The 72089-nt window shown below is 40.3% G+C and overlaps 1 protein-coding gene across 1 annotated transcript; it reads right to left on the reverse strand.

Moving 5' to 3' along the window:
- Positions 1 to 20798: 20798 nt before the first annotated feature.
- Positions 20799 to 41083, reverse strand: MAP9 (microtubule associated protein 9; the record flags this gene model as incomplete). Its single annotated transcript, XM_082483067.1, has 13 exons — positions 20799 to 21271; positions 27352 to 27484; positions 28216 to 28361; positions 28810 to 28971; positions 30005 to 30094; positions 31233 to 31398; positions 31945 to 32003; positions 32811 to 33064; positions 35429 to 35540; positions 35920 to 36149; positions 38264 to 38689; positions 39953 to 40049; positions 41030 to 41083. 13 exons carry the CDS (start codon positions 41081 to 41083, stop codon positions 21149 to 21151), a joined length of 2052 nt encoding a protein of 683 aa, XP_082339193.1. The 3' UTR covers positions 20799 to 21148.
- Positions 41084 to 72089: the final 31006 nt, after the last annotated feature.

Consider the following 72089-nt stretch of genomic DNA (forward strand, 5'->3'; position numbering starts at 1 on the left):
CAATTTAGCTAGCATAATCTATCCCCTTACATCTTTCTCTGACACATCAGGTACTGGCCACTATTGCAAAAGGGATACAGGACCTCGGACTCAGTCTACCATGAAAGTTCCTAGGTCTTGTTTAAATATTTCAGGATTAGCCCTCAAAACCGATCTGAGCAACCAGACAGTCCAACCGCACTCTTGTCACGGAACATATGCTCACCTTCACAGACTGTCGTTACCAACAGCTAGTGATGCCTCCCCTGCGTTATCCTCCTGCATTTAGGAAGCGGGGTGCTAAATTTGTGTTTAAATGAAATAAAGGTGTCAGACAAGTATAAAGAATTGGTGTAAACAAACAACGACTTGATGGTTGAATGCCACCTCAACCAGCTTAAGAAGCATTTTTCCTTACATTAAGGTAATTACTGTTTATGAGCAATTAAGCATCAAGGCATGAGCAAGCTCAGTTTTCCATCTTGAAAGAATGCGGTTCTATCTACTTACACCAAACATGGCATTTCCTAAAGCCACTTTATTCAGCCACTGTTTCAGGAAGGAGAGTTAAAATCAAAGCTGGTTAGATTATGAAAATCCTGGCAGGGTGGTGGAGAAAAAAAAGGCAAGGAAAAAGAAGAGTTTAAGAGGCCAGATATCTAACTCAAGATCTTCCTCAGATAAAGCTGTACCCAGGATGGGAGTTTTGCCTAAACACCCAGTCTTCGCCATGATCTCTGTATGTATCTGGATAAATGCGAACAGACATTTCTTGGAAGTGATAGGAAGCATACACGGACTTAAGACACACTGATCTGTGTGTGTCTTCCTGTAAATCTCGGAAATGTGTTGCTCTACTACGACTGCTGAAATATCACTCGACTATCTGAGAAAGGAAGCACTCATAAGATGTGGTTGGAAGCTGCAGCAAGGAAGCTGCTAAAGAGGCCAGGATGGAGGATGGTGCACTACCCATCGGCTATGACAGAGGGGTCGAGTGCCTGAGCCCACAACGCCTCTCGACAAATACGTCCTATTAATTCATTTACCCTCAAAGAGGAGCACGGCAGCTGCGATCTGCAAAGACTGCAGAACTGCAGAGCCGAGGTGGGAGAGGGAGCTCTCCTCTGCTTTGCTTCTCTCTTCTCCCGTCTCGTGTTTTTGCCTCACCCAGTCTCACCCTGTGCTCTGCTCTCTCCCTGCAAGAGGCAGTGACTGGAAGGCCTTGTGGTCACACAAACATTTAAGAAGATTCACTTCAGCTTACAAAACTCTTTTCTATTGGATGAAAGATGATGTGTCTATAATCTGGACACACAGTTATCATAGATGGTTTTAATATACATTATCAGTATGCATGTTCTGCATTGTTACTAAAGACCAAATGTAGAACACTCAGTTAATGGCTCAGAGCCAATTAGGCAACAAGTTACTTAACAGTAGCTTTAAACGAAGCATATATTTTTCAATCCTAATTTCCTGGGAATCAACGTTACTTTTCAAAGTTTCTATTTAAAACTTTAAATAATTTGATTCTTATCCAGTAGTGGATAGTTCAATCTTTTTTATATTTGTGCCTGTGAAATATGCCAAACTTGGCATATGACAAGATAATTGTTTACATTGCTACAGAAAAGACACAGCGGTATGTGTTTCAAACTGCTACTCCTGTTCACTCCAGTCTATATCCCAGAAACAAACACAGCATAAGGTCTCCTGTGAACACAGAATTAAGTAACCCATATCCAACAACGACAGTACAGGAGATAATTTATCAGGACGGAAGAAGTTTTGCCTCGGTGCACAGTCAGGGTTTGAGCCCTTCACCGAAAACACAGCAAAACAATCCAGCCATCACAATAAACACCCCAATGAGCATCTGAAAACCTCTTTGCAAGTTATGAGACTGAGGAAAACAAAACTCGCTTCTTGTATACCACTGAATGTTGCCAATCTGATGAAATATAGCCAGAAAGGATCTAGGCACCTAGAAATTAGTCGCTATGACATCTAATGTTCAGGCTCATGATTAATAAGGTGGGGTTTGAAACCTGTATTAGCTGCTTAGGTCCACACATGATACCTAATAGTAAGCTGGTGTCTCCCCCAGGGATTCCATATAGGCGCCATGCCGAGCAAATTGTCATCTACAGGCCATAGGAAATACAGATTTTGCACCCTCTCTAGTGTAGCCCAGTCTGCAGCAACAGAGCGCTGGAAGGTAGTGTCCGCTCGTGTAACACTAAGTAAACACAGCGGCGGTATGAGATGCTGTTAGGGAAAGCCTGGCCAGTATTCAGCCTGCTCCCATCACACTGCCAACACCGTTGTACTGGTGCTGTCAGAGGGTACCCCCCAGCCTATGGCTTCAGAGAACTAGCAACTTCAGCATCACCTTCTGGAGCTGCAGCTGCCAGCTTTGGGCTCAGCATCCCATACGCACAGATTATTTTTTTCTCTGGAGGCATTACTTTGCTTTAACAGAGAAATCTACATTGCAGACTGTCTGCCTTTTTCTTTTTTCCCCCGCTCAGATCTGCGAGGTCCTTCTGGAACTGCCTGCCATTAGCACAGCGTTTAACTACCCAAAGAAGCCAAAAGACTCATTAACTAGAAAGAAAGTTTAAGACAGCATAACAGAAAAATGTTGAAGCTTAGTAGTTAGGACACGTACTAGGGTAGGACCTGGTTTCTGTCTGGAATTTGTTTGAAGTCCTTGAGTATCTGGTTGAATGCAGCCTGTTTCGAAACTTCAACAGAATTCATAATAAAAATTTAGTCTCATTATCAGTGCACTGAGCCATTTACTTACTCCCACACACAAGTCAGATCCATGGCAAATCAGTTTGCAGAGATCATTTAATTACTCATGAGTGCACCCAGGGCAGTATATCCTAATTCTCATAAATGACCTATAGTTTCAAGTGTTTATTCAGAAGAGAAGCATTTCAGAAGGTCAGAAGGGATCATTCATCAGAGGCTTAGAAATTGCTCCTCTGTCAGTTTTACATACAGTAAAAGGATACACAGTAATTTTCAGACTTGCATCAGGTTTCATTATTTTTCTGATAAAGAGCTTCTTTTTTCCCCACAGAAAGAATAAATTCTCATCTAAAGGATTTCTTAACTAGTATATTCTTTAATATTGAATCTAGTATTGAACATAATTTTATGCAATCATCCTAGGACTGTGAATATGAATAATTTTTTTATTTATCCTGGCACTCAGCATTTGATTGCCTTTGTACGCTTACATTATCGCAATGCACAAAAGTTCTCACTCCCCCCTAAACATGAGGAAGAAGACTAAGCTCCATTAAGTTCTGAACGCCCGTGAAGGATCACACTGTTACCCTGAACATAAAGAGAAATTAATTTTTAGCACTTTACTATAGGAAATTTGGACCCATTCTATTTACAAGGCTTAAAGATGTTTCCATGTGAATGAGAAAGATGAGGTAAGCCTCTTTCCCTTGCCTCTTCCAGGTACGTCATACATGAGAGCAAGGCATGGTCTCACAGGGTACGTTGGGGAGCCCCATCTAAACGCCACACTACGTTAGTCACATGACATGGGATGCAGTGACACGGGACATCAAGTCACTCTAGTAAAGGCAGATGAGGTGCAGCACCGCCGCCACAGAGAGGCCCTTGAGATCAGTGACCCTCCTTCTCCTCCCACTTCCCCGCCACGGCTCTGCAAAGCCCTGGGGACCACGAGAAGTTCCCACGATGCCACCTGATGGAGAAGGAAGAGGGGGAGAGGTACGTGCGGTGGCTGCCCCACGCTCCTGCACTGTCTGCAGCAGAAAATTAGACTCTACTACAGATGAACAGAGGGCAAGTTTTGCCCAAAGGTTTCCTTCATACATCTAATGGGCATTGATTTTAATGTCATGATTCATTTATTGTGGATCTCTTTGTAACTAAAAGATGCAATAAAAATGACTGCAGTCTACTCAGCAGCCAACTTCAGAGATGTGGTGTCCTGAAAGGCTGATACAGACAAAGTCCCCTTGGTTTGGAACACGTTTCAAATCTTCCCCCCTCCCCAAGAAATATTTATGACCCGCTTAACACACACTAGTGCAAATGCAAGTCTTTGTAAAGATAAAATTCCAGATATAGATCAGATATAACTTACTATACCTCTACTTCCCTACAGATACCTTGAAAAATAACTGGGGGTTGAAATCTTCCTTGCTCAATTAAAAAAAATTATTCTGAAGCCCAAGAAAAATGTGAATGTAAGCATTAACTATTCAGATACCTATTTCAGTGGCTGATAACTGGAACAAAAATAATGGGTGAAATAGGAACTCCTGACAGTAAAAAAGTTTCCAGGAGAGAGACAATGAAGAGGAACAAAAAATGAAACCGGAGTACCAAAACGAGGACAGGAGCCATTGGGGTTCTTCCTGAACTCGCTGTCACCCTGCGTGACATAAATCATGACAAAGTCCTGAAGAACGAGCCGTGACGCAAGGCCAGACTCTACCCCGGTCTCACCGGCAAATATCTCACTGCTCTCGGTAAAAACCTGACTTTGAACAGAGAACAGCACATACAGGTAATATTTCTTGGCCACGAGCCAGAATAGAAATTATTTGCAGCACGTCGTCTCTGCTGAAATGCTTTGCACGACTGGTGGCTGGGAGAGCAGGACCTTCAAAAATTTAAGCGGGGGAGCCGATAGCAAACCACAGCATTAACAACTGTGAGCGCAGCCTGAACATCTGCATAGCTCCCGTGATGCGGTGCCATATGGCCTTTACGTAAAGCCTGTGAAAGCTCTGGGATACAGCCTGCTCTACGGAGTGCCTGTCAGCGCCCGTCAGCGCTGCTGAGCACATACCTGCGGGTGCCAGCCTATGGGGTGACCTGAACCTAAGAGCAATGAGCTCTAATCCGCAGATAAATATAAAGAGCCCAATTCCCTGCTGATTTAAAACGAGATTCAAGAGTCTCTCCGGCTCCAGACATTGACTGGCAAGAAACAGCAGGGCAGAAACATTAGGGACTGCTCCTTGCAGTAAGCACAAGCTCACCATTTCCCTCAATCAGTCTGAAGATCCTGAGTAGCCTTAAACACCCTATAGCAATTAGAAAGACGGCTTTGCGGTAAAATGGGCATTGCATTTGAACGAAACATACTTCACCAGCTAGACTCCGGCATCTCAGATTCCGATTTATTTTTCTCCTCTTCAAACAACCCTAATAACGTAGACACCATTTTCAAGGGCAGAACATGTAAAGAAAAGACAAATGTAAAAGAAAAAAGAGCTTCCCCATTTTCTTTTCATATTCTTATTCCCTCCCCTAAACTCAGATTCTTTACTATTTCCCCTACTGCAGTTTGAGCAGCTTTCCATAAAACTAATGACTGTACTCCCCTCCTTTAATCTTGTTTTGTTTGACTGATTAGAAACAAATAGAGCACGAGCTACAAAGGAAGAACTTTTGCTCCTCATCAGCTGACAGAAGGCAAATTATTCTAAATCTCCCAAACATAGGCCTGCTGGTTTATAAATAACTTCCAGACAGTGGGTCACATCTAAGCCTCCCTAAAAGAGAATTGAGGGGAAGAGACACATTTCGACAAAATTCCTATTCCTGATTTCTTAACCATGAAATTTAACCAGGAATTCGATTATTTTGTTACACTGTATAGAAACACTTGGGCAGATCTTCTCTATCAGAAAATTGGACACGATCATCCCTCTTGCATTTTTGTAACGTGTGTGTTCCAGCAGGATTTTCTGGTAGGAATGATCACACAAATGAATAAGACACCTGGATACACCCAAGAGGTCCAGATTACCAGATTCTTCTTTTTTTTTTTTTTTTCCTACTCTAGCTTCTCAGTTTTCTCCAATTAGGTCATCCAGGTGACAACCACCGATTATTTTAGCTAGAAATGGCTACAGACATGTATGTTTTGAAGTTCATGTGACGCTAAGTGGAATGAAGTACCACTGTTACTTTAAAGAAGACGTCTCAGAATGAAAATATGGCAGCTAAACAACACCAAACATCTCATATAGTCTGACTCGTGAAGCCAACCTGAGCATCCTTTGCCTGAGCTTTCACATGTGTAAGAATTGTGGTTTTGTAACTGCACACGTTCCAGTATTTGGTATTTGTTTTAAAAGCACCGTTTACTTTTGTTTCCCTCTACTAGAGAGTCACAATCAAACATTCAGAAAGGTGCTGTCAATAATTTGTATTTTATTTAAAAGGATATAACACTTTGGAACCCAGCTGTTTGAAATTTCTTCCTGATGACCATATTTCCCTGAAATAGCTTTTAAAAAGTAGATCCTTTCATAGCCTTGTTGCTATTTTTAGGCATCTTTCTAGAGTTTAACTGGAACAGAGGAAAACAGACAAGTCAGGCGCCCGGGGCTCTCCTATGACCTTGTGTATTCATTGCATCCAGTTCGTCCAGATTCAAAATACCTTTAATATTTTATTTGCACGTTACCGGTGCCTTTAATTTCAGCGGGACAACAAGCATAACAAGTAGGAAGATGTCAGAAGTGTCCCTTTGTGCCTTTGGACAGTGACATCACGTATCCACCTGTGCTGCGTTGAGAATTGATATTTGTATTAATTTAGTTTCCTGCTGCTTTAACACAGATAATGCAAGCATTAAGAAGTTGTTGTGCAGCCATTTTCACATAGGTACATGTTATTTTATGCTAAGCATGGGGACCAGTGACCAGTGTGTAACTGTGATCAGCTGGAGACAGTAGGGCCATAGGCAGTGAAGAGCATGACAAGGTTGAGAATGACACGAATTTAGCTGACTTGAAGATGCTGGCCCAGGCTGGCAGATCGTTTGCTTCAACTGCTCTGCATGGAAAGCATTGCCTAAATCGAAACATTTAATGTCAGACAGGGGTGTGCTAAGGTGCACTGAGTCTTGCTGGTTTCCACAGCTCACTTTTTGCCATTGAATAGCTCCACTAATATGTGGGGCAGGATGGAGAGGGACACCTGGAAAAGTGCAGCTTCTCAGCTTGGATCCCAATGTCTACAAGGCACCACGTCTACTCTTGCTCCCTTACCAAAGCGTCTTCGTGGGGCAACACCACGCGCATGAACTGTGTAGAAAAAACTGCCCATGCAATGACGACTGACGCAATTAAACATTCAAAGACTAGCGTGCAGCTTCCGAGTTGCTTTGGAGTGCCAAAGGGCAAAGGAGCGGCTACCATAGATGTTCGTCTCCACAGGGCTCTGCTCAGTCCTTTTCACTGACGTGGCCTGAAATCACCCCTCAGCGACCAGGTCCATTTTGGAACCGAGACCCAGGACACATCTCCAGCAAAGATCCTGAGACCTCCCATTTCCTCACAGGATCCCCCTGCTCGGTAAGTTACCCGCTGGAGCGAAAAAATCCCTTCAAAAGAGAACATGGTCTCTTGGGCCATGTTTTACCAAATCCTCGACACGGACGCACACAACTTTCCCTGGCTGTGAAGGTTTTCTAACCTTTCCGGTTTTAAAGCTTTCTATTAAACAACACTTCAGCAAGTGGGAATCCTACTTGCAAGTGGCAGTGGCAGTTTCCAGGGTGCTGTGCTGTAATTTAATAGTGTTAAGTACCAGCTTGAATTTTAAAGTATGCTTTTAGCAGTTTCAACTGCGTTTTCCATGAGACACTTCCACTACGGATATTCTGAGCCTGCTGTTACGCAGCCAAAGAACCACACATTTGAGAACATGTAAACATCACAATCGGATCGCGACCATCTGATATCCTCACAGTTGCTGTACCATGTCTAGCAAAAAGAGATTATGGAATGTCACACGATTAGCAGAAATAATCTTACAATAACACTATTTTTGGAGAAAAGACGTAAACATTCAGAGCCACTATCTATAGCTTCTCCAGCAAGCACAGGCAAGCCAAGTTTTCCCCCAGGCTTTTTTGTTGTGGAGCGCATAGCTCCAGCCAATCTTTTCTTAGCCACATTTAATCCATTTTCTGTCACCCACCTTTTTAATTACAACATTTTTATCTTAATCTTCTCTTCATGCTTGTTTTTTTAGGTACTGGAATTCAGCTTTTCTCTTACTTTTTCTATACTTTCATTTAATTAAAGCTTCCTTTGTTGTTATATTTATTTATCTTTTTAATTTGTGTATTTTCATGGCAAGTACTCCCTCTGGCGAGGCTCACTGCAAGATTTACTTCACCATATTTCCTTCCTAGCACTTCCCAGCTTTTTACCATGGATTTTCTGTCCCCTTCCCATCTATCTGCTTCCTTTCCAAAATACAGGAATCACACTGCGAGTGCACTGACCGAGTAGTAATAATAATGTGTATTCTGGGGCAGGACCACAGGAATCCTAGACTCCTTGCCTTTCTGCAATAACAGATAAACATGCATTTCCCATCAAGGAAAGCCATGGAGAACTACAAGGCTTTTGCTAATTACAACAACCAAATACACAGCCCTAATGCTGGCAGAAGCTTCTAGCAGAAAAGAATATAGGTGGGAATGAATAGAAAGGACTTACGGCTTCCACTCCATCCTTTTCACAGGTGCTGCCCATCCCACTCCTCAATGGCCCCTGCCATCAGCCTCCGTTTCTCATCCCCTATATGCAGCGCTGGCGTCGTCCGTGCTGCCTGGACACCCCTCACCCAGAGTTCCTCCTGCTCCTGGGACTCCAGTACCACTCACATCAGGCAACATACCCGTGCCCTAAGCCCGCAAGGAAAACCCCGATGGAGGCAGCCCAGGACGAGGCAGGTCAGGAACAACCAGGGTCCACACCACAAAACTCCCAGCATGAAGAGTGAAACTCGGGAGTTAGACTATACCTGAACGTACAGCTGAGAAGTTCCTGTTATTCCTCAGTACCCACAGCTGGGACACTGCTCAGGGAGCTGCTGCAGCTGTTCCCCATCATCTTAATCTGCTTTCTAGGAACATCCTCCTCCCCAGGTTCCTCTCCCTCGTTTACAGGTATGAATCCTCCACCTACTACTGAATGCCATGACCCTATAAAGCATACCTGGCTAATCTCATTTTTCTCTCTCTCTGTGCTGTTGCCAGGGTGGAAGGGTCCCGCAGAGACCAGGCAGCTGGCAGAGTACCTTTAAGCCTGGCCAGGGGGATTCACCGTGGTGATGCAGAGCATCAGCATGCCGGCTCTTTCATTCGGCTTTGGAATTTTAGAATATTTTAGAATTCAGCTTTAGACTTTCCAAATAAGGCATTGTAAAGCACATATAGGCTTGGGTCGTGCACCCCCCCACTTAGAGAAGCAGTTTCAACCAGCTTTGCGTTGGCTGGCAGTTTAGCAAGTGTACCATACAGGCCACCTTAATACAAGATTATACAGATATTGTGCAAGATAGTAATATTCCATCACAATCCTGTTACGTGCAGGAGTCAACATTTTGTACACACACCCAGAATATTTTCAGTACAGTAATAAAAGATCAATCTCTAGTTTCCCTACTGTTTTCACTGAGGTTTTTGGTTTTTTTTTTTTGCTGTAAGACTACGGCAACACCTCTTTTTTTTTTTTTTCCCCCAATCAATCAATGTAAACCATGAAGGAAGAAAAATAAGCAGTTCCGGGTGCCCTACACAGACTCATTAGCAGATACACGTGTGCAGCCGTGTTTAGGTTTCCAAGGTCTCACTGTACCAACCCTCCTTTAGTAAAACATTCACACTAACTGTTTTGCACGTTGTCAAGCCCGAGTGCCGAACAGGAGCGAGCAGGGGTCCCCGCGGGATGACGCCGGCGTAAGGAGACCTTCAGGGCAAAGAGTGATTCCCTGCACTCCGGGTCCGGGCACGGCTGAGTGGGATCTCTCCCAGCTGCTCTCCAGGGGGGATGGTGATGGACCATCCGCGGCCCGTCTTTGCTACTGCCGCTTCATGCAGCCTCCCTCATTAGCTGGCAAAGTGAATCTCAGCTAAAAATCAGCAGTTCACGGGCAGTGAAGGGAGGGCAGCAATATTTATTCCAGCTCGTACGGCGATTAAAAATAATTCAGAAATACACATTCCCAAAGCTCTCCCCCTTGGAAGTTAGGAAACTAAGCTATTTCGAGAGTTTCAGTCAAAACAGACGCTCCCCATCCATAATTGAATGCGGGATTTGGGTTTACCGAGCCGCCCCAAGTGCTTTGTGGCTCGCCGGCTGAGCAGCAGCGGGCAGCAGCACTTAGCCCTCCTCGAGCAGTCGCCTGGGAAAGCTGCCGACCCCGTCTGCCCCGTCAGCCCGGGTCCCTGCTCACGCAAGGCGCTGTGTAATGGGCCACACGCAACACAAGTGAAATATTTACCATAATCTTATTTACAAGGGGTCTGGCTCCCAAGAGAGGCCGAAAACCTGAATACCGTATCAGAAACGAAATAAAATGTAGCGTAGTTTGTCGGGGGATTGGGTGGTTTTTTGTTTTTTTTTTTCAACTGCATTCAAAAAGTTTGCAGCCAGACAAAAAAAAAAACAAACAAAACAACCAACCCTGTTTTGTTGGGGTCAGCGGCCACAAGAAATACTCAAACATTTCTGGTGCGAGTCAGGAAAAAAAGTAATCGAGCAGAAGCGACGCTTACCAGCAGAAAGCCTCTGCGCTTGCGGCAGGCTCTGCCGGGCTCCCAGCCGCCTCTTCCCACTGCCATCTTGTTTGCTCCATGCCTGTCCCCGAGGTCCTGCTGCGCCGGCGGCTGCGTGCTGTCGGCTCCGTGAGGCAGCGGGGGGTAGCTATAAATGTATAATGAATGCTTTTACGGCTCCCCGGCAGGCAGGGTGCGTGCCGCTCGCCAGCCGGTGCAGGGATGCTGTGTCCGGGGCAAAATGCCGGTGGCCTCATGGAGAGAGGAGAGTGCTACGGGGGGGGGGAGTGGGGTGACACGGGGGGCAGGGGCAGGCGGGAGCAAGGCTGGCGGCACGGTGGCGGCAGGGCATCCAGCAGCCCAAACTGCAAAAGCAGGCGGCCCCAAGTTTCTACTTCATCTGGAACTTAAACCCTATAGAAAATGTGAAAATGTAATTTTTTGGGTTTTTTTTTTTTTTTGTTTTGCTAGAGCTTTTGCTGGTGATGGGTGTGCAGCTCTGGAGGCGGTCGGGTGCTGGTCATGGGAGGCAGCGTGACATCCATGCTGCAACGAGCATGGCAGGGGGTCGTCGGCTTCATGAATCACCGTCTTTAAAAAGCGGTATGTTCTCATGTCTTTAGATGGAGGGGAAATGCAGCCTATGACTTTTGGTCTGTAGCCGGTCGCCCGTTTCCCAAAAATCTTTTAATGTATATTTAACTCAAACTGCTGGATGGTTCAACAGTCTCCTCTGATTATGTCCAGGTACTTTATACTCCTCAGCTTTCCCCTCGAGTCTCGGTATGTCTCTGTCTAGTCAGCCACCCTGGTCACGGCCCATTGAAATGAAGAGTTTCACGTTTTCTCTACCTGCCCTATTTGAGGATTATCTCCAGCACTCGTTTTCCATGGAAATTCCCATGAACTGATCTTGTGAGCCACAGTAGAGCATGATACTGTAAGTGTCACCTCGGCGAGCCTGACGAGTCTGCAGCACGCTAAGTGCTGTTGTTCAGGCACTGCATTTTCTCCTAGAGATGGGCCTCGGTGGCTACTGACACCACTTCCAGAATTTGGGGCTTAGAGGATCTTTCAGGTCACACTGATGTGGTTGCTGAGCTTTGTTTGATGTCCTTATGCAGCTCTTCAATACGTCACAGTATAAATATCTGAAATACAAGTTCCCATTCTCCTCAACAATCAAAGACTGTGTGTGATGGGCAGGGGGAATGATACGGTAAATTAACCTGGCAGAACCTGAAGCCTTTACGATGATCTTTGCAGAGTTAAAGTCTTGTAAGAAAAACAACAACATCTGCAAGAGGCGATGCAGGTTTGGGAATTAAGAAGTCATGTTTTCTGACCTCTGATCTGGCTGTGACTCAGGGTTGGGAACTACATTTGTCTGGCATGGGGGATAATAGCACTAGCCAGATCCCATGGGACATCCCTGACATCCCTGGCCATGGCAGGGGGGTTGGAACTAGATGATCTTTAAGGTCCCTTCCAACCTAAACCATTCTGTGATCCTATGATTGGGAGGCTCTCTTTTATGATATCTTGTGCATCAAATATATCACACCGCTCGTGAATACTAAGTGCTCTAATTTAGTCCAGGTATGGCTGGACATTTATACAAGTGAAATCTCTGGGAAGTTCAGATGCCTAACACCTGAAAATCCTGCTTTGTTTTACAGAGCTGGGGTTCAGGATCCATCAGGCAGGATGGATCTGTCCTTGAGCTGCTAGGATTTTAAGTGCGGCCATAACAACAGTCCTTGCTTTTTCCCTTAAGTATTCTTAATAGTATGAAAGAGCAATCTAGGTCTCATACGAGAGCAACGAAGAGGTGTGCGCTAATTCTTGGCTGCCTGTTTTGCTAAATATGAGTAAGACTCGCTTATTGCCCCTGGAGTGTTTTAATGTGGCAACAGATTATCCGTTTGTTAAGGAATAAATGTTTGAATTGATGAAAACAGAGTCTTGCCGGCCATGCCTATAATACATCCTGCCCACAGTAAATGCTGTTCTGGCACGTGTGGGCAGAACCTTGTTCAGAGACATTTTCCCAAACCGGCAGGTCAGAAAAGAGACATTCAGCCTTATAACGAAGAGTGAAACCTGTACAAAACCCCACCGGCCAGTCTTGTCCTTGCTCTGGTTTACCCCATCAGTGGGGAGACAGTCCACGAGCTCGGGTTGTCATCGCAGCTCTGGGGCATGGCCCCTTGGGACACCTTTATACCAACCCGGTGGCACAGCTGTGCAGAAATTCAGGCCCGGTGGTGTCCGATGCAGAGGCTGTGAGCCCGGGCTGTAGGCTGGCACACCACGTCCCTCCCTCCTGGCAATAATTTCCAGCCGTACAGTCTTGCCCGTTACGTTTTTTGTAGCAACTTCTCTTTTGCATCCATGCCCATTTTATAATTTTACTTCTACATGTAGATTACAGACTGACAGCAAGGATTGCATGTACAGGTCAAACTTCTCCCTGCTCTTTCTCTTATGAATGCTTTAACCGGTGCACATGATTATTTAAAACAAATATCAGCGTGAGAAAAGGTGAATCATAAAGAGAATAGTGTAAAGGGTATTTGACTTGCAAATCAGTAGACGGGCTTTGTGAAACACTTAACTTGCACTTGCTACATTGAGCCTTGAGCTGTTAATTCTGCTGTTTCCACCTATCATTGCTCTGATATTATTTGCACATAACCCCTCTTGCTAGTGATACTTGGTAAGCCAAAAATCAGAGTTTGCCCTTGAAAATCAGGGGTGACTATCATGAGCCCTTGCTTTGGATAGGTTACAAACGCACAGCCCTTTGCAAAGAGCATTTCTCTAATGCGGCGTTCCTACATTTTATTGATTCTCGTGAGGAATAGAAACTTTAAGCAGAATGTCATTTTTGCTGCAGTGAAATTTAACAGCTTGATGCACTACCATCTGTTTAAGGGAAAATAAGTAACAAGCTGATGTTAGGGTTTAATGCCATAATAATACCTTAAATTGTACAGCAATACTGATGGCAGACTCATTCTTTGAGTAGATTGATCTCCTTTGGAGGTATTGTATGACACCAAGAATGGACAGAATTATTTGGTATCTTAAGCAGGAAAGACGGGAAATTTGGTGCATCAGAAGAAAGGAAGCCAGAGCATGCTTGAAAAGATAGTCAGCAGAATAGTCAAGGGGAAAATGAGCACATTGGCTTTGTCTGCTGAAGGCAAGGTAGCAAGCAAGGGCAGTAGCTGGTGGGCTGTGAAATCAATCTGCCATGAGCTGTTGATACAACTGTACCATGGCTGCTGTTCTGAAAGTGCTGCTGCCTTCCCAAGACCGTCCTCATTCTCGTTGTGCTTTTGACTAAATCTCTATTACGTGTTTTCTAGGATGGGGAGCCTTCTGCAGCGAGTCATCTTTCTGTCTGCTTGTGCAGTATCCAGCACCATGTTCATAACCACTAATGCTTCTACAAATGATAAATTTAATAATGACAGTGCTGATTGCTTTTGTTTTCTCCCTGCTATCCTGTCTTTCACCAAGACAGCCAAAAAAGGTTTAACTAAAAGCCTGAATGTCTTCATTTTGCTCCCTGACCTTTTGCAATATAAATCTTGCCTGCTTCCATTTCAATCAAGGACAAAATTCTCCTTCGGTGATAGACGATCTAAGCAATAAAAAGCGTATCAACAAGGGTCTACTTAGACAAAAGTCACATCTGGGAAGTTCAGAAAGTTACCTGCAGTGGGTAGTTATTGGCTGAGTCAACCGCGGCATGTATTTTGCTGTCAGTGAAAAGACATTTCTGGTACGGGGAGGGCAGAGTGGGTATGGATAGCATCCTGCCTGTGTCAGGGAGCAGAACTTGCCATCCCCAGGTCTCACAGAAGCCTTTCAGGACGGCAGCAGTCAGTCTGCCCACCTGCAGGGTTTCAGCACCAGCCTGTTAGACCGGGTGCTAAATCACCTCTGCACATCCTCATTATATTTCAGTATCAGAAGTGTTACGAAGCATATAGGAATCCAGGGTAGCTAAGATTTTTTTTCCCCCAAATGACATTTATTGTCCATGATTCCACAGATGCTTCTTCAAGAAAGTGAAAAAGATGGAGGACAACTTGAATATTTTCCCTTCTAATTTTTTTTTTCCTGTTGTTTTTCCTTAATTACTTTGTTAGAAAGCAGCACATGGGGATGGGTCCCCAGTGTGTTACACCATGTTAAAAGGTGCAAAGGAAAATATAAGTTGACCGGGGTATTGTTAATATCTACGTTACACCTTGGCACTAAAACAGTTAAATGGTGGAACGTCCTACTTCACTTGTTGGGCTGGACATCACAGTTTATATTTGTGAAAATGAATATATATTCATTTTATATTTCTATTCATCAAAAATGACTAACCTATAATGGGACTTCTCGCTTCTTCTTTAAATGAAGATTTAATGAAAAAACTTTCAGCTCTTCTAGTCTGAATCCACCCAGAGAGAAAAGCATCACAGAAAAAGACTATTCATAAATGAAATAGTAGTAAAAAAGAAAAATACCTTGCAATAGCAAGGGCCTTTATTAGCACTTTTCTTCTGTTTTGAGTGTAGGTGATAAAACGATGTGCGATGTTGAAAACATAGCTGAACTGCCCGAATGCAGTCTGCTAATATGAGCAGACTTGTACCTGCCCCAGGCTGAAATAACGAGGTAAGAGTTGTGCAATTACTTTATTATCCATCAGGGGAGAATCTAGCCAATATATGTTATTAAAATTTTAGAAATTGTTTTTTAAAAGCCAACGGTTCAGTAGAAAGCTGAAGGCGGAAGTGCTGATGACCTGAGAGGTACTTGGGACTTGAGCTTAGTTATTGCATGGTTGCAGGACTGAACTAGTCTGGGTTGTGAAAGCTGATGGCTGCCACGACTTCAGATTGTGAAGCTTTCACTCCTGCAAGAAGCAGCGAGATAAATAGTAGAACCACAACCTTGGCCTTCGGGAGAGAAGATGGTGGCTTGTTCAGGGATCTGTTTGACAGGATGCCACAGGAGACCGCCCTGGAGAGCAAAGGGACCCAGGAGAGTTGGTTGACCTTCAAGAACATCCTCATCAGAGCTTGAGAACAGTCCATACTGACATGCGGGTAGTCGAGCAAGCGTGGCAGGTGGGCAGTGTGCATGAACAGGCTCTCCTGCCCCAGTTCAGCCAGTAAGCAAGCACACAGATGGCGGAGAGTACTTGCCGCCCAGGAGCAATAGAGACATTACTTGAGGGAGCGTGGAAGAATTTAGTAAAGCCAAAGCTCAACAGGAGTTAAAGCTTATACGGGATTTGAAGGGCAGTAAGAGGTGCTTCTATAAGGACATTGACAGTGAAAGAAAAATGTGGTCCTGCTGCTCAGGGAGGCAGGTGACTCAGGACACAGGACGTGGAAAAGGCTGAGGTATTTCATGCCTTTTTTGCCTTTTTTGGTTTTGGTTTTGTTTTTTTTTACTGGCGAGGTCTGCCCTCAGGCACGGGTGTTTCTGAGGGAGCAGAAGTGGGCTGATGTGAACCTTTAAGTTCAACAAAGGCAGAGCAAGTCCTGCATCCAGGGCCAAATAACCCCACGCAACAGCACGGGCTGAGCCCCAACAGGCTAGAAAGGAGCTCTGCAGGAAAGGACCGAGGGGTGCCAGAGGACCAGAAGTGGAACATAAGTCAGCCATGGGCTCTTACAGCAACAAATGCCGACAGCATTGTGGGTTCTATCAGCAGGATTGTATTCGGCAGGCTGATGGAAGGGACTGTTCCCCTCTATTTGGCATGTGTGAGATTGCATCTGGGTGCGAGAGTGCATCTGGAGCACCATGCTCAGTTTTGGGCTCCCCAGTGCAAGAAAGATGCAGACATACTAGAGCAAGTCCATCTTTTGACTTGCCACCAAGGCTGCCATCAGCCTTCACAACCCAAACTAGTTCATCCCGGTTAGTCAGACCCAAGTGACTCGGTTCAACACACAATTAACTGAGTGAAACATAGCAGTCCATGACATGCACAGCAGGTAAATGATCTAATGGCCTTATATTTTGTGAATACGAAAGAAACAGAAGATATGACAGAGAACAGTGCACAATCTTTCTTACCCAGAATAAGAGAATTGGAATAGAAAATTATTTATCCTTAATGTAATCCTGTCTCCTTGTTCAGTTGTTTATATACGTGTCCCTCTGCAAAGAGACAGTTCCCGAGCAAGAGGGGCGAGGCATTTTGTCACGTGTCTACATTGTGGCTGGACAGCACTGGGTGGATCAGCGCTTCAGTTTTTGGCAGGTCTGTATGCCGCACAAATTTTTAAAGTTTATTTAATTGGGTCATCAACCTGTCCCTTTAGTGCACCCGTGCAACGACCTAATGGCTGCAAATAATACTGTTGAAAAAATGAGAGATACTGACCATCCTCCAGGTCATTACTTGGAAGTCCCCGTGGTCCTTAAGTGTTTATTTGCATTGGTGTGGCAGCAAGCAAAACTGAGCTGTAGTCTGTGAGCCGTAGTGCCAGAAGCTCTGACTTCAGCGGGATACAGTTCCCTGTCTATTTGTCATATTAACAATGATGAAAGAATAGCTTGTGCTTAGGGACACCGCCTACTTCATTTACATGCATTAAAAGCTTTAAATAAAGATCTGTATCCCAGGATCTGATGAAAACATTGAGGACGTTATACTAAAATATACTTTATTAAATAACGAAATATTTTCCCTCTGCCATCAATAAAGATATTAACAGGATTTACAGATGCATGTACATTTTTATAAATTAATGTACATATGCTCATTTTTCTCAGCTCAATTTTTTCTACAATGTTTGCATCATGCTGTTACGTGTCCAACTTTTTACAATGTAAAGTTAGGCAAAGCTCTCAAAATTAAATTACAGAAGTTAAACACGCAGTCGTAGCAACTGTTTTTCCACGTCTATAGATCTTCAGCATCTTTTTCTAATTGAAAAGTTGTGAGTTTCTGTGAGTGTTGGGTATATCACTCCTCTGAAAGATGTCATCAACATCTTCCCACTTCGATCTTGTCAAAACTTTTCTACCCGATCACGTGAAGGCTTAAAGCGAGTAAGGATGGAGTACCCAGTTTAGGCACCGGCACATGACAAACCCTTTTCCCGCTCTGCCACTACCTCTACCATCCCTTTCATTTGCATCCCTCAACTATAAGCCTGTCAGCTCAGGGACCTGCCTTACTTGCTCGAGCTGGACACCGCAAAAATAAAGATCCAGACGACTTGCTTCAGCCAGGCGGCATGCTTTGCCTCAGACTCGCCTGATCTGATCAGAACAGCCGCGCAGCAAACTCTGCTGTCTGCTACATAGTTCATCTCCCCATGATATTAGAGCTACAGTCTCTTGACATACTAAACCTGAATTCGAGGCTCCAATTGCTAGAAGCCTAGCAGGCAGACGATGCACATCACCGCTCCAGCCGGAATGCTTGAATTCATTCCATTATTTTCCCCCATAAAGTTCTGGAGGGTTGATTTTGAGTTGGCAGGCCTGTGGCACTCTGCCTGTGCTGTAGTTCTGCTGCCTCTCTCCTGCTGGTATCTGTCATTTTACCCCACCCTGCCCACTGAAGCTGCTTTTCTCAATTCTTGAAAGTTTCTGCGGGCACCGGATTCTGCTTTCTCTTTGGATGCCAATACTGGCATTGCGATACCGCTATCGCTGGAAAAAATGCCTGACCTGCCATGAGGCAACAGCCAGAGCCGGCCCCAGAGGTTATGAACGCCCTGTATTCACTCGTCTGCAATACCTGTGCTAGAGCCTGGCTTAAGCCGGGTAACAATCTGGATTTGCTGGATCTCTCCAAACAGCCTAAGATGCAGGATTCCCTAACTGCAAACTTCCATGGTAATGCGATGTACTGCAACACTGCAGCACAGGAAGCTCAGTGTGGGTACTACTAAAAACTACAAGAAAAAGCAGCAGTGGTCATAGGGACACAGCCAGACTCCTGTGGCTCTGCAAGAGCAGACCGTAGGCTGCAGGGTGCTTCTGAAAGCTCCAGAGAGCACTCCACCCCTCTCCCCTTCTTGACCAAGGTCATCCTCTGCCCAAATGAAAAACAGCGAGCTTAGCATGAACCTGTACGAATGCTGCCCTATTTGGAATTTCAGCATTTGAGGGATGACTCTTTGCACAAATTGAGTCTCACAGAAGGGGCAAAAAGGTCACTACTGTCGTTAAGGTCTACTGGAAGACATCAAGTGCACATTACCTGCAGACCGCGTAAAATCAAAGGATGGGTGTCATAAAGGTCCCTAGCTTCTCTATAAACCCCTTAGTGGAACAAAAACTGTTCCAGCCACAACATTTCTGGGTGAACAGCCCGGTGACAGAGGGCTAGAAACAAATTAAAGAATAAAAGCCAGGTCCAGTACTATTGTCTTCTGAGGCAGAACTAGAAGCGAGAGGCAGGACAAGCAGAGACCTGCTCAAAAATCCCAAGACACAGCAGGGCTACCACGGACAAGATTCATGCAAGGCAACTGGGAGTCGAGACATGCAGCGCAAAATACCAGGCAATATACTCAAGCCTGATCCTGCAATAAATGCACTTCATAATCTAGAAGAAGCTGTATCAAATCTGCAACCTCTCCTCACAGTGGATCAAATCTGATTTGTCAGATGATTTGGCTGTACACAAATCCAGTGCAACTCCTAGCGAAACCTCATCATTACTCTCACGATTAGCAAATACTTCTTGACACTTGCAACAGAAATAGTCTACATCTTATAAGCTTTCTCCTACGCTTGTTTATTGATAGAAATTAGGTTAATTGTGATAATTATACAACTACAACTACCTACTGTTCTAACAAATACATTTTATCTTTTTGCTTTCTAGCACCCACTTTTGCCTGTCATAAACTTTGCAAAAGGTCTGAATTATGAATACACAGAACCAGATTTCATACTAACAGTAATGAACAGGACCACATTCAAGAATGAGACAGAATAGATAACCTTCTGATTTCACTTTTACATACACACCAGCAATGAATTTCACCTGTACAGCATTCTGGCAACCCAGTGAGTCATGGCCAAAACAAACGTCTCTAAATCCTCAATGGCTCTCACTAAAACATAAAAAAATACCAACCAAGAAACATCGGGAAACTAAAGAAATTCATCTGCTTGCCGGTCTTGGGGTTTTTCTTTTCTGAGGAGATGCCTCAGTGTTACACATGAAATGCAGAATTAATGAGTATCTCAGTGATTTATGAACAGCACAGGACTTGAGTGAAAAAGGCAAGTCTACTTCTCAAATGCTCCTTTGACTTCCCAAGGAGGCTGTCAGTCTAAACAGGAGCAAGATTCTCATTTGAGAAAACACATCTATAATTTAAAGACTAGGTTTTTTTACTTCTTGGTGGGTGGTGATGTTTGTGTTTCTTTAGAGTATACGCTTGAGGAGCAAATCTGATCGAGAGTGATTAGTAAAATTCAAATAAGAAAATGCAAACATAAGTAACAGTTTGAGTTTAGACAGCAGGCAAACAAGAGGTTTGAAGATCTCTAAAGATATGTCATCTTGCCATTGTTTCCAAAATAGTGAGGCAAATAGCCACAGAAAACCCAGAAGAAATTTTAATAATTTACTACAGCAACTAGCTCATTAGCAATGATGAAAACCTGCTTGGGAAGGATTTACTTGATCATGTAATAACAACCACAGAAGCCTTTAAATTAAGTTAAAAAAAAATAATTTTCAGTGTCTTAATGTTGCCTCAAAAGAGTACCACTGTTCTGCTCTTTCAGTTTTTAAGTAAGATTTTGTGTGAACTACAAAACATGCCTCTAAAACTGCTGTTTTTTGTAGGAAGCGGGAAATCTATGGAATGTATACAAAGCTGAAATGAATTAAGAGCTACAGGCTGCCTCAGTCCTGGATCCTTTTACATTATATGGATTCCAGTTTAATTCTTTGGTACTATCACATGGCTGATTGGTTTTGGCCCCATGAAATCCTGTTTCTGTTTGATGCAGTTTTAATTTAAAAGCTGGTTTTATAGTTCATAATTTAACATAATCTAAGAATTACATTATGTTCTCTGCAGCTTGTCTTTTCATGTATGAAAATGATGTCCCCCTACCATACTGCTTAGCCTTTTGCCTTCTTTCTGTCACCACAACTGAGGCAACATCTCCATGCCCATCATCTCCCCCTTCACAAAGCTTTTCTTCCAGACAACCCCGCAGCCATGTGGCCTAGTAACTTAAAAATAACCATTGTGCTACTTTTATTGGGTGAAAAAAATGCCAAAGTCCAGCCTTTTGTATCCTGAATATACACTTTCACCAAAAAGGAATGAAGTAACACAGGATTTAGCAAAATTAATTAAAATGTGGAATTACAAAAATGAGTACATTTTCTAAAGCAACGGAAAGGGACAACTGATCTATTTAAACTCCAGAGAGAAAATAAACCAAAAGGAAAGGACGAAACATCTATTATGGATTCAGTGAAAATCAGCTGTTATTGAAATAATGACTAGCTACTGACAGAACTTTGTGGATCATCTCTTCTCATAGAAGGCAATAGGCTGCTCAGTAATTCCTTGAATATGTGACTTTGCCAGGTGGACTCCAGGGAGAAGGTGCTTCATCCCCATGGACAGCCTGCAACTTCTTTTGCTTCTTCTCAAGCTGCTCTCTCTTCTCTTTCTTTTCCTGGGAATAAAAAGCTGTGTCAATAAAACCAAACCAAAAAGCAACAACAACAACAAAAACAAACAAAAAGGCAACTCCACCAACAGAAAAGTTACAATTATTGTCGTACCTTTCTTGTGTAAAACGAGAAGTTAACATGCAATGGAGATGTGCCTTTTGGAGCTTAGCACATCCCTTTTAGGGATTCAGTCACATACACTGCACAACACAACACAAGAGGCTGTGACATTTGATGTCACTTACGATTAAGGTTACTGTCTCAAGGATGGGCTGGTTTTGTGCACTATCTAGACAAAAAGTCCAACAGAAGGCTTAGTGGATTAGGTACTGTATTTGTCTTGTATATAATTAGTTTCATTTTAATTACTTCTTTTCTTTAACAGGATACCTAAATCACAACGCTAAATATGCTGTTCTCATTACATGAGAACACGGATGCATCTTTGTAACTTTCTGTACTTATTACATCACACTTGCCATGTACTAGAACAAACTGGGAATTAAACAACTTATTTATAAACAAATATCTATCTAACATATTACAAACACTGGAAAGTTCTGATGATATTTTCTATTGTTGCAAACACCAATGGGCAGTTAGGATGATGAAGGACAAGCAAGATACTTGCAATATTCTGATGTGCCTGATTAACTAACGATTTTCTAGAGACCTGTCATTCAAAAAATAATTTACGATTATTTATAATTATTTTTGAATTTTTATATTGTTCTGTTCTATATAAAATAAGCATTCTTTGCAAAGATGATTCAATTCAAAATGATTCAAAAAAATGATTCAATGATTCAAAAAAAGATGATTTCACCAATGTGAGGACCAGCATCTACATCCGCAATTTAGTGCATGGGAGAGTTCTTTATAGGTCCGAATTTCCCTTGTATCATACCCGCAGGTTAGTGGTGCATGCTCGAGCACACCGCTTACTGACCTAAAGTACTGTTTTCTCTTGGTGGAATCGAGGTTGACATTATGGACCAGAGGAAAACTTTCAGTGCCCCACCTGGCAGGTGGGTAAAAGGCCCTCGAGCAGCTGGCCTTCCGGCACGTGAACAGTGCCTTCATTCCTAGGACCAACAACTGTCATATACATCATTGGTAGTAAATATGCAATGTGGATACGCAGGCCTAAACTCATCATCAGTTGTGCCAAATCCGGCCTTGGTCCTTTCCTCTTTGGCAGCCCGTCAGCCAATATTTTGAAGCACCAAAAAAGTTTCACATTTTCACACGTACGAACTGAGCTGCAGCAGAAGTACTGCTCCTTGAAGAGAGCCCTAAGATAACTGGCGCTCGCAGATAACCCATGATCCTATCCCTCTGCGGGACACTGTATAGCCTGCAAATTCCCAAGATCCTAGCAGTGATTGCCTGCTATACATAAGTGAGAAGAGAAACAGCGAGGTAACCGTGGCTAAGGGACTAGGCTGGTAAATGGGGGTAGAAGCCTTATCGTAAAAAAAGGGAGCTTGAGCAGAAGATTCCTCTTGTTTTCCACGTACGCAGCAGTCAAACCGCACTAATGCTAGCTATACATGTGATATGGACAAAAATTTAAAAAAGCATAACATGCACTGAAACATCAACCCTATCAATATGATTTTAATCTGTGCCCTTTAGGTTTTTGTTAGCATAAATCTAAACATAAGATCGAATTCAGTTAGGAATGTCTGGTCTGGCTAAATAAACACACAATTATTTCCTGTTGTTACTAGTAAAGCTGATTAAAAGCAAGACAGGGTTTGCATGGAGAAGTAATGCCCTTTACTAAAACAAGCCATACACAAGTTCATCACAGTTAGTATAATAAATAACATTATCTCTCTGTACAAACTGTCTCCTTCTGATTATATGGAGTAATTGAGACAAACTGGCCTTGTAGCACTTCTCTGTCTTCCTACACTTTTGCCTTCTTTCTCTTCCACAGAGATCTTCCTTGGATCAACACAACTAGCGTTTTTTGGTCTTTAGAACAAGTTCAAGATATTTTTTTCTGGAATTCTTAAAGGGAACTGGTTAGTACCTTAAGGGGAAAGGATTCTGCATTATCAGTGATATTTTTCAAAAAAGACAAGAAGAAATGTGCAAGCGGTACAGATGAGCTTGGGAAGAATGGGCTCTATAATGGAAGACACATGATTCATGTTCCTGTTTTGGAGTATTTGCACATATCCATCATACTTATTTTTACAAAAATTTAGTTTTATTCTGCAAACCTTAGGATCGGAATCTGTATTTGACATTCAAAGACACCTCAGCAGGTAACTGAAAACTCATAAAAAACAGGACTTATTGCAGCAGTGCTGGCAATTATTTCAGAAATCAAGTGTTACAAAGAAATGTGCATACTTTATGTTTATAAAGCACTCTTTACTGAATATATGTTGCACAACAGACTCACGTATGAAAAACCCAAACCAAAGGTAAAGCATACACCCACCCAGGAAGGGAATGAAAGTGACTTTGGATTTTTTAATCATGTCTCAGTTTTGAATGCTTGGGTTTGAAGATCCAGCTTTCATGAATGAATCCCAGTGCCAAGGAAAGAGTCTCGAGTTAATTTAACTGTTTTTTAAAAGATTAAATTTGACATGATGACATACCGGCTTCTTCCCTGCCTTCAACATATACGAAGTTTTTTATGTTCTAGTCCTAACCACAATTCACATTCTCACAAGACGTAACTGATATAAATCTAAAATAATAAATAAGATGCTACTTGCACTAACAGGAGAAGAGTAACAGAAATAGAGAAAGATGAAAACAATTACTGTAGTTTGTCATACACTACATCAACTCGATTGCATGGCTTGATTTCTCTGTGGAAGTTTCCTACTCAATAGCCTAGTAAGATAAAAACATTTTTCACTTACAAAATTCTGAGAAGATCACATTCTTTAGCAGTATGACTGCCACACAATAACTGAATTTTAGATAGTACAGAAGCCTTACAACATTGAAGAGGAATAACAATAACAGCCATATTTCTAACATATTGCAATGCCAGGAGATTAAAATTCCAATATAGAAAGTATTTTCAGATAGATCTTATTAAACCACATGAAATGAATAACCCACATCAGCTGTTTCTAACCCAGAAAAGCAACAAATCCACGAGATTCATCCAGTACATCATTTCCTCATCTTTTTAAACAGCTTTAAAATGCCAAAAATAGGTGCTGAGCATGCTCAACCTCAAGGTAAAATTTCAAACTTATTCTAGGGTATTTAACCTTACTATGTTGATCTTCAAGAATTATTTGAGAGCAGCCTTACTTCTCATCAACTCATACGAGGTTAATGTTTACCACATAAAATGGAGAACATAACACATCTAAAATACTCACTTTTCTCTACAGAAAACAGGTATCAAGATTACTATCTCAAAAATAATGGAAACTAAACTGATCTGTTGTTATAAGCTTTCTATGTTATTCTTCTTCACATTCTACTCCTCAGCATAGGTGCGTGTCAATGACAAGTGTCAGACACTGGTAGTACATATTAAGCAAAAAATGATCATCTACCAAGCATGACATCTAGATTGGCTTGAAGAGGACTTGGTGAGTAGCAAGAGTCAAATACTATGAAACAAACAAAAAAATCAGAAGCTTAAATTTTCTCAGCAATACTAAAGTATCTCAGCTCAAGATTATCCTTTTTATGTTAGTATTTTACAAGTGTTAATAGCCTTTTTCAGGGCATTTACTTTCATGCTTAATAAGTAATCTTCTCTATGCACTTATGTTATCAAACATTCACACAATGACCTCTAAAAGTATAAGTAACAGAATTTCCATTAACATAAAAGCAGAATGTTTCTTATATGTTAGCAGAACTACAAGGAGATTTTTATGTCTCTTTTACCCATGCATTATGGTCAACACCTGGTTCAGAAAAGCTGAGGATGAATTTACACATTTATTTCTGATGAATGTTAATGAAAACATACTAGAATATTTCCTACTATATTATGCCTATTTTATTTCCCTTCAAACAAAAATCCTCTTATTTGAAATAATACACTTAAAAGACTTCCACAATTCGACCCTCTCAGATTTGATGCCTGTTTGTCTACCTGTAGGCAGATATCACCTTTGTTCTCTTGCTAATACATTGACAACTTTACAGGCATTTCTCTCCTGCGGTTCACTGAAGGTGTGTATTTTCTCTATTACTATACAAAGTGAGATAACATTCTGGCCAAACACAATGACAGAGCCATTGCCCGATATGGTTTCTCAAACAAAGCTATGGTAGCTGCAAAAAACAGCACAATTTCAGAAAGTAAAAATGTGAAGACTGGGCATGAGACACATCAGTCAACACTTGCACATAGACACTGAAAATGAAACCATTTTAGAGGTACCTCTGCCAACCAGTTCACTAGCTATCACATTCTCCAACACCTGCTTATTTTTTGAACTGCTCCTCTCATGTAGGCACATGTACATCCATTTAGATCTGGTCATTCCTCCAACTACTAAAATTTGTGTTAATAGCCCCACTGAAGTGATGACCTGAGGAATTTATACACTGTTTGAACGGGGAGGGGGCTGTGCTAGACAGCAGGTTTCATTCCCCTAAAAAGGGATAATTTTTTTACCTTCTTACAGAGTCCAAGACAGCAAGGAAGTCAAACATACAATGAGAAGTAACATTCGTGCTTTGGTACAACTACGCTAATTGAGGATAGTGTCAGTAAGCGAGCATACCAGGACAGAGCGTTAGCTACTACTCAAAGCACAGTACTCGCTTCCTTGGGAACCAGAAATAGTGACTAAACAAGAAATATCTAAGAAATAATCACTTGACAAAACTGACCTGGAAATCACTTGGCAAAGGGGACTAGAGAAAATACTTCTTACCAATGATTATAGAAATCAGAGGTATTCTAACAGGGGACCCGGTCAAATAAGATCTTAAAAGACTTAAACCTAAGACTAAAAAGGTTTGAAAAGAGAGTGAAGGGAAAACATGCAGGCTCTTGCTGGTTTATATCACTGCATATTTCTGAGTCAGCTAAGTAAAGGATGATTCTCCTTTTAAAATCTGTCCCACACCCATACATCTGCCTGCCTCAGTTCTCATATATCCCCCCCACACCCTCCACACCCTCCAAAAAAAATAAATAGAAAGCCCACTCGAGACTGGAATTTTTTTTTTTTTAAGCTATTGACAGTACAATTTAATCCCTGTAAGGACCTTAATGCAGCTGAGTTGCAAGATCCCATTCTTATAAAGGGCAACAAAGACCGTATGTACAGGATTCATGACAGAAATCACAAGGAAGAGAGAAAACAGAAGAAACACTCTCAAACTAAGAAAACTTTCAAAGTCAGTATGATGAATAACTGGTCACAGGTAAGGATGCAAAATGCAGATTTTTCTTTAACTAGCAAGTCACAAATTTTTAAGAAAACAATACGTGCTAAGAATATTAGTGATCTCTCTTCTAGTTTGTTTTCTTGTAGCAAGGAAAAAAAAAAGTCTTATTTTGTGACTAGAGTACTAGATTAGTTTACTGCTTATCAACTGTGATTAAAGTACCCTGTTGGAGGAAAAATACAATTGGGAGCATCAGAGTTCCACCCTTTCTAGTAAATGGAAATAATCGCAAACCTCATTACAAGTGCTTTTATCAATTTTAAGTTATGTAAGTCTTCACTTTAAATACTTCCTTGAATTCCTTAATATATATGCACTCACTGCTGGAGCTGCTGATGCTGCTTGGCTTTGCAGGTTTTGTGCTGCGGCAAGTTGGCCTTTCAGAAATTGTTGCTCCTGACACGGAATGTCAAAAAACGAAGACTAACTATGAAATTCAAAAGTCTATGACATGTACGTAGGGAGAATATATTTTCCATGTATGCTAAATGTCGAGCCTACCCTACTTTATCTTCTTGCTCAAGAATTTTGGGTGGCTAGCTATGTAATGCTGCCATCGTCTGGCCGCTCTCATAACAGCATGACAAACCATGAGTACTACAATACAAAAGTGTTCGCACTCATTACCAGATTAATCTTGGTTTTGACAAAGTGCAAATAAAAAAAAAATATATACCAGCCATCTTTCATACTCCTCCAGAGCCTTCTTATTTTTTTCTTCCTTCTTTGCCTGTTGTATTTCTTGCTTTCTTCTCTCTAGGATTTTTTCTACTTTCTTCTGTTTCATATATTCTTCCTTTTTTTCATTCCTATATAGTGAGAGGGAAGAAAAGATCATCATGTAACAGACTAAACGTTGCATCTGTGAATAAATAACTAAATTGAGTCAAAAGAGATATTTTATGCATTTAATAAAGAATTGAGAATATATATTCAAAATCTTCATAGTCCATCTTTACCCACTATATCACTAAGGTATAAACGAACCTACTATTCTATCTATTATGGCATCACCTTTTCTGTACTACTTTCTCCCTTCTTTGGTATCATATAAAAAATTAGATTCAAAACTTTGGTGGGTAATAGTAAATTGCACACGGTCTGTGAAAACTCTTGGCTTGTAAAACTAACAAAGTACTTCTCCAGCAGATGCATCTCATTGGCTTCTGAATATAACTACACTCATACACTGTATTCCACAAAATTTTAAGATATCCTTCCGGTGGCTTAGGAACTAAGCATGAGACTAATCACATAAAACATTATACTACTCATTGAATCTTACTTCTCAGCACACTACCTCCACCTGAGCTTAGTCGGCAGCCTTTTGGGGAGGAAAGCATTTAAGTTACTAAACTGAAAGAAGCTGTACAGCTTGTTCTCATTATTATACTTGTTCTCCATCAGGCCGGAAGAGCCTGATCCCAAGCATGCCATTGTCTCCCAATGAAAAGCACATCATGCACTCACAGCAGACCTATTGCATTTCTAAGCAAAGATTTGGGAAACTATGATATTCCAAAACCCAGTGGTCTAGTACCATTTTTCAACTGCTGACATGCTGTCTCTCTTCTTCTCTGCAACCTGTTCCTCTTCTTTCTTCTTCCTGATTCTTTCAGACTGTTTTTCCTTTCTGCTTTGCTCTCTTAAATATTCCGCTTTTCTTTCTTTCCATTTTTCAAACGCCTAAAGAGGACCACAGATTCATTACAAATTTTACCCCTCACCTTTCTGTCAATACTCCACTCACTTGTTCTGTATTATTATTATTTTTTGTAATTTCTACACATTCTACAATATTTGTTTGTAGCATTGCTCAGAAGTGGGTATCGCTATACCTAAAAAGAATAAACTTTTCCGAGTAAGTAACAGTTCATTGCCAATGTACTAATATGGAGTTTATTTTACATTCAGTTAATAGAATCCAAATACGGACAAATACCTGGTTTTGCACAAAAGTAAACATTTCATACTTCCAACAGAAGAGAATCTAATATGAGCTTTCTTCAAATATTAAGCACGTTTAGATTTTAGAGTCTAGCTAATTTCCATCTCTTCCTCGATTAATCAAAATTATTCTCAACAATCTCCTGAACCATATCGGATACACATTTATGTACATATTTCACATCACCTTCTGTGCTGCTTCTGTCCTCTCCTCATTCTGTTCTGCTGCTTTCTTTTTCTTAAGTTCCTCAACCTTCTTTTTTTCACTTAACTTCTTTGCTTCTCTTCTTTTCTTTTTTTTCCAGGCTTCAAAAGATGCAATTGCTTCCGCTTTTTTAACAGCTTCTTCCTACATTGAAAATAACAGTCTACATTTAAATACACTTAAATATAAAAGTATAATTTAAATAGTATGCTTTAAACTCTGTCAAATGTAGGATTAGATGGAGCAATAAAGAAATGGAAATTGATTTGCAGACAAATTTGAGTAATATTCAAAATTAAATTTGAGCTATATAGAAGGGTTTTTTTCTATGGTCATTTTTAATTTAACTTAATCAAGTGATTATTGCGGCCTTCCAGTACCTAAAGGGGGCCTCCAGGAGAGCTGGGGAAGGACTTTTTACTCGGGCATGTACTGATAGGATGAGGGGGGATGACTTCAAACTGAAAGAGGGCAGGTTTACATTAAACATTAGGAAGAAATTTTTCACTTTGAGGGTGGTAAGGCACCGGAACAGGTTCCCCAGAGAGGCTGTTGAGGCCCCATCCCTGGAGGTGTTCAAGGCCAGGCTGGACATGGCTTTGGGCAGCATGGACTAGTGGGAGGTGTCCCTGCCTATGGCAGGGGGGTTGGAACTCGATGATCTTCAAGGTCCTTTCCAACCTAAACCATTCTATGATTCTATGAAATGAAGCAAATTACTCCTGTGAAATACGTGCAGGAAAATATGAAATACATGTTAAATGCTTAGAAGTGAAACATACTAAATACTTAAAAGAAAAATTAAGAATTGCCTACTATTCAAAATACAGGCCTCTGTAAGTAAGCATCTCTTGTAGTGAGCAATCTCATTTCCTAACAGATAACAAATTAAAACTTAACACCTGAAGGGTTGAGCATCCCAAGGTCTTTGTAAACAAACCTGAAAATTAATCTAAGAAGCATACTTTTAACATACCTTATGTAAATGTTTAGGGAAGCATCAGCCACACCTTTACAGCAACCATAACAAGTGGGACATGCCATTTACTGTTTCAACTCACCAGACACCTCAGATGATTTAGAATAGCAGTGATGTAATTAGGCAGAAAACACAGGTAACCATATTTCAAAGGATTATAGTTTGTCAACTTCTTTTTAAGCAAGAATGTAAACAAACCTTTTCAATATTGTTCTTTAGATTTTCAGCTCTCTTCTTTTCAATTCTCCTTAATTCCAGTAGAAAGATCCTTTTCTTTTCCAACCAATTCTGCAAGAATCATTAGAAGACTTTTAAAGTCTTTTTAAGGTGTAACTAAAAAAGTTCTGTTAAAACAACCAAATATTATTAGAGCAGCACCAATATAACGACCACCGCAATTACTCTTAATTCTTCCATGTGCTACTTAAATAACTACCCCACGTGGAAGACTGAGCTGTGATCACACAAACATTGCGATCAACAAAGTCTAAGGTTCTAAAATCATAGCTGCAAAATATGAAAAACCTTAAGAATGTTTAAAAAAAGAATATTAAAAAAAAAAGCAAGCATTAAGAAAAAATGAAGAAGAATAGAATAAAGATTCTCATTACTTGGTATACAGGAATACTATTTACGTTTATGGTCTCTCTTGCAAATACCTATAATTAAAGAGAATAAATTCCAACTGGGAAGAGTTAGACTTCAGGCATTCATAATAATAACTAAGTGTTATTAGTCATTTGCAGAATAAGGATTAAATTTTCAAGGTTTAATTATGTATCTGGTATGCTGCTTAGAGATACAAGTGTCCTAACTGAAGCCTATTTTACCTTTAAAAATTATGGAGACAATATAAATATGGATTTGAGGTTCTCAATTTTGTTCTAGAACCATAACAAGTATTAAAAACACATACCAATATGAACAGCATCTGTTAATGAAAGTTTTTCTCACAGATTAGTAGCAAAAACCTGTTGAAACCCACAAACTAATTGTTATGAAATTCTACACAGAATCCACATAGATTATCCTTCTGGAGATAATACTAGACTTGTTTTCACTTTTCCTGAATGTCAACTGAATAGAATGTACCAGGAAAAGAAACTTTAAACTACACGCTTACTTATGTTAAGGAAGAAGCAGAAATAAATGAAAATAATCGATGTGTCTGAAAATAGCCGGACACAATAAATTACGAACCACTGTATGTCCCTCTCATCTAGCTTTTTAGTTTACAGTTTGATGAAAAGGCATAGCCAACAGACTAAAAGGATTATTACACCTGTAAGCAAATGCAAGGAATATACTCAGAAATACTGATTTCAAGAAAATAAAGGTGTTGACTGCTACAAAAGGACTTTTATGTGCATAGTTTTGTTTGTTGGTTGTTTTGTTTGTTTTTTACTTGTTTGTTTTTAAGATCTACCTGGAAAACAGCTGCTCGTAAACTATCTGCTTTGTCAAATTCTGTACTGTTGTTCTGCACGTGTTTATCCTCCAACACCTTTAAAGTTCCCAGATATTGAGATGAAACAGGTGTAGCTGATGGAACAGCTTTCACCTTTTTCTTTAATTGTGCAGGAGACAGAGACCTATGAAAATACCAAGACACAAACATATTAATCATCTCTCCATTTATTGTATCTGACATCAAGTAGTGTTCCTTTTATTTCTGTGTATACCAAAAGTTACTGTGATGCTGTGTTTACATGCACTTGGCTGGGGACAGAGGAAAAAGGAAAGGAAGAAGCCCGTTTTCTTCTGAGGGCTTTATTATTGCCAAAACAGCCACTACTCAACATATTCAGCCCAAGAAAGTTCACAAATTCCTCATATTTTCATCTACAAAACAGCCTGAAACCTGTAAAGACATCATAGACTGGATTCATTGGTGGATCCAGTAGCACATGCTCATCATTGACACTGGCAAAAGACTTATAGTCCGATGTGATATAACTCTGAGCAACAGTTATAATAACATGCCACATCTACTAAACTGTTTTCTACAGATGGTCAGAGGTTGTCAGCAGTGAAGACAATGCTGACAGAAAATAAGAGTGAAGCAGCATTGTCAGGGCATTTGCATGCATCTTACACTTTGCTGTGTAAGACTGGGATACACAGCATCTTTCTCTTACCTGTCAGATAAAGAAGCTTTTGGATTTTGTAGAACACTCTGTTTTGTTTCACTTAGTTTCTAAAAAACACAGAGGTAAAGTAAAATTATAGTCTCTCAAGCAACAGAACTAGACCAGGATGAAACAGATTTTTAAAAGCTAACAAGGATGTTGGGAGTTGGACTTGATGATCCTTATGGGTCCCTTCCAACCAGGACATTAGAAAAACATGCAAGAAAGCCACTCTAATATAGACAGGGTACAGTACAGGATAAGAAAGTAAAAAAAAAACAACAAACCAAACAAACTTTCAGAATGTCTGTATCTTTTTGAAATGTCACCAAGAAATGTTTTTTTGTATTATATAAAAATATAGTCTATAGTTTAGAAATACCAAGGAATAAAAAGAACCCAGCTGGGCAGTGGGCTTCCCTGTTATTATATCAACACTCTTTTAACTGTTCTTAATATTCACCTTTAACAGTTACATATATCTACATATTTTCCTTCTTATGAAGAAGCATAAAGTGCTTTGCATCTTAACCGTTATTCAAGTCTCACCATGGATTCCAACATACCCTGCTCATTCCAATTCAGCTAACCTCACAAGACAGATTTGACATTTTCACTTGGATACTGGTATTTCATTAAGAATGGGAAATGCACATTTCAGTACCTTTATCTGGTTTAAATGACTTGTGTAAAATCATCTTGCATAAATCTACATAGAATTTGTAAGAGCCTCAGCTCTAGAAGCCAGAGATAAACTATCAGCTTTACAAACAGAGTTCTACACGTTTAAGGTACCAACAGTAACTTTACAAAACCTTTTACCGTGCTCCTCGGACACTGTTCTAAACAAGGGTAAAAATGCATATGAATAATACCTTGACAGAGTCCTCTGAAGTGTTCTTTGCCTCCCCATGCTCAGACTGATTGCTCACTGATACCTTCTGTATTGTATCAGTTACTATTTGCTCTTTCACTATTTTCACCATTTCATCTGAACTGTCATCTGTTGACTTCTCTAATTTCCTTGTTTTCTCATACACTGTGGTCGTCATTGCTTCTATCACTGACGGGGATTTTCTACTATCGTCCTCCGGTTTCAAGTCACTGGTGCGGATGTTTTGATCTTGATCTAATGGGAGAAAAAGGATTGAGAGGACAGACTAACAAGAATTTCATCGTTTCTCAATGTATTTTCTGTATACTTCTTCTAAGAATTATATGCACTAATAAGAAGACTATTCACTTGTATTGTATTTAAATATAAGACTGGAGTATCAGCTGCAGTTTTAACAAATGTTATAGAATGTGTAAGCATGACAAAAGCAAAACCTCCCATCTGCCTCACCACCCAAACATGGTTCTAGTGCAAATTAAAAAAACAAAACAAAACAAAACGAAAGCAAGAGCCATTGCAATCACAGCAAGAGCTCTTCTGACAACTAGCAAACTACTAATGAAGTCTGTACGACAATTTGGGTAACAGAAACTATTTTCATTGGGTGGTTTTCAGGGGTGTGGGACACAGAAGGAAATAACGGAAAGATTCTGAAGTGAGGATTTAAACAAAACATCACCTCAATTTAAATGCAGGCCTAAGTGGTGAAATCTTCATTTATGAAACACTTTATTAATAATACTTAAAAAACATTTTTATCAGATCTGAACTGCCGTTAATGCAGAGATCTAAATTGGTAAACCAATTCAGACACAAACCAAAAAAGGCCATGGTGAATTCAAAATTACAATCACAATTTTCTGATGGAATTCTTAAAAGAAATATAAGTTGTGGATGAGAGATTAACTCCAAGTTACCTGAAGAAAGGAATATCAATGCTGACAATCTCAGAAATTTAACCTAGATTTACAATGACGAAGGTAAGTTCGAGGCGACAAGAATTCTGAATTTGTATGAACCATTTTCTATCCTCTATCGATACGTAAACTTTCATATTTTACTTTACACTTACTAGATAGTAAAACTGTAGATAAACTGTAGGCATCAGGAATTGTACAACTCTAATTAAGCTCCAGCACTTAGTGCACAGGACACTGAAGACAGCAGATTTACTGCTAACTGTGAGCGCTCTGTAGCATAAACTTCACAGAACTTCATGTGCAAGTCAGTTTGGCTCTGTTTGCAAAATGGATACAAAACACTAACCTCCCCATGGTTAGCTGAAAAATGCCACATAAAACCTGTAAGTAGTATTACTGCAGTTCCTTTCTTGACAGTTCAACCTATACATGTTTGATCAGTCTGCTCGAAATTCTTACACCTGCACACTTCAGCATTGTATTTAAACAATCTTTTCCAATACCTTTTCCTCCACCTCTGTTGCAGACTCCACATCATAGTTGTTTCTATGTCCTCCTTTGTCATGACAACACCACCTTTATCATTCTCTCTCACGCTGTCCCTGCGCTTGGAGAATCTACCCATTCCAGTACATTGATGCTCATATCCTTTTCCCCATACAAACTCTCCTTAGACACTGCTTCATTAATGACGCTTAAAAGCATCAAGCTATACTGAACAAATTTGCTAGTCCAAGGTATCAGCAAAATATAAAAAAGGAACTGAAATTAAACACAGATCTAAGAATATTTGTTTACTACTCAGCACATTGCCCGAGTTTTCAACTTTTGTTCACCCTTCCGCACTAAATTCTTCAAGCCAAGTCCTATCTTTCATCTCATTAGGCTGCAGCATATAGACATTACATAGGCCATACAGACAGCATTTTTTTTGCTCCATCTGACAGTCTGTGTTACCTACCTGTTATAGTCCTGCACACACACAGCAAATTACACCCCAGCATGATTCCCTTAGCAAATTAAAAAAAGGTGTCTAACAGCCTATTCCAGTGCTTTTCAACCTGGGGTCCATGGATTTTTTTGGAACCAGTCTGAAAAAGGGGACTAAGAAAGGTAAGTTCAATGGATACTGCTAAGAAGCCCACACATATGATATTTCTTAAAGGGTCTGCACATCCCCTAAGATTAGTTAAAGATTCACAAATCCAAAAAAAATAGAAAAGTGCTACTTAATTTGTATTAAATTTTGTGGAAAAGGTGCAGGAAGAAGTGAAAGATTTACCCTAGTCATGTTGACTACATAAGAGGAAATGAAATTAAAATTACTTGGTTTAAGTCTCAAGGAGCTTAGGCGACGAGGCATACGCTTGACACAAGTCAAAGTACAAAAACTAAATTCTCAAAGTTTAATCTCTTCCTCTACATTCCTGGTAGGCCTCTGGGGCCAAATTTCTCGATACCTGGGATGGTAATGTACTTGGACAGAACTGCAAGAATGAGGCAGGGCCATTCTCAAAGCCAGAACAGAAGGAGAAAGAAGGGCATGAGACAAAGCTAAAAGAGAGTTAAAAGGAAATGAAGAATGCCACTGATTTTTAAGAAGACTTGTATTGGACCACTAGATATTATTAAGGTATAAATGATAACATTTATCTGGTTCCATGTATCTAAGTTCTACCTTTTGCAGGTGGTGCTTCTCCATGCATCAGTAAATTGGAGTCTCCAGATCTTTCATTGTGGGAAGTAAAATTAATGGAAAATGGTGGTGAAGTACTTTCTAGCCATGGACCCTTAGATCAGAAAGTGACAATTAAGTCAGCAATTCATAACAGATCAGAATAATCTAACTTAACTTTATAATACTTTTATAGAATACTTGTTCAGAACTCTCTATGAGAAGTATAATTCTTGTTATACATTTGGAGAAATAAAACCAATCAGCACATAAAGCTGCAAACCATCACAAAATCCTGTTTCTAGTTAGAAAGAAAAAGAATTATGTTCTCTTATCTGCCCCTCATCATAAGAATGCTACTGGCAAAGACATTTTTTCCCACTCCTATTTTTGTCCTGTTTTTCTTCAGAAAATTTTTTCAGCTAAGTAAAAGTTAGTTTAAAAAGTTTCCAATGTAGACAGTAAAAAAAAAATCAACACATATACTCTCTTACTTCAGGACCAGGGCTTTCGGCAAGCAATTTTTTCTTGGGCATGGCTTGGGCATTCAGAGTAGTTAAGGATGATGTTACCGAAAACGAAGACAATCCATTTCTAGAAGTTATTTTTCCTTCTGACCTATTAAGCTCACTGTCTTCCACAGGACCACTTTTTCTCAAAATACTTCTTGGTTGAGGTAGTGGTTTATAACAGCCATCTAATGAAAGAGTGCTGATAATCTCAGCTGAAAATAAGTATTATAGTTTCAGTTATGCCTATTTAAAGACATTTTAGTCTGGAACATTATTTTGCCAAGTTAGATTCAATCAACTATTTTCAGTTAAATGAGCTTTTTAAATAATAGCACAACTTTCTTAATACAGCGAGGCCATATACAGACAGCTATATAAAGAGTTACAGCCACTTTTTCAGAAATCTTAATGAAAGTTTTAAAGCTTTTAATATAATCTCTAAATAGACAATTTATTATCTCTGTGTATATACTCAAACTACACTCAAAAGCTTATCTGCAATTAGAGAAACAGTTTTCATAAATACAGAAGAGAGCACATAGCTAATACAGCACCATAGTAAGAAAACCTTTTTGCTGTTCTGCTTGTCCCTTTAACTAATAGAGCAGATACAGAGGGAAGACGCTCGTCTCCGCATGCTGCAGAATGGAACAACCTTGGGTAGGAGGAGACATCACGAGAAATGCAGTCAGAGGGGAGGGCGTTGAGTATATTTCTAGCTCCTCCAGTGATGTCTCTTCCCTCCCTAAGGCAGTCACTGGGCAGCAGAACCACCACCCAACAATTTCTTACAGATTCCTGTCCTCTGGCTCCTCACCTTCCTCCTATTTAGTAATCCTATCTTCTTCATGTTTTCTTCTCCCTGCCCTGCCACCAATAAGATCAAGCCATACAACTGCTTTCTACCTGCCTTTTTCCTTACGTATGCTGATCCACATAGAAATGTGTATCTAATTCTGCGTGTTGCCATGGAAGCATTTCTTATTAAATCCTAGTTCATACAAATCTATCGCAGGAAATGAGAGAATCACCATGCTCATCCAGCACACTCAGCAGCGTAAAGTCTAATTATATAAGTAGTGTGAAGTTTAGAGAGCTAAGAGGTCGCAACAATATTCCTACAAGGGCTGTGACAGTTTTTCCATGCAGTGAATCACAAGAAAAATCAAAGGAGCAGAAAAAGCTGATTAATCTCTGCATAGTCACCTTCTCTGTCGGACAGGGATCAATTTATCTAATACAAGAAAGTTTACAATGGTTGATCACTGAAGGCAATATGCTAGTATCACTGCACGACTTAGATGCACATGAAGAAAACTTTTTTCTGCCTGACTGCACAGGCATACTGGCCAGGAAAGACAGGAGTCTGCAGTGGCCAGCTGCACAAGTGTATTTAGCACTTTCATGCCACCACGTGGAAAGAAAAAACAGGAGCTGATATCACTAATCATGCTCTACCAATTTCAAAGTTGTAATCTTCCATCACAGGTAATGACCTGCCATAAATTTCTCTCAACATCAAACAGGACAAATTCTTCTCCTATTAGGAATTAGATTAAAAATATAAAGTCTTTTGACATTTTAGATTTGTAAAAGCGCATATAGCCAATTAGCAGAATTCCATGTACTGCTTTGCATATTAGAAATTAATTAGCTATTCTTATAACGAAACACTACAGTTCTTTTTTTATATGTTTGACTATACATCTGAAGTGGCTCAGTATCTTCAAAGTAAAAGATCATTTTAAGTTTTAACTCAGTGATGATGAGCAGTCTACCATTCATAGATGTTTTGGTTACAGCTCATTTTCTGACATTCTGTTACATTACAGCATCATGATGTCTCAGGATCATGATTTCAACATTATATTTGCGAACACTGTTGTCCAAATTCACCGATGATAGAGGAGGGATGTCTGTTTAAAGACCTTTCCATTAAAGCATGTATGGATGCTGTGCACACTGTCTGACTATGGCTTTCTGTGCTGTGCACACACAGAAGAGGCAACTCTGTAGCCCTCCTGCATCTTCCATGGACATGCACTGATAGAGACCTGGACTTTAAGTACCCAAACGGCTGTTTTTTCTCTCCTGAAAGGAAAAGGCGAATAGGCACCTCCTGCTACTTGGCCCGCACTGGTTCAGCTTACCCCCCAGCAGCTAGAGGTTATCAAAACATGTATTTTTAGAACAATATTGCATAAATTCCCTGCAAACCAAAGCAGCTGATACTCAACACAGAAAACAACCCAAATTACAACACTTCAAAATACTGTAAAGTAGCTAAGCAAGTAAGAGCAACAAAATTCAAATGTTTTCTTTTCACCTGATGCTGAAGCATTTCTTGTTTTGTGCACCCGTGGCTTTGGTATAGGTTTGTTTTCCTCTTGATTTCTTTTTTTCTGTAGTTCATAAATAGGCATGCTGTTACAGTGGTCACTTTCACTATTATCACATGGTACTTCTTCAGCAGCTGAACACTCTTCGTTATTTTTTCTGTCATCGCCCTCATTTTGACTTTTCAAACATTCTTCTTCATCTTTTCTCACATCCTGTATGTTCTCACTTTCTAAAAGCATTACTTGCTGAAGCTTCTTTTCGTGAAAGGCTAAAGTCAAGTCATCAGCAGCTTCATTTTCCAAATCTGCAGCTTTATGTGAAGCATCATCACCTGAGAGAGGACTCTCAACAGCAACTGATTTCTCAGTGCTTTCAGCACCTGAATTAGTTTCATTAAGTTCTTCCCCAATACCTGAAAATAGCATATTATCAACTTCCATTTGAGACAAATGGGAAAAAAACAGGACACAGAAACTACATCTTCTATAATTTAACAGTAGTTTTCATATAACAATCTCCTGACTTAAGTCTCCGTGCACTTCTCTTTCTGCACCTGTGATCTCTGCGAACTAGACCCTTATTCTACTTTCCTGTCATCTGTTTCTGTGGACCCAATCTGAAGAAAATACTTCAAATATTCCCTGGTCAATTCTTATCTGTCCTGCGGTTTAAATCCCTTCTATAAAACTATGTCTCCAATGCCATAAGAAGTGGAAGCAAGCCAACAACAACGAAACTAGGCATGTTTTGTTACCAGAATCCACCTTCCCCTTCCACTCTCTTCACTTCTGTCCTATCTGAAATCTACTAGAAGATACTCAAAGGAGGTATCTGCTCCAACGCTAAGGTTCACATGTTTAACAAAAATATTTTTGTCTTCCAGTGGCCTGTTATTTCTAATTGACCTTATTTCAGTGTTCAAAAGCCAAGAAAGACAACAAAAAAATGTCATGATAGTCGAGTAACATATTTAATGTAGTAGGAGCTTTTTTCTAAATCTTGTCAGCAAAGGGAAATCAAAACATCCCATGACCTTTTAAAAGATGTTTCATACGTGAATGAAAAACAACACAGAGGAAGTCCTTTTAAAAATACATTATGATATTTAAGATTCATATTTCCCTTAACATGCAGCACCATATCAGGAAGAAGAGCTATTCGGCCAATCTCGTCAGACTAAACATAAACATTACCAAATATCAAACGCATCCTGGCCCAAGAAAAACAGCCAGATCAAACCTGTTCCTGGTTTGCGTACATGGCCAGGCAAGCATGCTCTGCAGTGTCCCCTGCAGCCCTTATTCGCTGATTGTCCAGACCGGGAAAACAGTATGACAACAGCATGGCTTGCTCTGACCGTGTCCACTTTCACTCACAGTACTGTGCTCTACTGTCTCATCCAGGTGTAGAGTAAACAATATGGCTAAGGAGTAAAACTGGCCATCACAACTGTAGGGAACAGCACAGACTGTGTCTGGTCTAGCAGGTCGGCACCACCGCTGATTTCTCTGGGAATTCTGCTCCTGACTTGAAGGGGAGGACGAAGTGATTTAAAAGTTGTTAAAACACGAAATCTTGGAACATTAAATCATATTGACTCACAAAGATTCTCTATGATCTAGTAATGAGTTAAAAAAGTGAAGAACGCAAGGAAAAATATTGAATTCTGCCTTACCGTTTAACATGCCATCCTCGTCACTCTCAAAGTCGTCTGAGTATTCAGCTGTTTGCTCTCTTGCCGCGTGAGCAGAAATTGTTTCTTGTAGTCCATTCTGAAACGGTTTCGCAAACAGCTTTTACACAGAAGGGCTGATTCACTTCTTCAAGTTCAGCACTAATTCCCCCCTTCCACACAGACATAAGTAAAACTGAGCAACGGAGATTAACCTGCTTAACTGAAAACTACTGTGAAGGGTAAGTAAAACACAGTGTTTTCACTTTATCATCATTCCCCCAATTTTTCTGTGTTAAACTCCCCCTCCACGTGTTAATTTACATTTCTTAGCTTCGTAAGAAACGCTATCTTGCAGATCCCTCTTCCATTTTTGGCAATAATGACCTTGTATCACCACGTGACGCTCTCCCCCCTTTTTATACGTTCTGATGGGCAAGAGTGCAACGCAAAGGTCGGCGCGGTCCCGCCCGACCGAGGCGGCGAGCGGGGACTGACCGCCTCTCCGCTGACCGCCGCGGTGCGAGAGCCTGAAGCGGGAGGCCGATCCCAAACAACCGAAGACCTCCACACGCGCCACCGCTGGTGTTTCGGGCTCTCGGCTGCGGGACACCACGGACACCCCGTGTTTACGTGGGTTCTGAAAGCAACGGGCCTCATTTATGGATTAAAGACACGTTAGGGAACGCAGCAGCATCTCCAGAGGGGGCGACCCCGGGCCACAAGCGGCTGGAGGCCGGAGAGCGGGCTGCTCGCCGTGGGTCTCGCCCTCTTCCCGAGGCACCCGCCGGCGGCCACCGCGGGGCCTTCGGCCAGAGCCGTTTCTGCAGGGCTACCGGGGGCGGGGAACGGCTCAGCCTTAGAGCGGCCGCTTCCCCCGGTTGTGCGCGGGGAGCCGCTCCTAGCGCCCACGCTGAACGGCACCTGCTTCCCCGCTTGCATTTTGACAGCAAACCGGCTATTTTTGGGGGTGTGTGTGTGTTGCCTTTAACAACAAAATTACGGTAGTCGCGGTAAGCCGTTCGCAGACAGACGCCGCCGGCCCTACGGCCGCGCTCCCCGCCCGCCGCCGCCGCTCACCTGCACGGCGCTGCGCCGCCCCACCGCCCGGCCGCCGGCCCCTGCCCCCGACATGGCGGCGGCCCGCTCCTGCACCCGCGCCGCGCCTGGCAGCGCCGCCGGCCGGGCCTCCCGGCAGCCCCGGCCCCGCCGCCGCCACCGCCCCGCCCGCCGCGGCACTGCCCGTCGCCTGGCAACGCCGCCGCGCCGGAGAGAGCGGGTAAAGGGCGGGCGGCGGCCCCGGGGCTGCCGGCGGGTGGGCAGCGGCAGCCGTGGCGCTCTGAGCCGGAGCTTGACACCGCTGAGGGCCCACGGCTCACCCCAAACCCCGAGTCCCTCCGTTCTCCGTAGCTACAGACACAGAGGTCGAGGGAGGTGGTTCTGCCCCTCTGTTACGCTCTGGAGAGACCCCACCTGGAGTACTGCCTCCAGCTCTGGGGCCCTCCGCACAGGAAAGGCACAGACCTGTTGGAGCGAGTCCAGAGGAGGGCCATGAAGATGATCAGAGGGCTGGAGCACCTCTCCTATGAAGACAGGCTGAGAGAGATGGGGTTGTTCAGCCTGGAGAAGAGAAAGCTCCGGGGAGACCTTATTGTGCCCTTTAAGTATCTGATGGGAGCCTACAAGAAGGCTGGAGAAGGACTTTTTCTAAGGGCATGTAATGATAGGAAGAGGGGGAATGGCTTCAAACTGGAAGAGAGTAGATTTAGATTAGATATAAGGAAGAAATTATTCACTGTGAGGGTGGTGAGACACTGGAATAGGTTGCCCAGAGAAGTTGTGGATGCCCCATCCCTGCAGGTGTCCAAGGCCTGGCTGGATGGGGCTTTGAGCAACCTGGTCTAGTGGGAGGTGTCCCTGCCCATGGCAGGGGGGTTGGAAATAGGTGAGCTTTAAGGTCCCTTCCAGCCCTAACCATTCTATGATTCTATGATCTGTGGGTCAAAATTGGGGCCTTCTGTCGTCACTGAGCAACTTTCTTACCTGAGCCAAAGCATTCCATAAGGAACAAACTCATTTCAGTGCTCTCATGGAAGAAAATCTCATAGCACCTTTGAATTAATCTGAATGAAAGTTTAGAGATGAAGGAATAACAGTGGTGTAAAAGTAAATTGTCTGGTGCTTACATCTCCTAATACTCTGATTCTTACTTCCTCAGGAGGTGGTTGTGCCACACACCTGGTAATCACCAATCCCCAGCTGACCAGGCACCTTGCCAAGCAGCACACTTATGTCCCTGCAGAGCTGGCTGTCCTAGAAGTCATCTTGCCACTGTATGAACAGTGATGGAGGTGTCCCAATCCCAGGACGCTATGGGAATCTTGATCTTGTGCATGAAAAGAAAACTGTCCACTTTCAGGACCGTGTACAGATATGGACAACTATATTCTTCCTCCAGTTTAAATGCTTGTGACCACTCCTTTTCTGAAATAAGATTAGCGCTTCAGTTGTCTTAGTGATAACGAAGAACTTCCGACATACTCTCTCTACTGGTGTTATATTTGCAAATATTAATATTCCCCAAAACGCATTATATTTTTACATGTTGTGCAGAAGAAAATCTCTCAAGCAGAAACAGGGGGAGAATATATAGGACAGAGCCCAAAGCCTCGGGACTTGTTTGGCTCTTGTTTATTTATGTAGAGTTACATTTTAAAAGCAGTGCAGTTACGCAAAGGCCACAACACACTTGGGGGGAAGAGGCCCTGAGTTGCAATGAGTAACCTTGTGTAAACTAACAGTTGCGAATGATTATTGATATTTATGTACCATCTGTGAACAGCTCCTTGCTTTGTTTACCTCTGCTTCTTTATGACCAAATAATGCTTGATTTGCTGATTATTCATGCCATTTGTTGAGAGTTACGCTTGATGCACAATGTTTTTTTTTCCTATTCACATATAAAAGCCTTAAATTTGAATTGTGCTATTCTATCTCTCTGTGGAACATAAAATTGGATATAGTTGTTTGGAATTTAAAAAGTAGTAATAACAAAATGTATTTTTTCTCTGTAATAACATTAGCAATTCCTGTTGAAGGCTAAATGATGTCCATGTTACAAACATTTGAGAGGTCCATTTTACTAAATTCCAGAAGGTGGCAGCAAAATATTTTAAAATTAAAAATTTGGTTCATTTTTTTAATGACCACTTTATTCTAGCTTCCTTTAGATTACTGCTGATGTATTTTGGATTTTTTGAAAGATGTGTATTCATTTAGATCAATTTTCCAGCCTTGCATACACTATATAGAAGGGCAAAGATTTGGTTTCAGTTATTATGTTATCTAAATGAGTCAGACAATAGGGCTTAATATCACCTGTATTATTAAATATTCAATGCACTGAATTGGTAGGATGTGAAAAAAAAAATCAATACTATCAGCACTGAAGAACTCAAAACGTGTGAAGATGGTGTTGTCAAAACGTATGAACATCAGGTTTGCATCTTGTCATCTTACCTCAGGCAAAAATCCCTTCGAGACCCACTGAGGTGAACGGAATTTATGCCTAAATATGAATGTTGGGCTCTGAGTATAAATATACAGGTTTTTAAGTCTTGCTTAGAAAAAAAAGAAATAAATGGAGGCTTATTGAGAACAAAAAGCAGAAGAATTTATGGCATGAAAATGGGCATTTTGCTTTTTAATTAATTACTGGTGAATATATCACAAGTATGAACTGGAGAAGGAAATGTACGTTTGAAGTTGAAGTTGCTCTTTCTCTCTCAAGTAGACATGAATCATTGAGGAAAATACTCTAAATAATCCCAACAAATAGATTAATTTGGTTAAAATAAACGTAGAGGTAACATTTAATTCTGCTGCCCAAATGCATGTTAATCTGTGCCTTGCCCAGAAGCTTAAAAAAAAGCTTTTTAAAACAACCATCACGATGCAACGTAATTCCAATCCGCAAGAAGGACGTTACATTCAGAAAGCAGTCAGGTATGCTGAGTTTTTCACATGCCTACCTCATAAGTACATAAACAACTTCCAGACATGGTTTATTTTATTCACGTGGCTAGAGTTTGTAAGATTCAATTCAGGATTTCCTCTGAAAAAAATGACACACAGGTTGAAACTTCTACTGTACTGCAAGTCATCTTAAGTCAAAATATATAAAACCCCTTACTGGTGAGCAATGGTATGCTGCTTGCTTTGGTATTCCTTCCCAAAGTTGAAGGTTGTATTTGAAAGGAGACTTGATGGCATGACAAAATGCCCGAGTTGTTGTACATTCCTTTAGGAAGTGGGTTTTGGTGTTGATTGCAAGGGTCTCGGCTCATAAATGACTGTTTCTGTTCTTGACATCGATGGGGATTAGACATCTGGCTAGGAGTGCAGCTGGCTCTTGGGTTTTGCCTGCGTATTGGTTTAGCAGAGTAACACAGTCAATGGGTCAAGTAGCTTCTTCAGTTTTAAACAAAAAGATCTTTTACCTGTGGGTCATTCTCCCAGACCTTTTTAAGAACAAACATTAAAAATTAATCTTCTAATTTTCTTCCCAGTTCATAAGAAATAATCTATTACGATGTGCCACATTTTGCAAGGCTATCTCTGTCCTGCCAAAATATAACGTTCTTATTTTGCTTGAGAATAAAACCAGAAATATAATCAACCTTACACCTTTAGGGTTAGATATGCCGAGGAAGTGACATGCCTGCACTGCAAATCATCCGGTACCGACGCGTCTGAGCTGGGCTTGACCTTTGCTATCTCAGATGGTGAGAGCAGCGTCACTGTGTTGGGGAAGCATCCAGCATAGCCCAAGCACAGCAAAAACTGGGTGGGTTCCTCAGTCAGTTTGCAGCCCACAATGGGTGCTGTCCCACCTCAGCCACTCGGAGGCCCAAAGGTGCCCGAACCTGCTTAAAATTGCCCTGGAGTAACTTCAAAAACAGTCACCCACCACTGCAGAGAAATGCACGAGAGTACTTCAGCCTTTTGTTCTCCTCACCTATATTATTTTGAGTAAATGTCACTCTTTCTCAGAGAACAATCTGTTCAAACCATGACATTGCCAGTCTAACTGGGAAGGATTTGACAATTTACCTTAATTAACTAATTCAGATTGAATATCCTCTACCAGTATCCCTGGATCATTCCACAGCTGCTCCTCCAAAAGCTGAAGGACTTGCTTTGCTCCTTCTAAAAATATCTTTTTGTACCTCTCAGTCACTTCTGGAAAGACAGATTTAGGTATATTTCTTGACCATCTGATTTTTTTTTTCCTAAACAGAAACCGGTGTCTAAACTAACACTCAGTTGGAACAGCTAGGCGGGTACGAGTAAGGAAATACCAAATCTGAGGATGCTAATGTATCTTTTCCCTCCTTTCCCTTTGTATTTGTACTATGATATAGACTTTAATTAGGTGACTGAATGTAACTATTTATTAACTAAGACGAAGAACTATGATTAGGTAAGAGAAGCTGTGGCTGCCTCCTCCCTGGAGGTGTTCAAGGCCGGGCTGGATGGGGCTTTGAGCAATCTGGTCTGGCAGAAGGTGTGCCTGCCCACGGCAGGGGGTTGGAACTAGGTGATCTTTGAGGTCCCTTCCAATCTAAGCCATTCTAGGATTCTGTGATTTATTTACATAGCAAAACGTTTTTTCAGGATAAAAATATACATTTCTTCTTTTTTATTTTTCTTAAAAGAAACTGTCATCATTCAGTGTTTAACACAGCAGCTTGGTCCCCACTACATAGAGAAAACGGGTTATATTCCAATAGATTGCAAAAAGCTATGTTTTTAACTACATCTGGGACCACAAGAAAGAAGAGCTGTCAGATTGAAACATTTAAAATTTAGTTTACAATTTAGCTTGACCCTTTCTTCATCATTCATTCCTGTAGAAAGTCTAATGAGATGAAAACAAACTTGTTTTACTGGAACTATATTCAGGGATTTCCTACTATGTTTCCAGAAGAGAGCAGTTAAGTTTGTGATAATGCATTCATAATGCATTGAACATAGTAATATCCATAAAATGTGTTGTCAATGGAAATCAGGTAGAAATCCATGTTGTCATCAAATCTATCCTCTCACTTTTACTTGATCCTGATTTGTAAGTAGTTAAAGAAGATGCTGTCAGGATAAGGAGGTGTGCAAGCTTCACTTAGTAGATTCTTGCTCTCAGGTGTATTACCAGGGAACTTGAATTTGATAGATTTAATATATACAGGAATAAACATAGATGTTGAAAGAACAGGCTGCAAAACTGGGGCAAAAGAAGGGGCTGATTAAGATGAGTAAATTCATGACAACTTAATTTATGTAGCAGTTTATGAAGAATACACATATTCGTGACTCGTTAATTTATTCCTGAGCATTAGAGTTAGAAGCAGCAGATGGAGGTAGATATCTAAAATTAAAAAGAAAAAAAAAAAAAGGAAAAAAAAAGAGGCTTATTTCTTTTTTAAAGTTATTTTAAGCTTTATTTTTTAAGTTGCCTTTTTTTGTTAATAGTACTCGATGTGATTTTAAGGAAGAGCATTGGAACACACAGGAATGAGACACAGCTGCCTCGGCGTTGTGCTTGGTCATGGTAACAGACAATGAACTTTTCAAACAGACAAAGCTTGTATGTGTTGGTGACAGCAGATTAGTCTTCCTTGTAAGGGGAGTTGTTTTGTGTGCAAATGACTCAAGCTGCCGCTATGTTTTGTACATAGATAAATTCTTCTTTTAAAGTCTTGCAGATGTGAGCTCTTGTTGAATAAACACCTTCGGTAGAAACCTCGCAGACCTGCAATTTGGTTAAACATCTCTCCCTGTCGAAACAGCTCTATGTCTAATATCACATTAACGCTGTCAGGAAAAGCCGACAGCTGTTAAGTGCTGAGCGGTAACTCGGGCCTTTAATGCTATGGCACATTTCACAGAGAGAGGAAGAACCTGAGCGTTTGAGAAGTGTTGGGACTCCAGCTGCTTCCACCTGCAGGATCACCGGAGAGGTGGATGCAGGACCTGGGTTTAAAGACTTGGACAATGTCCTGCAGCCTTCCAGCCCCGAGGGACAAGAAGTCTGACATCATTAAAATTAATCAGAGAAAATGGATGCAGTAAAAGGCCAAATTAAATTGTTTTGTGGTCAGAAAGATTGACTGGCTAATTCTCGCTGACAATAATAATGTCTGCTCCTGCTCTTTGCGTCTGTGTTCCTCCCTTGTCTCCTTTTAATTTTCAGTGCTATTCTAGTTACACTAGGGCAGGAAGATTTAAAGGAAAACAGAGCTGCCAGGTTTGATATTGCTACCATTGTCCTAATGAAGATAGAACTTTACGGTGCAAGTAGCTTCAGGAGGCAAAGATGTATGATTACTTTACTTGAGTAAGTGTAGCAAAACTGAGCCCCATTGGGAGCACACTGACTGTATTGTTTCATCTTCTTGAATTTATAATTGACCGTGTAAGATAATATTTTTTGTATCTTTTGAAGGTATTCGCTTGTCTGTTGGTTTACTTAGAAGAACCTCGCTGCTACAATATCTGCGGACTTCCTAGTCCTCAAGGGAGTTATCAGTTTTCCCTGCTACACTGCTGAGAGAGGGAATTATTGTTCCCATTTTCTGTACGTAGAGATAAAACTCAGGAGCTGTGCTAGTGACCCAAAGGCAGGCAAAAATTCTATGGTGTGGTAACTTTGGAGGATCTCTAACATTTTTGTTTTTCCCTAACTTATGCCCTTAGCCAGTGAAGAAAATTCTTTCATATATTCATTTTTTTTTTCAAGTGAGAGCTTATACCCACCAGAGGCAGTGCTGCACAAGAAGCAGAACGATCTGAAGAACATCCATGGCATTTCAGTGCTCAATAGAAGGACTTGCTAACAGCCACCCTTTGTGGAGGTGGTTTTTTTTTTAGTAAAAGAGCTGTTGAATGGCATTTTGCCATTACGCTACAGACAAGGTATGTATTTATGATAACATAGTAGAGAAAGCTACAACATCAGACCCACTCCTGAAGAAATATATGGATGACTGTAGCATCTAGTTGGGCATTTCCTATATTCTATTTAGCATATTAATGGATAGATCACTGACTATCTTGGTAGATTGGAGCCCTGGTTTCCTGAGCTTCAGATGCACTGTACTCAACTGCTCCTTTAAAAGAGAGCCATTTTAAGGGAGGACACTTCGTACCCTTTTCCCCTTTCTAGGCCAGCCAACATGTGTCCACTGGTCACGTCAGAGGCTGCAGCCTCAGCTCTACAATGGTAACACCAGAGACACCTGCAAAATACAAGCTCCAGATTTTGTGTAGTTCCTATGGAGACCGTACTACTTTATGATATTTTTCTTGTCAAATAAGGATTATATTGACTTTCTCTACCATTGATATTGTTGCGTACTTTTATGTCAACTCTACAAGGGCTACGGAAAGAACATCTCATTCAGACTCGTGAGGGGAAAGCGTTGATTAACCCCGGCACTTGGAATCAAATAATCCAAGTTAGCAATCTGGAACATTAAATCAAACTCTGTATTTGCAAAAGAAGCTTAACAGTTCATCTTTTCTTGTTCTCCGTGTTTCCTTCCTTCCGTCTTGTGACTTAGTTTATAGCCACTGTAACTGGTTTGAAATTTTGCAGCTGCTAAGATTACTTAGCTTTGGTTTAACAGCAAATGTCATCGGCCCAAATCTATGCCTCAAGTGATCTTTCTTTCCACTTACTATTTCTTTTTCAAATTCATTAGTCATCGGTTTAGGGGATTATCAAAAGCTTCCCTAGGATTGCTTCTCTGTGCCAGGGCCCTTCAGCCTGTTTTGTCAGAGGAAAATCCCAGATGGAAGCTAACAGGCATGCCAGAAAAACATGGAGAGTGGGAGAGGGTCCGAGTGCCAGACCTCTCTCAAGAGGGGCTCTTGCGGGGCGCCGGAGGGAATGAAGGAGAGAGGAGCAGCATCTCAGCGCAGCAGGAGCTGGGGCAGACGCGGTGGGGAGGAGACAGCACAGCGGGCTGGAAGGGGATAACTGAGCTCCTTGTGTCAGAGTATTTTTGACTTTGTACTCTTCAGGAAAGGGATGGTGCCTCCTCTAAGTACCTTTTCATGCATGCGTAGATTGAGATTAGCTGATGTAAATCGCATTTTCAGTTACATAGGTCCGCCCAGGCTGTTTGGGGAAGTGGGAAGGAGAGCTATTTAGCTTTGGTACCGTGGGATCATGCTAACAGCTGCACTGTTCCATTTCTGAAGAAAATTCAGTCAGCACTAACGCTGGTATCTCTTGCCAGCGATACCTTATGCCATAAAGTTATGTTCTAAATGTCTGAGATGCATGCAAACATTTCTAGATACAAACCCAACACACTGAAGCCTTACAAACAAAGATTAATATTTGAAAATGGTATTTTAAAATGGTATCTGGAAGACCATTTGTAACATGAACTTTCATCACCAATTTTAATTTCTTTCTTAGTTTCAATACTTGTACCTTTAAGAGGACAGTGGCTGATGCTGAAGCTACTCTTTCCTGAGGTTATAACTTATTATTTAAAATAAGTTGTTTAAAAACTACTTGCAACCCGGCGGTAAGCCCATATGTACATACACACACATTTATACTACAATATCTATCTAAGCATCTGACTGCCTACCTATCTACTAAATCATTGGGCTTTCTGTGTTGAAAACAGATTCCGGAATACTACATGAGAGGAACCAGCGTGATCCTTTTCATCTGTTGCCTATGAATTATCCATAGTATAGCAGCGGCACTTCCCACCAATGGTATTTTCTGAAGCTTTATAGTTCTATAACATTGGCAAGCTTTAGATGCCAAATTAACAGGCAGCATCAACAAAGCATCATGTATTTACCCAGCTGCTGAGAATCTTTTCCTGATAGTAGAGCTGTGGGCTACGAAAGCCATTTCATGACAAAATACAGCTGGGAACTGCATTTTGTCTTGTATCAAAACATTTTTTTTTCCCGTAGAAGAATAATGGAAAGCAGATCAAATGAGGTAGTGATCGCAAGCTGATTCTTCTATGCAGTGTTTCAAAGTGGAAATGTTTCATAAAAACTCTTTTTGCTAACGATGTGAGACAACCATTTGCACTACAGTAAATTGCTAAATGGATTGTGCATTGTTCTTCTTAGACAAGATTCTTGCCTCTTTTTCTCTTCTTCCATTTTTTTTTTTTTCCAAACACAGAGTTATTTACCTCATAATTCAAATAAAATATGCCCACCGTATTTCCAAATCATCTAGGGAAACACCATGCAGCTCAGGCACTGCTAATAAGAAGCACAGTTCACTTCATGTTGTCTTTTGAGCAGCGGCAGCACTGACAGATGCTAATGGCTTACTGCGCAAGAGTACCTATTACAGATCTAATGGGATTTTCTCTAGTACTGTCTACTTACTTTTTGTTTCTCATTTTCTCTCCAAAATCACCAAGGGATCCTTGGAAATCAGTGGGGATCTACCAAACCCAATCTATTTCCTTCTAACTTCTTGTTCGAATTTGTGTGGCCAGCTGCTGAAAGAAGGCCCTGAAAAAAGTCCTGGATTTCTCCTCTTTTTCATACAACCCAGTCAGCGTCTAGCTCATTGAAAAAAAAGACAAAGATCTCCAGCAATACAGTGTCCATTATACACACTTAAGCAAACTGGATTCAGTGCAATAAAGGGCAGTGGCTTTCATACATGCTAATCCGTGCATTTGAGATATTTAAAGTGTTCAGTGGTGGCCGAATTCTGCACTACTGGTTTTAGCAGCAGGACTATAATGATCTGTGAAGGGGCAGAGCTTGGGCAATGCTAAGCGTTTTTCTGATTCTTTACCACTGTGTTATCTCAGTGAGAACATGCTCTTCGGGTATTGAGTTCCCATCTTTTATCTGTGGCGTAATGCTGTGTAATGAATGGCTTTAGGCAGATCTGGATTTAGCACAGCAAAGTTGTTAACTGAGTGCAGAAAGGCGCTCCGGGGTCAAAGGGTGCCCTTACGCAATTCAGCACCTCCTCTGCTAGCTATCTTAGCTAGCTTTAATCTTGCCTAATACGGATAAAAAGACTGATGAAATCGGGACTGCAGAGACCTTCCTACGTGTTGTACAAATCCTGTTGATAACTCTGCATATGTTTTTAGAAGCTGACCTCTGCTATACTAGAAGCTAGCTGGCTAGAGAAAACTATCCTGTGTTGCAGTCAAATGCAACATGTGGGATAAAAAAATCCAGAAAGGTATTTAGACATTTAAATCCATGCGGTAAAGCACCTGAGTAGGATTGCAAGTGGCGGGGTGGGCTGGTTGTGTTTTGTTCTTTTGGCTTGGGGCTAAATGCATTAGTTTGAAAACAGCTGGAGTAATCCTGCAATGTCTTGTAGTGAGAATCATCCCGCAAGTTTATGATGCCACCATACTTACTCTTGAGAGATAATAGACAGAAAAAGAGCTAAAGAACAAAATAAGAGTTAAAATTGCACGAGCCTCAGTTCTTCAAAGTGGGGAGAGAAAAAGTAATTGGCGCAATTTTATTTTCAGGTGGTGCCTTTCCCTCCCTCTACTAACAGCACTGGCGGCATTATAGAGGATTTCACTTGTTCAAAGTGTGATGTTGCCATTAATGAATGATTCTTACAAGCAGCCAAGTGAATTAGCAGCAAGTAAACATTGCCTCCCTTTTCACCTAGGGAAAATGAGCCTTACAGCAAAGTCTTGGAATGAACATTAAACTACATATTGTGTAGTACAGTACTTAGCCTCAAACACAGTCTCCACACAGATCTGCATGTTTTTTGATGTTGTAGTGTTTTTCCATTTCTGCCTGAAAATGCTTACTGCTGGCAAACAGAAAAAAATTTAGTCTGACACCAATTTTTCTGCACGGAGGAACCATGCAAGCTAGTGGCCAATGTGGTTGCTTAAAGTGATCTTTCAATGTGAACCTTCAAATAGTCTGCTAATCAACCTGGCTGGCGCATATGGAGGTGACTGCACCAGTTCTATGCTACAGGTTCTTGGGCGTGCAATGGTTGTATAGGCTTTTTTTCACAGTTTCAGTTACACAGAAATTTTAGTGTTATCTTCTGCGGAAATTTCTGTTTGGAAGATTATTTGCATGTCTTTCCCTCTGTCTTATAATAACATGTCAGCCTCAGTGTTTGAGATTTTTTTTCCAGTTCTGAAATCATATGCCGTATACACAGGTTTTACACAGATAGTGTGAGTGGGCTTTTGTAGTGTTACACACTGAGCTAATGCTCTCCTTCTAATGCACGCTTCTACGTCCGGTGATTTCGCCCATGGCTGTGAATTCTTGTGAAGTGGATGTTTCCTTTTGGATTACATCTTCTTGTCCTAAGATAAGCAACTATACTTACATTTGGTATTGTTTTGTTGCAGCAGAAGAGTCTACACTAACAGTCCCATAGTTGTTAATTCGCAGATGTGAGAATTCAGCAGTGCAAAGCTTGATTTATTTGCTTGCCCAGTGCTATGTTCTATAATTAGCTTTGGCTTCCTTTCACATGGGACAAAAAACGTAACATGTTCCATGGGGAATCATCCAAGTGTGTTGAACTCAGAGGTAGTACTTAAATCCCTTTTAATTTATTTTTTCTCCTATACCCTTTATTACTTTGTAACTCTCACTTGCTTAAAAGGGGTTGCAATGGTAGAATATATTTTTGAAGGGCAGAGATTTGTACTTAGAAAGCAGGTTTCAGATATTCAGATTCTTTCTCCTTCCTTTTAATGGAGTGAGAAAAGATATAATGATGTGCTAAAGGTTCTTGTGATGTCTGCAGTCTCTAAAGTTATATTGAGGCAATGATGAAATGTACAGCCAATTAAGGAGGACTGGTGGAATATACACACTTCTAAGATTCAAGTTTTTGGCAGGCATAAATGCTGTCATAGGCTGAGGAGAATCAAGTTTAAATTATGTGGATTCTGCTATCCTTAATTTTATGGGAACTGCTTAGGTAAACATTTTGCCAGCATCTGTGATGAAGTCTCTGAATAAAGTATAATACTTTTGTTTTCTAGGTTAGAGATGGTAATCAGATTAAGAAAGCAACTTAATTGTAAAACCTTGGTCCTGAACATGAAAGGGACCACTTAGTGTTATACAACTGCTATAAAAACATACCCAGGCTCTAAGCAAACATTCCTTTGTTCATTAACCATGACAACAGAGTGTTTCCAAAGTTATTCCCAGAAAGCAGAGACCCCAGTTACTGGAAGAAATCTGTAAGCACTGAACAGTGTTTTGTCATTTTTCTGTGAGATTTAGCAAAGCCTTTCTTAAGAAAATGAAGTTTTGAAAGTGGTGAGCACTTAAAACAGAGGTATCTTTTCATCCATTTTTCAAATAATCTGTAATAAAGGAAGATACTGACAGGTACATCCTCTCTGCTGACTATCACATTACTGGTAATTGGCTGTGGTCCACAGAGAAACCACATTTATGCAAGCCATAATTGCTTCAGTGCTTTCTGTTTTAAATAGGGACTGTGGATCAGAACTGCATTGCCTCTGGAAGACAAGGTGCAGCTGATGCACCGGAACTTTACCTGTATTAAATAATAAGACTGTTCTTACTAATCGGCAAAGTCCAGAAATGTGTTGTCTCACTGCCTTTTGGCAAGTTTAGGCATCTGCTCCTACAGCACAGGATGTCAGAGTGTATTACTGAGATCATGTGAACCTAAGAACAGAGCATTTGCCTTTACAAACAACTCTTTCCACTGTTGCCTTGTTCTTCCACGCAGGGTTTTAGGTCTTTCAGCCAGCCATATCCTTTCCAAGATTTTTTTCTTATGAAGATTTTGCCATGAGGCTTTGCTTTTCTTCTGGGAACTGAACTTCAGAGAGAGGTTAAAGAGTTCATGCCTTCGTAGAATTCATCAGAGACATCTGACTAGATGCTGCTGCCTTTCCAAATTCATTACAAGTTTTTAACTTGTATTTTGTTTTAAAAATCAAATCCCTCAACACTCTTTACAGCTCTTCCATTAATGAAACACAGACAAAAACCCCTTCTCAAATCTTAAAGGTAAACATTTTCGGTAATTGACTTTGTGTCCGCCTGTGGCACAAGGTGATGAGTATATTTATAATGTGTGTTTCTCTCCAGAATGTCCTTCTCTAAAAATACGTGCTGGGCTTGGAGGAAATAAACACATCAGTCTTTAAAAACGCCCTTACAGGCAGAACAACTATCTTTCTGGATACACAGTGTGAGAAATTGAACCCCTCATTCTATCCCTTTAACAATATGAGTTTTGTTTCATTCTTCTCTATTTATACTGGCAAAACTGAATATTGGATCTTGGACTGATTTTCAGTTTTTGTCTTTACAGCGGACATATGTGTGTGGTAAGGGATAACAGACTTCAGCTGTGATCCAGGTACTCTTGTAAATTCGAGCTGCACACTCTTCACCACTGTCCATGTCATTCACACTCTTCACCACTGTCCATTGTCTCAACATTAATAGTTGAGACAATAAAATTGTATGAATATCAGATCATATCAAAGGTCCATGTACTTCACCATCCTGTCTCAGTCACTGATAGCACCAAAAGAACATGGCGAGAACAGAGTGGTATTTCCTCAGAAAGTTTTCTCACCCTACAGCTTTGTGTAGCTCAGAAGGTTCCTGAGTTATGGGTACTTTGAAGTTGGATTCTGTTTTGAGCAAGTGTTTGGACTATATGACTTCTGGAAGTCTCTTCTAATCTAAATTATTGTATTATACTACCTGTTTTGATTTTGCATTAATATGGTGACATTGATTGCATTAAGGCTTTTTCTCACGCAGAGTAGTGTGAGCTCAAAGTCGAAATCAGAAGCAAGTACTACAACAAAAAATTGAAGCCATTTCTGTTATCTGTTCACTCTGAAGGCGATCCCATGGATGCAAGCGGAAAAACTGTGAAAGAAATGAATGTTGACATAAGCAAGGATGACAGGGGAATCTGGCCCAACAGCTTTTTGAAATTGTGGTTCTTTTTCATGTATAAGTATGTGCAAACTAATTCTGTTTTCTACATGTGTAACCATTATTCATAAGTATTTGTTGAATATTTTTTCAGAAAAATTCAGATTGTTGAAGGATAGCAAACTATTCATGTTGGATGCTCACTATTTATAGCATGTGAGTGGTCACTCAAATAAGAGGGGACAGATTCTGCTCCCCAAAAGAATACATCTATATTTGCTCTGGTACTGTAGCTAATGGTGGAAGTTAGGTATTAACAAGTAACTACATACTTCCAGAATCAACATTATACTGATAATACATATAAAAATCTGAGTGTGTGTAACATTTTCAGAAATATTTCACCAAGTGACAACAAATCATAGCGTCCTCCCAAATAATGGCCAACTGATCTCTTTGTTTGCACTTACACAGTATTTCCTGATTACTTTTTGATATAACCCGCTCTTTAAGCATTCCTAATAGCATTTCACAGAATATAATATCAACACTTCTTTGTGCATTTAGACTCAGCCCCACGAGCTCAACATCTGGAACTCTTTATAGTATAACTATTTAATACCATTGTCCTCCAAAAAGACACACAATTTATGTCACGGCTGCAACGGGTGTCTGTACTTTAATCTTCTCATTGGGTTTATGGGTCACACAGAATAAATAATGGACAAATCTAAGTATGTCAGACAACAACAGTTTATGAGAAGCACAAAACCATTAAGAACATTGCACTCACTTGAGAGGACATTAAAAAAAAATCCAGTATATAGAATACTGTTAATATAATTGCAAACAGAAATGTTTAAAGCATGTTTAAGTGCCAGTTTCCAAGATCTGTTTATATCAACAATATCTGTGCCCTTTTTTGACTGGCACCTTGGCTTGCTGCTTCCTTACGGATTTTACTACTTGCTGCAGATCACAGTAAGAAGGCAAAGAGGGTCAAAGTTTAAAAACTTTCTCAGCTGCTTTTCTTTCCTAATGTTTTGCACGTAATATGATTGTGAAGTTTGATGTTGCCTTTGTACTTGAGCCAGGAGGCCCCATGGTCTTTTTTCCCAAGGCTTTCATTTTCAGGGTTCTGTTACAGTTTTCTTTCTTTCTTTCTTTCTTTCTTTTCAGTTTACGATTTATAATTGTCCCTTTTATGCAGAAAATGTAGGAGTAGAGAGGTGTCTTTCTGAGTATAGAAGTAATATGAAAGTGAAGCCTGTTTCTCCTCCAAAGGTCAAGGGTGAATCAAATTATCAAACTGAAGTGAGTATATATGTCTGTGTGGGTTTTGTAGGGGAAGAGGAGAATTTCAGGGAGAGGACGAGGACTGGAGATGGTAAGGTGACTTTTTTCTCATGACAAAATAAGAATGCAGAAAGGACACTTGCCTGGTTGTGTGAACATGGAAATGGTCTTTACTCCCACGGTCTACATATAGCCTCTGTGAAAGAAGCCCATTAAAAGCTCAGGTCTGCTCGTCGGTGGACAAATAACATTTTATGATGTTTATTTTTTTGAATGCTCAGCTGCTGATGGGTGTGCTTGCCACGTGTGTGTAGATTGCAACTCAAGGAATCACAAAATCCTTTTTGAAGACCTCATTGCAGTCTGATCCATGCATAAAATATTTAATCTACTTAGTTACTTGCATTAATGAATAGAAAGTGTGCTTGACTTCTAATAGTTCCATGATAGATTAAATAGCATTATCTGATTTCGAATAGCTCCTGGTCTGTGACAGGTGGCATTAGTGCACAGGTGCTTGGGCTTTTTTTTTTTTTTTTTTTTTCCCTGAAAGGTTATTACAGACATGTTGGGAAAAATAGAGAATAGAAGAAAAGAAAATCTATTTATTTCCAATAAAAAAATGAGAGCACAGGTGTGTAATGGCTGGTTTTGTTGCAAAAGTATCAGTTTCACTGCATTTCTCTCAGCTGAAGTGAAAATGTACCAGCTGGAAAAATTTAAATCAGCATGAATCATACATCCAAAAGGTCACTGATCTAAAAATATACAACCCAAGAAAAAGATAAAAATTATTTATGCAAACTAAAATTGCCAAGTAAAAATTAAAATCCTTCTAAACATTCTAAACTTAGGACATTAATTAATTTGAAAGTAATGTGGAAAGAGGCAAAAAGCCACCCTGTGATGTCACTTTCATTATATGGAACACAGCTAAGGAGATAAAAGAAGATCATGCAGAGCCCAGGAGCAGATTAAGCCTCTTTATCTCTCTGTGGGTGGGGGAGAGCACATATACAGGTAGTATTTTGCGTAAGGAGAAGAGGGAGGAACTTCAAATGACTGAATTTTAATGTGCACTTCTATCACTTCAGTGTACCGATGCATAACAAGAGATACGCATGCGGGTGCTGAGGATCATAAAGCCGCCCCAGTTGTCAGTCAAATTTACAAAGCTAACAAGGAAAAGCCAGTCCCTCTTCTTAACAAAGTTGCAAATATAAATTTTGAAAGGAAACTAAACCAGGCTCTGTTGGATGCTGCACCTTCTTGTCACAGCCTAATGCTTAACAAGAATGAAAAACTAAAGCGTAAGTATGTGATAGGAATGAAAACAGAGTGCAGGTACTCTTGAAGTCAGAGCCTTATTAGTGAGGCCTACAGATGCTTTGATCCAAAAGTAGGTTGTACAACATTTTGTCAAAATTGGTTTGTATGTGTGCGCATGCCAGAAATTTCAAAAGGATACTAATTGGCCTTTCTTTTTCCTGTGGTAAAATCTCATTACAACATCATGCACTGGCAGGAGCACCTTTGCAAAGACTGACGTGCCACTTGCTGGCCACGGAAAGGTTGGACATACAGCCACACAGGGAAACGACACCTGTATCGTCCCATATGATATTTCCTAGAAAATGTGGTTCGTGTTGAATCTTATCAGTAAACAGCCCCCTTATTGTTTTCTTAGCCATCCAATTACAGCAAAAGGGGCAGGAGGGCTCACACTAAGCTGTTGTAAATAATATGGTTCCACTAAATTCGAGGGAATAAAGCTGATTTGCACTGATACTTATATCAGGCCCAGAATATTTACAGAAAGCTTTGATATTTTTTCTTCTGTCTGCCACCTTTCTTGGTTCTGCTTTAAAATCTCAGGTTCGCATATCTCCCTCTCTCTACCTATCCTTTCTTTGGATCTTGCAGTGTCATACTGTGGGGCACCTTCTGTGCAATATCACTTCTTAATTGCAAAGCTCCTAATGGGCTTAATGAGTTTCTCTTCTTTCTTGGAGTGTCTATTTCTGCTTGAAGTCAAGTGGTATCCTTCTTTTTCTAGTAGTTTTATTGACTTCATGATTTTGCTTGCATTCATTTTTACCGTTTTTTTTTCAAAGAGAGGTAGGAGGGCACATAGAAAGAGGAACTATTGCCATAAAAACTCTTCGGGGTGATAGAGATGAAGAGACTTTGCACCATTGTCTAAAGATGGATAAGTTCCAAGTTTATGTAATTTCCCCTGGCAGTCAGTCCTTTTCACTGCCTCATCTCCTTGACTGTGGGCTATCTAACACTCTTGTAAATCAGAGATTAGACCGGGTGGTGAATCACTGCATCAGCAAGCAGGAAGCAAAACAGAAGCGGAAGGCCAAGCAGTGCATCCTTGCATCAGAAAGAGGCAGGAAGGCGATGGAGTACACCAGGAAAGTGAATGAGGAGCTATAGGAGAGCAGAAGCTGAAAAGAATAGTTCTGATGATTGTCAAAGGCTCAATTTAGCAGCTACTTCAGTGAGGTTGTGGTAGACATTTACATATTTGGTGAAGACTGAGAGGATACATTCAGATTAACAAGGGTTAAGTAATTTAAGGTAACAAGGATGTTTACCCTGTCAATTTATCCCTAAGAACAAATCTGTGTTTTAAGAAATAAAGCCAATTATCCTAATTATGTAAAAGCATATGTGTTATTATTGCTGTTTGTTGATTCAGCCATCATTGGCAGGATTCCTCCCTCAAGTGTTTTTCTGAACAACATTCCCAAACTGGCACATTTTGTTGTGGGCATTATCATGTAAAACAAATAAAAATGTTGATTTGCTAATTGTTTACAGTATTTATTGCAGTTTCTAAACCATGGGACACCAGTGTTGGTGTGGTTGTTTTTTGATTATATCTAGTTTTCACAAAAAGAAAAACAAGAAACGCTTGAAATATTCATGTCTTCATAATACAAAATGTCTTTCTAATACAAAGCACAGCATTAGAGAATCAGTCATGATCTGCAGCATGGTAAATAATTCCATTTTGTGCTTGTACTTTAGGACTGTGGTTTTTTGCAGCAATTTTTATAACAGTTTCTCAAACTTAGCTTGCACTGCAAAGTTTTTGGCTAAAGTTTTTGCTGGTTAAACCAGCTTTCTGCCTCCAAAGTAAAATTACCTCTGCCAGCAACATAATTCTTCAGCCACCAATGACAAGAAACATCATCAGTTGTTTCAGTTGCACTATTAGATAAAGAAAAGCAAAGGATAAGCTGGTGCTTCTCTCCAAAACTTACCACTTCTGGCTACCAAAAAACTTCCAGCCATGTTTGGATCCCCGCTGCCACAAGTGAGAAAGAACACCCTTTTTGACTGCAAGGAAGGATTCTTGGCAGCACCCAGTAATGATGAATTCGTTCAGGAGAGAGAAGGGGACATTTACACTTCAGATAACCTGGAGGACTTCAAAACACATAGATCTGGGCTGGACAGTGCTGCACAGAATCCATGGCAAGAACCCACACTCAAGTCATGAATAGCGTAACTCCGGGCAGCAGTCAGTGCTCATCTCCACCTACTTCTGTTTTAGATGTGTGGTGCCAGCATATCTCCAGTGACACTGGGAGCCCTTTGTCTTGCCACAAACACCTCTCATAAAGGCTATCAGGACACCTTCATGTTTGTGATGGCTCGAATTATGGAACAGCCCTGAAGTAAATCTAATCCTTTTCAAATTTTCACCAAGGCGGTTTTATTTTTCCTCACTTGACATTTTATTCAATGTGCCTTTTTGAAAGTCAGAGCCCCCTACTAATTGGCCTTGATTAGGAAGGGAAAATCAGAAAAAGCAGGGCAGCTTACATCCCCAGGGATTGTCAAGTGTGATAGTAGGGATCAGGGGAAGTGCATGATACAAGGGCTGAGCGTGCTTGAGTCCAAGGAAAAGCACAAAGGGTTAATGGACAACATGGCTGAAGAAAATCAGAAAGTAAAGAAAAAAATTAGAAGACTGGTGAAAGCTGTGGGAGGTCTAGGAAGTGTGTAACAGGACTTCCATGAGTAAGACAAATAGCTGGAAGGAAACATACAATGGCCTGTGGGCAAAAAACCAGGATGTGTCAGAAAACACTTCACAGACATCTTAGTGTGATTAAATTAAAAAAAAAAAAAGTATTAATGTTCAGGTTCATAAGCTCAGAAGTGTATTGCTATTTGCACATTGTTTAGCACAATTTGATATAACCGTTTTCAAATCGTGACCAAGCTAATGAGTATAATGTTCCTATTTATACATATTTACTGGCTCTAACATCCCCTCTACCCTATTCATAACAGGCATTTACAAGTTATGAAAAATCCAAATCCACGCCAACTATGCAAATAACTAGACAAAAGCAGCATGCTGAGCGATTCTGACTGACGGTTAGAGGGATCTTTACAGCCTTGTTGAGCTCCTCTAATTGTGCCAGGTTATTCAAAACCAGCAGTCCTTACACTTCACTCCTCCATCCAGCTAGTTTTTGCTCCACAAATATTATGGAAAACATAACATACAGTAGCAGCAATAAGAATACTTACTCATTACAGTTCAGGCTAGCCATGAATCACTGCCAGGATTTTTCAGTCTGTTTGGTACACATTCAACAGCTTTGTTGTCCCTGTTCAGTAAAAAGGCAAACAGTTCCTTGTTGCTCGTCAGTATAAACCAAGGAAGCAAACGGTCATCTAAGAGCAGTGCTGGCTCTTTAAATCCACAAATGTAGGTCCCAAAATTGTATTCCTATTGCTTCTGTTGGAAAAGATTTTATATTTATAAGGCTGAAGCATCACATATCTTCCCCACCTGGTGAATGCTGTTCATGAAGCATCCACATTGCATAAGTCTGGGTGCTATCGTAGAAGACTATGAGGTCCCACATGGCCATGAAACAGTAAATAGTGAGCAATTTCTTGCTGTCTCCTTCAGTATAAGATATAATGAGCATCAGATTAAATTAGTTACCTATTCAAAGCAAACTCATAGGCCACTTCCAAAAAAATGTAGAACTTCTTACTAGAGCTAGTTGTGGATACAAAAATTTTACAGGGTTTCAAAAAGCAGCAGCAGAAATTACTGGAAAATGAATTCATCAAAGACTGTGAAAGACAATGTGAAAACCTCTGACCTAGGAAGTCCTGAGGCCGGGATGGTGTTTTGGAGAAGTGCCACTACTTGCCTGGTCTCCTCTCTACCCTTCTCTCAGCATCTGTTGCTGGCCGCTATCAGAGAAGTACGAGGCTAGATAGACCTTTTGTCTGCACTCACGTAGCTGTTCCTCTCTTCCTATGTACTCAGAAGCACAATGTACTGAGTCAAATTGGGTTATGCACCACACTTTTACCTCTTCCAAAATTCAGGTGTCCCATTATTTCAAATTTGCCTATTGATCCTGTTGCCACAGCCCTGGCACAGCTGACTGACAAGCTGTTCCCATGCTGGGCTTTCCAGCCCCAGCCTCATTCACCTTTGGTAACTATCTTGGCCAAACCGAGCCAAATTTTGGGTATGAAAAAAAGACGAAGGCTGTGTATCCATATGGCTGTGAGGATATTGTGCTATGCCAGAGCAGATTGAGGCCAACAGTGCAAAGGGGAGTGATTATATCTGCTGTAAACTCCCTGGCCCTTCTTGCCCCCAATGAATCAGCATCTGGGCTGAGGGTTGGCAAACGAACAATCCCCATCTGCTGTCACCAGTGCCAGAGGATGTTTCAACCTTTGTGAAATTTGGGGTCACTGGTGATTTTCCAGGATTTGTACCGCAGTATAATATGGCACATTCTTTAATGCCTGCATCCTGCTGCTTTGTTGTGCAGAGCTGATCATGAAACGTCTAGGACATCTTGCCCCCTTCATGCACTGCCATCATCAGCCACTCCAGCTGGTGTCTACCACAGCACCACTGGCTACCTTGGGAGCTGGGTCTGTGTGGGGGAGTTGTCTGTGAGTAGGCTCCGATATGCTACTTATCTCTCGGGGGACCTATAACTGATTGAGAGATTGAACAGAAAGATGAAAAGGCATAATGAGAAATCTAAAACAGAAATGTGAATGTCAAAGAATGGGAAAAACATAGTGGGCTGGAAGAAAGGGAATTACGAGGATTTGAACCCGAGCTCCTTGTTGATATCCCACAACACACTTCAAGGTGTCCCTGAGGAATCGTGTTCAGCAGAGTTGCTAATGTCAATATGAAGTGTGTATACCATATCTTTTGCCAAAATAGACTTTTAAGGGGAGGACACTTGGCACTAGCAGAGGCAGTTCAGCAAGTACGTATCTGTCCTTCCAGTGCTATGTGCACAAGCTGTAATCAGCCCAAAGTCCTGCCAGAAAAACTTTCTGGTGTAGACATGATCTCAGTCCTCTACAGCAAGAAACCCAGGCTAATATTTTTGCAACAAAACTATGTGTGCAAAAATTTAACATCTCTCTTGCAGCCGTACAGGCATGATTGCTGTGAGGCTGAATGACCACTTAGATGGTGAGCTGATTGTTCATACAATCCTGAAAACTGTGCATACACATAAACTATAATCAAGCTGTACAAGTTATAATCATGCCTTCCTGCACATAATATTCTGAAATTTTGGAGGAAGTTGCCTTTACCTTTTATTTCTATGTTAATTTGCCTCTTCAAGAAAGGGATAGTTTTTGTCCGCCTTCAGTAACACTCTGGTCATCAATAAAAAGGTATCACGTGTTCACACTACTTTTATTATGTATGATAGAAAGGTACGATACTACTTCATTATGTAGTTTATTATGAACCTTGCTGTTTTTCAAGGAATGGTGTAGTTACAAACATAATTTCCTCCTTTTTGTGTGAGAACTGTATTCTGCATTCATTCTGTTAAGCAGCAGTTTACCACGAGTCATAGATACTGCCTCATACACATGGTACCAAGTCTTTTTATCTGATTAAGTAAGATTAAAGTGGAAAACCTTTTAATCAACATGTGCACTAAATTTAAATTGAGAAAGTGCTTTGTGATCAGCAGAGATCTCACGTCCTCCCCGTCTGTGATTAGAGGGACACGTCTTTGCCAGTAGCTGACTTGTGTGTGTCACTTGTGTTGCCAGCAGCAATGGTTTCATGTGCTGATCCTAATGAGTCGCGACATGTGTTGTTAATTATTCTGACATGAATTTTTCTTTTGGACCAATGTTGTGTGTAGCATTAGTACAGTACCAGCCAAATACATCACTGTATTACTATTTTCAAAGAAAGTTGTTCCATGGAATATATATTGAAAAGCAGCTTCATGTTAGGAATATAGTTTCAGCTCTATGTTAGGATGAGCATCTCATCATAATTATTTTGGGGTACCTTTGGAATGTGCAATAGGGTAACATACATGGAAATGACACACACTGAAAATCAATTTGTGAAAACAGAGGACTGGTATCGTAGTGGTATAAATACATACCAGACAAATGACTTTGTTTTTGTTACACAAGGCTACAGATGAAGTCAAAATAGTAAAGACGTGTACGTTTGAGAAAGTGAGGGACCAGTTAGAGCAGGCAGTGGGAGGTCTTCAGTCTGCTTGTGTGTGATCAAACAACTTTAATCAGCAACCCATCTGCTTTGGCATGTAGAACTGAAATTCCACTTTTAAAAAAATACAGTAAAAAAATCATCAGCAAGGCTATTTAGGGAAATTCATGTAAAATCATGGCTTTCCCTTTTCCCACTGAAAGGAACTTATTGGGTCTTAAGATAATATTGGGTCTTACTTCTTTACTATACCTCTTTCAGAGTGGTGCTGGGAGCTGGTTTTCCTAATTGAAAAAAGGTTTCTGTTGAAATTCAGAACCTACTGCCTCTATTACACTTTCAGCATTCCTGCTTGATACCCATAAAATACATGGCTGTCCTGGCTAGCTAAAAGAGGAACGGAAAGAGAGAACATTTTCCTTTTATGTAAGCTATAACATCAGATAATACCTTCCCAGCATATGCTATTGCCTCATGGGTAGACGGTGTACATCTCTGAAGAAAAATAAATTCAAAGCATTACAACAGAAAGCAAACCGTGGTCTTTTTTTAAACACTCTTCCCTCTACTTTTTCTCTGTAAACCTAGAAACAATTGAGCTGGGTTTCAGTCTTCCATTATGTGTGAATGCACAAAAGCGTAGTCTGGCTTTATCCAACCACTGCTTTTTCATAATTGCTGCTATTTTTCAGAGTTGCTCTATGTTGATTTCTGTACTTTAAAGGTTTCCTCTTGCTGTCCCGTGCAAAAACATATAGCATTACAGCCTCACAGAAAACATTTAGTGAGGAAAGATGCAATGACTATAAAACCCAACAATCAGATTTCTGCATAGATGGATATCTAGCTTTGTATAACTTCTTTAGACCCAGGATCACCTCTTCCCTGAGATGCTATTCATGACATGAACAGCTAATATATGAATAATAGATTCAAAATAATAGGGTAAATAACCTCCTCCCTAAGCAGACATAAAAGCAAACGCAAAGCCTAGCTGGAATGTACCTGATTAAAACTAGTTTTCTAAATCCTTTTAGAAATCTTTTAAATGCAACAGCTATTTGCAAGCCATTCTTTTCTTAAAGATATGCATGAGTTTATAAATCAACCATTAAAATCAGATGGAAACAAATAGCTACTTCTTTTTTCTTCTCACTTGCCTACTGTGGTTCATAATCTTTTAGAGAAACACAGTGAATACTGTCAGTAGGGAAATTAACATTATCCACCACTAATTCCAACAATGAAGAAACATCCTATTGTTCCCTGCTAATGTTATCATTGTTTTCAGTCTCTCTTAAATATTCTTGCATCAAACTGGTGAAAACACCGGTGTACATTTAATTAAGCCTGTGACTTACAGTGGGGTTGCTTAGAAAATAACAATATGAGCACAGAAAAATTCTGAGGTTTTGAAATTTTGGGGGAACTCCATTTGGAGGTCATGGAGGAATAGGGGAGAGCCCCAGTTCAGTGTAACCAAGAGTGGGTAGGTTAGTCAGCTGAGAAATGAGACAGCCTCAAACTGATCCTCTGCCTGACACAAAGAAATAATTTGAACTTCATAGGAACATTCCTGATTAGTCTAAGGTCTGGCACATGCTCTGGTCAAAATTTGAACCTGGATGTGAGGTTCAAGCGTACAAGTGAAATTTTCATCAGACCAGTAGACTTTTATAAAATGCTTTGATATTGCTGGAACAGTAATTTTTACAAAGATTTTTTTTCTGACTTTTTTTTTTTTTTCTCTTTTTCTCAAAATAGTGCTACTATTGAAAATTTGAACTGCCCGAGGTAGACTGTAGGAGTCTTTGATACTCTTCTGAAAAGACAGCATTGTTAGTAAAGGAAAGTCTTTAGCTTATTTAAAATATAAGTAATATCTATTGGCTTGACTTTTCTCTTTGATGCTTTTAGGTTTATAGCATTAGCCAAAATGAATCAGATTATTTCTCACAGCTCTGTGCCTCTTTATAAAGGTCAGTGTTAAGTTACTGAAAATGTTTGAAAGAAGATACATGTGACATTTTATGCTATTGATCTGTTTATAATGTATCATAGTGGCCTCCAGTGATTTGGTTTCCTTACTAGCCCACTTTTAATGCTGCTTTCGGGTGGGAAACAGTGTTTTATGTCTTTCCTGAGCTTCTCTGTCCTTAACTTCTGCACGCATTTCACCACTTGACAAAGTCTTTTTATTTGGACTTGGGCTTTCAGTATTCAGGACAGTAGTTAGTTGGTCTATAGCCCTTTTTACTTCGTCTCTTGTGCCTCAAAGAATTCAGCACCATATCAGCGATGTTATTATCCAGTACACACTTACTGTGGAGAGATGAGATGCTGAAAATAATGTAAAAATTAAATATTCATTGACTTGAAGGTTAATTTGACTAGGAGTGCATGTGTGTAGGAGTAGTATGCTTGCAAGCTCTATAGTAAGTAGGTTTTCAAATTATATAAGTGACAGGCTGATTTCAGAGTTATAACATTTCATCTTGATGACCGACAATGGAAATGGAAATGAATATATGAAAAAAAGTTCTTGCAAATATACTGTCTCCCTTATGGTAATGGGGCAAATCCATATTTACGTAATATACGTGGGATCAGGGTGAGGCTTTTACTGATTTGGTCCTTAGCACCTAGACCTGATATTCCTAAGTACCTGAGGTGAAAGGTTGAATTTTTGGTTGTTTAACTTCCATGGTAAAGCTGAAAGCCCTGGCAGTAAGAAATCAGGGTGGTGCATTCAAAAGTTATTCATATTGCTTCCTATTCGGAACTTGCACTGTGGGGTAGAAAGCTGCTTCTGTGGGAAATGTAGAACAATATTCTGAACGTGAATTAAAAATGAAAAACTAAGAGTTTTACAGTACCTGGAGACTCTAGACACAGCAATGGAAATGAAGAGCAAAAAGAAATATCAAAACACGGTACTATGTGTTACCAGATAAATAAAGAGAGGAGTTGCTTCCATGAGGAAAAAGCTGCAAGCCCAGAGATCCAAAAGGACTAAATAAGCCTTTAAATTTGGTCTCAGCCCCACTGGAGACCCTAGTGAGTTAGAGATTAGGATACAGATAGTTTTCGCAGCCTGCTCTTGGGTTTGGGGGCCATTTGGAATCTTTTTTAATTAGATCACTACTGTTGGTCTGAGGGAGTTGGATTTTTTTTCCATTCCTCTGCACTATCTTTTAGCATATTTACAAAATGTGGTCAGAAGAAGGATTAAAAATAGGTCTTTGAACACTGAAATATATTGGGTACTTTCAGCTTGGAGCTCTCCCTTTTGTTTATCATTCTGCCTTGGACAGAATTTGATTTGTTTTAAAAGGCCATTTAATTTTATAGGCTGTGCGATCTTGTGTTCATCTCACAGGCTTGTGTTTTCACCACTGACACCTCTGACACACAGCGCACTCATCATTAGAAGTCATTGCTTACTTTAAAATACTGTTTTTCCTAGTACGTGTAAGGTGTTGGCTCCACTTCTCCACAGAGATTACCCAAGGCTGCTGAATGCCTTCTCTGTACCTTGCCCGGTTATGTGATGCGTGGGTCAATTAATGGCTGATGTTCTTTCACTAGATAGTTCTCATATTTTTCATGTTGAGTATTCCTATATGCGTTCTGAGGTGTACTGTAAAAAACAAAACCAAAACCAAAACCAAAAAACACAACAAAAAAACCCGCCACCTGAGCAAAATTTCAGCCTTTTGAAAATTATTTCTCAGTCATCATATAATTCAGCCTTTGTATTATGTACCTGCTAAAATAAACACTTGAGTTGAGCTTAATAAAATCTCATCTTAAGTTTCTGCCGAAATGTTAACAGTGAAGTCTGCTTCTGCCTTCCTCTCGGTGTCTGAATCTGTTTTCTTGTACGTGGATACACGCACGAGCCTTTAGCTCTATGTATTAATTAAACATGCAGGGCATGCTTTCTTTTTTACAAGTGACTCTTCAACAAGAATTCAGAAAGGAGAAAGGAATAGAACTACAATTAACAAGAATTCAGAAAGGAGAAAGGAATAAAAATTACAATTAAAGAATTTAAATTAAATTACAATTAACTTAAATAATTAAAATTAAAATTAACATGAAGAGCAAATAAGCTTCACTTGAGCTTACACTGAAGAACTCTACTTGCTTTCATTTGCCTCGGTTGCATTGCTCTCATGATAAAGTATGATAATATGACTTTTCCCGTTCTTCTTAACGCTGGTTTTACTATTCAGTGCGGGATCAGGCCCAGTGTTAGTTTCAGAACCTAAAGTTCCTAGTCTGGAAGAAAATGTGAACAAAGCTGAGGATAAGAGAGAAATGACTATTCCGAAGAGCCAAAGTCAAGAGAATAATCAATGTTGTAAGAAATAAATATAAATGGCGATAGAATCCATTTTAAAATGCAAAACTGTAAGGCTTGCCGTAGGTAGGTCAATGAACTAGCAGCCTGTTTAGGGTGTTGCAAACGAATGCAAGAGAAGAGTGATTTCCTGGGGTGGCGAGTACCTCAATAGAAACTGCGCGTCAGGCAAGAAGGTTGTTGTATTAAAGGAGGAGCTGGGGGCTGTGTGAAATCAGACGTGTCGCCGCGCTGAAGCAGCGGCTGTGTTTCCGTCGCAGAAGCAGTGAGGCTGGTGGCGGCTGCGCCAACCTCCATTGCAAGAGTTGCACGTGCACCATTTATCGCAGTGTCTACGGCACAGCCAGGAGAAGACAGTTCTCGCTCCATGGGTAGTCCAAGTTAAGTCTAGAATTAATACACAAAGCTGATAAAATACTAACGCAATTATCACTTCCACTTTGATTTCATAGTCAACCTAAGTACAGAGTATTAGGTGAAACTCTTCTGAAAGGGCAGAGGCAATGGAAGAAACACGGCAGCTTTTGCTGCTTTTAGGCAGAACTACAGCAATAGACTGTGAAGAAAGGTTAAACCTGACACAAATATTGGCGACATAAATGGAGGCTTCTGTAGGGTCCGGTGCCTGCTTTGCTTGGAAGGAGTATGAATAAGCAAAATGCAGCGATTAAATGGTGCCCAAGCAACAAGAGGGCAACAGATCGTGCTTTAACGGTGGGTAACAGTGGAGGGAAAATGAGATATCATTATATTTTTAGCATCTGGTCCTTCTGGGTTTCATTTGCCTGTTTCTTTTCTAATATAACTTGCTCCAGCATTATTTGAAAACACAATGTAATTGTCTCTTTGCTGCTTGGTTTGCATCTCCGGACCACACTATTTGAAGAGCTAAATTAGTTTCCTTCTGTCATTGTGGTTTATTGTGAGAGACCCAGACTGTGATAAATCCTCTTGCATTGCTGCAGTACCTGCAGCCAGAATAGTCTATTGTCTATGTTCCACTGAATGAGGAGGTAAAAAATAAATGTTAGCCCTGTCTCTTCCACTGCCGATTATCTCAATACCAATTTGAAACAGATTGTCTCCATTATCAACCATTATTTTTGAGAAGAACATTGGTATTGCATTGAAGGCATACACTTTTCATTCTTGATTTCTTTCCAGATGGTGGAATAGAACAGAGCAATGGTCTTTATCCCTTAGATGGAGATTAGGGACTTAAAATTTCTGGCTACAGTAAACAATGGTCCTACATGTGATATGCATAAATGTATATACCCCTCCAAATTCCTTGTGAGAGGGTAACAGATCCGCCGCAAAACTGGAATTTTAATGTGCCTTTTCTGTCGTTACAGTATTACTGATGGAAATAGAACCTGGTTAGCATCTAATGAAAACACATCTCCTATCTGCAAGTTTCAAAAATTCTTTTCCATACCTGCAGTGAGCACTCTTTAGAAGTCATATGAAAGGACAGTTTCAGATTATCATTCTAAATTAACACGCAGAAAATTTTGTGATTAATAATCCTAAATAATCCTAAAAAACCCATGACTCTCCTCCACACCTCCCCAACAGAAAAGCAGAAACAAGTCTGCAAACTTCATAAAGTATTTTGTATTTATATTTGGATTTTCAAAACTGATCCAGCCGTGCTTTCCTAGACATACTGACAAACCGATAACTAAATCTGAAAAGACCTTCTTCCTAAATGGTGAACAATTCATGCTGTGTAAAACCTTTGACACGCATTCAGCGCTTTTGGTCATTATTTTTTTATTGCATGCCCTTTTTCTATTAAAATTTTAGTTAAAGTTGCCTGGTTTATCAGCAGGGTATAGTATATGAAACTGAACAAGAAAGGATTTCCTTTCTTGTAGAAAGGAAAATAGTGTAGAATATAGCCTGTATTCTCCATTTGCTTTGATTAGACACCAGAGTACACTTTCATGTACATGTACACTTTCAAAGTTAGGAAGATGAGTTTTCAAAGTAAATGTATCCTAAATGGTATAAAGAAAGTGGTCAGTGGTCAGTGAGGATACAGAAGAAATAGATGGAAAGGTTTTCAATGAGAAGGAGAAAACAGAGCTCATTTTTGTATGAGTCTGCATGAGAGAAAGTCTGTGCTTGTCAGAGGAGGGGGAACTAAAGCAGAGTTAGTTCTTTTCTGGCAAACCTCTTTTTAAATTTGTGGTCTGGATAAAGAAATATGCCTTCTAAGAAGTAATTAATATCTTTTATTAACATCATGTCTCAGAACGAGACAGTAATTTTGTTTGAAATTCTCTGCCAGAAGATAAATTAGCATGATTGAAGTGGGAAACGTGAAAGCCATAATTCACATCCTTTATTCAGGTAATTATTTAAATTATAGAAAAGCAAAAGAAGAGGGACTTACATTTTAATATATCACAGAATAATCATGTGTCAGAAAAGTATGCAAAGCTCGAAAAGAAATGTCTGTGAATTAACAATTCAGAGTTCTTCTTTCCCTGAAGATAAAAAGCACTATATATAATCTGTAGGCTAACAGTGACACAGACTAATAAACACTGGCAAAAGGTGGTAAAAAATTCCAACCCTTCTTATAGTTTTTTATTTTCTTGAAAAGTTTAAGACCATTTTAATAGAGATAATTGAAAGTCATCACTAAAATTCATTTTTAAAGCCTTTCTGAGTTAGAGTCCAAAGAGGAACTTTCGAAGTATCAAAACAAGGGGAAATCTATAACCCCCACATTTCTTTAAAAATTATGAGCTTCTATTTCAAAAAATTGGAAATGAAATTGACTGCGCAATTCCAGAATTTATGGCTTGCTATATCCCATTAGACTGATCCATTTATTTTTTACTTTTGGTTTGCTGAAATGCTCTTTTTAAGATCTTTTTGAAGTGTTTGGAAAAAGAAAATTCAAATGAAAACTAAATGGCAATTAAAAACAAGAATATGTAGGAACAGAAAACTCAAAAAATTATATTACTGTGTCCTACAGAGTTGAATAAGTTTGGTTTATTCATAGAATTTTTCAGTAGAACTTTGTATCATACATAAAATGAGTGAGACTTCACCTAGAGCTTTAATCTCCTGAAGAATTTCCTACAACGATTTGATCTCGTTGATGTTTTTAAACATTAATGCTTTCTTGCCTCTTGCAATAAATAAAAAAAAAAAACAAAACAAACCTACAAGAATAAATGTGGGTCAAGTTTCTTGTGGTTAAACTACTTACTTTGGTAGTGTCAAAGATTCATGTTTAAAGTAGATTGAACAGTATGGTGAACTTATCCCAGTTTTATTTGCTCCAGATGTGCAGTGTTACAATTCTACCCCTGGCACTGTACACAAGAAATCAGTTTCAGGACCAAGTAAGAGAAGGACAGGACTGTTGTGACATCCTTCCTGCAAGTGTATGGCACGACATGAGGTTACCATTATCCTCATTTTGTTTTACATAGATAATCATTGCACAGTTGTCAGAGCAGTATTCAGTTGATTTAGAGATCCATTGTAAATGGATAATATAGCAATTTTATATAATAATAGCAACCTCTGTTAAGGGTTGGCTAATATGATATGAATTTAGTGCTATCAGATGTACACTGAGTTTGAAAATATTGTAAATGTTTAATGGAGTTCAGACGTTGTCCTCAGCTAAGGTTTCCAGACAAAAAACAGGAACAAAGAGCATGAGGTTCAGAAATCATTCCTGCTCACTCCGTCTGAAGTTGGATTATGGTCAAAGAGATGCCTGTGACATGTGAGCCTCAGGCAGCTCCCGGAGCCTCACCCATCCCCAAGGCTGGGCCTTCCTGGGCAATGCGCACCAGAGGAAGATGAAGCATCTCTTTATCTCTCGTTTTCTCTAAGAGGACTCTTGTTGGGTGGCATTTCTCCCCTTGGGTACCTTTTCGGTACCCAAAATCCAGCTAATAGATTCAACTGAATGATGAGCTCCTGCCTTCTATGCTTATGGCATCTCAGCCATTATTTAAAGG

This window comes from Vanellus vanellus, assembly GCF_965231255.1.
Source record: "Vanellus vanellus genome assembly, chromosome: 4".
Lineage (NCBI taxonomy): Eukaryota > Metazoa > Chordata > Aves > Charadriiformes > Charadriidae > Vanellus > Vanellus vanellus.